Raw genomic sequence first — 71,882 nt, 5'->3', positions numbered from 1 at the left:
CAAAAGCTTTTAATTTTAAATTAACTGTGTATTTGTACGTTGACCTGATTGCTACATTCGCTTAGATATTATTTGATTTCTGTTGCACACAAGCTCGTCTACGATTGATGAAATTCAGGCTAAAAGCTTTGCTTGCGGACTGACGCCTTGCTGAAATTCAGATGCTATTCGATGCATGTAACTTGAATAGTAACTAAGATTCGACCTATTTCCTGTAAAATGTATACAATATTTCGTTCAGAAGAATTTTAATTTCGTAGAGTCAAAGTTGTTTGCGTTTTATAAAGAAAGATATAAAGATATTTTAAATTTGAAAAAAAAAAATGAGTACTAAGAGCGACCCTTAATATAGATTAAGTATGTATAACTGTACATAAAATAATTAATTAAGTACTTAACAACTGAATAAGGCAGTTAGTTTATTAAATTTAAATTTACTGCTTAAGCTAATCAATAACTCTGAGTACGAAAGTTTGTATTTACGTCTGTTATGTAATATTTATCCTATGACTAGCAGTTGCTTGCGACTTCGTCCGCGCGGAATAAAGAAAAAATCTAGTAAGAAATACAGCCTTTGTCAACCATGGATAGTGTAGCTCCACAATAGTGAAAGTACTTTCCAAAACAAACAAACATTCAAATATTGCTTCTATATAATATTAGTAAAGACTTTAGTACTTAGTAATAATTTTTTATACAATTTTCATTTAAAGTGTAAGTTTTAAAATATTTGAATGCTTGTCTTAACTTTTTAACAGGATAAAAGTAGAACATTTTAAAGAATGCTTAATAAACTACTTCCTGAAGCAAATTTCAAAGGAACTAAGTTGTTCTATAAGTTTAATTAAAAAGTTTACAATATAAAAGAGGTTTTATAGCTTAATAAGATGTTATACATTTTCATCCTACTTTTCTCTATGTCATAGAAAAACAGCTACTTAACAAAAAAAATTATATTCGCTTTAAATAAAATTACTTACCGTGAATTTTGATTGTCGAAATAACTGGCTGAAAACATGTTCCAATCACCCATACGATTTAAAAAATAATATTATTTACATTTAGTTATAATATATTTGTTACAATTGTTTTTAAAAGTAATAAAAAAAATTAAAAAAAAACATTACATATTAGGAAGAAAATCCAAAAATGTGTCAGTGTATTGACCCAACACTAGCCTTACTAAAATGTCGACGTTTATGTCCCCTCACTATTCAATCTGACACTTGACTTGACCTTGACGTAAACACGTCATTCGCGCCAAATCATTCTAACACTGTCTAAAAATATTAATCCTTTTTAATATTTACACCTCCTTAGTACTAAGTTCTACTTATCTTTTAATATATATTAAGTTATAAATTAAGAAAACCTCTATAAATTAATAGAGATAAGAACATAGAGCCTTTGTCTACATATAAATCCAAAGCATCTTATATATATTTATATATTGTATGTTAGAAGCTACGTTGATAACACAAAGGACTATGTTTGCACATTCTCTTAAGGAACTTGCAAAATTTACTACAAAGGACTCTCTGGTTTGGAGTACAGTACAGTACTAAATATCATGTAAAAAATTGCTTTAAATTTATAGTGTAAATGTATGAATGTGGAAGAGTCAAAAGAGAGCCAGGACCATGCCAAGAGGTTCCAAATCTCTGATGTCTTTGGTTTGGTTGATTTCATACGTCTTTCTTCTTAGATGTATGCAGGTTGCATCACGATGTTTACCTTTGTCTTAAGAACGTAAGATAAATGTACATCTTACGCTATATAAATGCGAATGTTTGGATGTATGGATGGATATAAATTTAGCATAGATGTAGAACACAGTCTGGAAGAACACATAGGTTTTTTTTTAAGCGCGGACAGGTAGTGAGATTATAAATTAAAAAAAAACACATTGGTATGTCAAAGTTACTGTACTGTTAGCAGTAATCCAGCTGATCCAGTGGCATAGGTCGCTAATACGCACCAGACCCGTGTCAACACTGATAATATTTAAATTGTTGTTTATTTGATACTGTATGCTACACGGAGTTAGAGTTTCTAGACATGACATACGTTTATTCGTCATCTTTATATATATAAAAGAAAGTCATGCTAGTTACAATATTTATAACTCAAGAACGGCTTTACCGATATGGCTGAAAATTGGTGAGGAGGTAGCTTAGAGCCAGGAGACGGACATAGGATACTTATTTTTTTTTCGACTTTATGCCTTGAAAAGCTGCTTTTTATTTAACTTATCTATATATTAAGTTGTTTTATATATCCACGCAGACGGAGTCGCGGGCGACAGCAAGTATTTATTAAAAATGTTAAAACTTGTGATTATATGTTCTTGAATTAAGTAGGTGAGGCAATTTTATTCAATATATTCCGATTAAAAGGGTAAAATGGAGATACATAGATGGTTTTGTATGGTCAGACAAAAAGACGTATTTCAAAAAATATTATAATTAATAAAATTTTTAGAAATTTCTAGAATAAAGAGAATACTCCGTAAAAATATTTGATAAAACACTGAAAATTCACACCGAAAATCATTCATAACAGAATTGACTTTTTAAAGGCTTTTGACACGTAGAAATAGAAAAAATAAAGCTATTGCACCAAACATAAATGTCGAAAGTTCTTCGATACTAGTTGTTGAGGTTATTCTATGTTTTCAGTACACTCATGTGTAAATCAGAGATTTTCAAACTTTTTTTTCTCATAGACATCGTTTAATATTATGAAATGATTTCGGTGGACCCTTGCTACTCTGCACCTATATATTTCTTTTTCAACTCATAAACTTTACTTCCCTACATCACACCTTTATCCGTGGCCTTCAGGAGTTATTTGAACCTTTAATTTGTGCAATTAAGTACAATCCTCTTTATATCTTCTCTAAAGTTCAGTCTCTAACTTAGGATAGGACAGTGCGGTGATGTAACGTGCATGAGGGACAGGGCCGGCGTTAAATTAGGGTGTGATTGGGCGACCGCCCAGGGCGTTGGACAGAGTACCACAGCTCTGCGAATTAAACAGTCTCACATAACCCAGTTAAGGTACGATGTAAAAACAGGATGCCTTAGAAATCTCGTCTAGGGTGCTAGTGGAATTAAAACCATTTGATGTAGGGAAAACAAGACACATCTAGTCGTGATGTATCTGGGAGTAATCATTATGCGAGGCCACGTATAACCTCTAAAACTGTTTAGTATCTTTTACGAGAGACGCCTGAGGATATTTTTATGCAGCTTTATGTACGAAGCATGCGAACACGACGGATCGAAGCTTTTTTTAACTAAAAGCTTTTATGTGGGAACGTGAGCTTTTTTAAAAAGAGAAAGCTCGTTATAATAAGCATTTTGATAGATAAAGATACAAGATAATAGGCGATAATGGTCACACAATTTAAATATATGTTTAGATCTCTATATTGTTATTGTTTCTATTATTTACTAGCTGTCGCCCACGACTCCGACTGTGGCGAATTAAAAAAACTTAATAAATAGCTTATGTGTCCTTCAGACTAAGTTCTAAGCTAAATTTCAGCAAGATCCGTGGAGCCGTTACGGAGATATCTTCGAACATCCATCCGTCCATCTAAACATTCGCATTTATAATATTAGTGAGCTTAGCTTGAGAATCCTTATGAAATGTTACAAGAAATAAATAATCGTAATTATTATTTGACTTTACAAGTTAAAGCGAGTGTGCTCATTATTTATTATAATCTAACTCTATCACTGTTTTCTATTTGTTTCTTTTTACTTATTGTGATCGCTCATCAACTGTTGGGCACCTCTGAATGGACGCACTACGGCCCATAGGGACAGACTAAAATCGAACTCTGTATGTTTAGCCTTCTGCTTACTTTTAACATATTTTTTTATTAAATTGACTATAAAAATAATATATTATATTCTATTTTATTATAATAGGAATATCTTATAATCTCAATTACGAAGTAAAGAAATATATTTATTACAACGCCATCTATTGGAAAAAAGTTACACGAACTCAGTTAAATCGTTACTAAGTAAAATTATTACAAATCTCCACTGTACATCTATGTTTTGTAAAATAATTCTATAATTTATTAACAAACGAATTATAATACAGATCATTTCATAGATTGTTTAATTTTCTCATCTGATAAATCTGTTTGTACATGAACATCCAATTACGAATAGATAATTGGGTAAACAAGATTATTCGCAGATAATTGTAGGCTCCGTAACTACCTAGTAATATTATAATTGAATCAAATAAAATTAACTTTTCTTTTACAAGATGTTGAAAACAATTAATTTCTAGTTATATTTTAAAAAAAAAGAAATTAAAATATGACAAAATTTCACGATCCCGCGAAGACACGATTACCTGTCATGGCGTCTTCGGTGACGTCACATCGTGTTGTAGAGTAGAGTCATATCTCTGTATGTAATTGTGGTACTGAATTCTGAATTGTTATACTGAATTCTGTACTATTAAATTATCAATATTGACAATGGCGTAGTCCACGACGTGACGTCACATCTTCTTTCGTTAACAAAACGCTCTGTTGTTACTACAAACTAATTTCTATCCGAGTCATATAGGTGGCGATTTTCTCGTACAATTGACGGATTGTTTTTGTTGTATGTAAACATGTATGAGAAAGTGTGACTCGTGAGTTTTACTTCAAGTTTTATAAAGCTCACAAGGCACAGTTTGGGCTCACGCCAACTTGATAATAGAGATGAATACACGTCCATCTGACGTACAATAATGCATTACGAATATCATAGAGCGGCCATAAAAATAGAAGCTAGAATAGACTTGCTAGTTATTGATTATCCTATAGCTATCGACCGCGACTCCGTCCGCGTGGAATTTAACGAAAACTTATTTAGTAGCGCATGTGTACTTCAAGACTATGTTCTACATCTATGCTAAATTTCATCAAGACCCATTAAGTCGTTCTGGAAATACTACCCGACCGACTAACAAACATCCACCCATCTACACTTTCGCATTTATAATGTAAGTAAGATAGTTCTGGGAAGTTTAGAATTCATGATAACTTTACAGAACTAAACATGCAATGGCTACTTTTATATTTACAAAAAACAAAAAAAAAATTGTTTCATGTACACTTAAATTTCTTCAATCGGCAATAATATAAGCTAGATTATTTATTTATCTTTCTAAATACCTAATAATATCGTTATTTAAACCAAAGTAATCCAAAGTATCCAAACAATCCTTATCCTTTTGGTGTGAGCACTTAGTTTGTACAACATGCCACTTCGTAATATTTTTAACTCTATCAAATAGTGTCTCATGGAAACTTGCCAATATCGAAAACAATGGCCGTGGCCGTTTGATAAACTCTGCCTAAATCATATACCAATACCTTCGTTGCTAATGCTACGACGGACCGACAGACCGGTATATTAATGGATTCGTATCCAGTACGGTTTTAACACTGTAGCCAAATTGAGGGATTGTCGAATGGATTTGCTTTATAGATACGCTGAAATACGTTTGTTCTTGACAAATGTAGTCGGATTTATAGTCATTTTGTCAAAGTAAATAGACTTATGTATATGTAAAATATATAAATAAAAATTTGAATAACATTTGCTTACAAAGTTTAACATCATCAACTTACTATACGTCCCCACTGACGGGCTCGGAGCCTATTAAGTTAAGGGTGACAAGGCCATAGTCAATGTTGACCCAGTGCGGGTTGACTTCACACTTATCTTTAAATACACATATCTTACAGTCTTCACAGATATGTGCATCATCACGATCCTTCACCGTCAAAACTTCGGATAAATAAATATGTAAATCGAAAATCGAAAAACATATTGGTACTTGGCGGGATTCGAACACAGGAACTACAGATTACAAGACAAGTGCTTAACCCCTGAGCCACTAACAGTCTTTCGAGTTTTACATCCTTAAATTAATTAAGATTTGTGACACTTATTAGAAATGGGCCACTACCGCCATAGACAATTTCAATTCTTTTGATGTCACTAAAATTCAAAAATAACTCTATCCAGTGTTAACATTAATAATATGAATTTGAAAACTTTAGATGACGTCACAAAGTTAAAATGTTAAACGAAATGTTGATAATTTCCGGTACAAACCGGAAGCGGTTGTATTTCATCAGTAACAAGATTGTGATAGTCTTGTCGATAACAAAGGCTTCATTTAATGCCTTTAAAATACAAAGGCAAAAGTTAAGTCTCTTCAACATTTATAAAAAGAGTTCCGTACATAGTTTGTACTTTTAACAGACTTCAAAAAGAAGGAGATTCTCTATTCCTCTGTATGTTTTTGTCTGACTAGTAAGGTAAAATTCTTCACGAGTAAGAATATATACATTATTTGTAGAACAGATTAATGTTAGGAAGAAAATCCGATACTGTGCCGGTGTACCGGCACAACACTAGCCTTACTAAAATATCGATGTTTATGTTACTAATTATGTTTTATTAATTCCGCACGGACGTAGTCGCGGGCGATCGCTAGTCGTCAATAATGAAAAAAGTATGACATTTTTAGTGTCCTTAACGTCCGATAGGGGTGCTGCACAATTTATAATGCCTTTGTCGATGACGTATATTCTAGCTAGACCAACAGTAGGTCCTAATGAAATTGACATATTGAATATTAAATATCAATTTAAAAATAGGTGTAAAATAAATAAATTATTTATAAAACTTTAGTGGTCCCTAAAATCCTTTTGATAGATCAAAGCACTCAAAATCGGACGTCTACTTAATGAATTGTCGACAAAGAGATCGTGACGTTGCCGCAACGGAGTCGTGACCCTGTCGTCCGAGATCATTAGATAATCAGTTATCTCAAGATAACTCACTTAATTTCAGTTAAAGTTGAACTATTCTTTCCAATTGCTAAATAAAAGGTTAAATATTTGCTGTTAAAAAAACCATGATCTGTCATTTTTGAGAATAAGGAAGCATTCTGGGATTTACACGAAAGCAAATTACCCAGCGGACTATTAAACTAAGCTACGAACCTATATTTAAATGTAAATTTCGTATTATTTGTTCTCTTTATTTCCACTGCACGTTTGTTGAAAAACATATGTAAAAAAAATCGCTTTCGTATATAACGTCAGATAACAATATAAATCCACGCTAAATCAAGCATTTACGTGTCAATCATAAATCCTCAATCAACGGCACATGTCCGTTGTACATTTAGTTAAACAATTAAACAAAAAAGACAATCTTTCTCACAAGACTTAACATCGTTGTAACTACTTATAGCAAGGCCTTTGAAACAAAAGACAGCAGTCATTAAATACATATACGACTATTTAGTAAAGGCAACGCATTAACGCAGTCCTGGAATGCCGGCGCAACATAGACCGATCTGGTGAAGGTTGCGGAAGTATCCTGGATGTAGGTAACACAGGATGGATCATCGTGGTAATCTTATGCGAGCCTATACCCATCAGCGCGTCTTGTGACTGAACAAGCAACGCATCTACAATTTCGGACGTCTATTGGCAACGGTCACCTATTTGGCGAATTTCGGTGACCGTTTGGGTCATTAAATTATTACGTACAGTCCCTTAATGTAACATTTAGTATTTTAATTCTAAACTAAGGGAAGTCTCTAATTGCAGTTATAGTTTATTCCATCTTATAATATCTGCTGTTAAAATATTTTAATAATAGATATGTGATAAGGAAATAGAGCGAAAACATAGCTTAAGCTATTCTTCCACTAAACGACTTGTCTCACGACTATGGGAGTCGTGGAAACTTAACCTTCTCTTCATACACTTTCTTAAGTCTTTTATTGATCGTTCTTTTGTTTTACCACGACTCTAGTCGTAAATTGATTTAGTACAAACACTTTTTCTCACACGTTAATTAAAAAGAGACAAAAAATTAATCGACAAGCATTAGTTACAATTTGATAAATGTCAAACAATGTTACCACACTTGTTACTAACAGTGTGTTATTTATGACATCATTTTGCCTTGCCTTGTAACCACTACTCAACTGTAACACATTTTTTAAACTGTCGAGAAATGTCGAATCTTAGGGATATTATAATTGTGAATGTTTGGATGGATGAATGGATGTTTGTTTGAAGGCATCTCCGGAACGGCTGAACGGATTTTAAATTTGGCACACATGTAGAACATAGTCTGGAAGACTATGTTACACTTAGGCTACTTATTATGTTTTATTTTTAATTCCGCGCGGACATAGTCGCGAGCGACATCCAGTTGCCGATGTTTGAAGCTGTTGTCAATAATATAGCAAGGTTTTGGATTGACGAAATTCGAAATCGTTCGGTAAAATAGTGATATGGCGTTTTAAAAAACACCCCTCTTCTGTTGCGCTCAAGGTTGGCCACCGAGGGGGTTTTAGTGGGTCAAACCCCACATAACACTTTTTTCTGCTAGAGAAGGTGAAAAAAAGTTTTAACGGTGGTATTCCGAGACCAAAATCTATCTATGAAACATATCTTCATTACTATCTTTAACAACACCGAGATAACAATATATTTTTAACGTAGTTTTTGGTCTCAGAAACTCACGGTGAGTGACATTATAAAATAATGTAGTTATGAATTACTATAGAAGGTTTTTCCACAAAAAAAAACTGATCCAATATCGAGAACAATCATTGCTAAGTGTTACCTTAGCCTACATTAAACAAATGACTATTTAATAATCTATAATCGCTTCAAATACTTCGTGTCGTCACTTTTTGTATGAGAATATTTAAATAAAATACCTAAATAAGTGATCATCATCATCAGCTCACTATACATCCCCAATCAGGGTTTCGGAGCCAACCCTTAGTTGCGTGTCTAGGTCCTAGTCAGCAACGCTGACCCAGTACGGGTTGATTTCACACATTTTTTTTTAATTTGTTGGCAGATATGAACATGTTGCATTACGTTTTATTTCATCGTAAGAACGTCGGACAAATGTAAATCGGAAATCTTTAGACACTTTGGTACATGACAGGATTGGAACCCAGGACCTGCAGATTGCAAGTCAAGTAAACCCCTAAGCCACCGGCGCTCTTAAATAAGTATTTAAACTAAATATTACTTCCATCTTTTTAATATTAACAATATTGAATCTACAATGCGGTGACGGTAACATGATATCTAAGATATGTTATGTCATTTAGTAGACATACTGTGCTTATCAAACGCGGTATAGGTTCGTTCTTCGCAGTACTAATTACCAATGTTATGAATGCGAATGTTTAGACGGTTGTTTGTTGGAAGGTATCTCCAGGACGACGGCATAAATCTGACTAAAATTTAGCGTAAATGTAGACCAGAGCCTGGAAGAACATAGGCTACTAATTAAGTTTTCTTTTTAATTCCGAGCGGACGGAGTCACGCGATAGCTAGTTACTAAATAACTAGGAGGTAAAAATTTACATGAAAGCAAACTTTTATTAACATTAGCTGTCGCCCGCGACTCCGTCAGCGCGGAATTAAAAAAACTAAATCAGTAGCCTATGTGTTCTTCCATACTATGTTCTATATCTATGCCAAATTACGGATCCATGCAACCGTACTGGAGTTACCTTCAACCAAACATCCATCCATCCATTCATCAACCTTTCGCACTTATAATACTAGTATTATTTTTGAGTAATAAAGTTTTAAATATCATATCATAGTTTAATCTTACATAAACTAAACTTGAGCAACTATGAAATGAGACACAATGGATTATTCTCATTGTAAAGTATTCGAAAAATGACAACTGTGTCACGAAATTCAGTAGCGGAAAAATGTCTTAAAAATTCCCAACTAGTTATTCGATAGTTACAAAACTTATAATGGGCAACTTTTAAAGAAGAAACGCAATAAATAAGTCCGCGGTGGACGCTTGCCACCATTAAAAAAGTAGCCATGGCGTTGTGAAGTTGCGCGCCATTTTAATTCGAAACTTTTTAAAAATTGTCGGCCGTTTGACACAAGCTCTTCCGGAGCGCATCGTTCAGAAACTTGTGATTTAGTTTTTAATTTTATAAGTGAATTATTATGCATGGTTTTGTGAGATAATTTAATGAAGTGCTCATAAAATTAAAAGTAAGTAAGTATATTATTATATTTTTCTTAAACAGGTTAGACTGATTTCTAGTCATATTCATGGTATTTTTTTTTGTAAATCGCTCTTTGACCTGTAATTTAAATATTACCAGTAAATATTGTATTATTATTAAGTTTAAGTAATCGAATCCCTATTTCGTTATCTTACTTCTTACTAATATAATAAATCCGAAAGCTTAGATGGATGGATGGATGTTTGTATGAAGGTACCTCGTAAAAGCCTTAGCGGATCTCAGTAAAATTTGACATTGATATAGAACATAATCTGAAAGAAAAGAAAGACCAATAATTAAGTTTTTTTCTACAATTCCGCACAAACGGATTCGCAGACGACAGCTTGTTAAAATATTTATTCATTCGAGTAATTACATCACTAGTAGTCTTATTTAAATATTCCATAAAGCATTTTAAAATGTTAAAATCCAACCCAAAGTTTAGTTATCTACATAAACTGTCATTTAACTGACTCAAACATAAAATCCATTAATAATTGTTTAACAGTAAAACAACATTTAAACAAACAAGACAACATTAAAAGCTATCGCTATCTATTACAAATTAGGTTCATAAATCTCACAATGAACGAGTACACCGACAAATCAAAATTCCACACCATATTTTCTATACGTAACGCCCCATATAGTGATGTGACGAATCACTAACAGAATATCGAGAACTATAATAATTAAATTACTTTGTACAATAATTTACAAGAAAAATCACTTATTAATTAATTTAACATATACAGTAAATGAATATATCAATAAACACTTCTAATAAAGTCGTAATAACTAAGGTCATGTTGACTAGTGAATTAAAAATAGAATAGTTGTTGTGACGAAGTGGTTTATGAATAATAGTTCGCTATTAAACAATATACAACATTTGAATTGGTAAATCATCATCATCAGCTCACTATATGTCCCCACCGAGGGGCTCGGAGCCTACCATAAGTTAGGGGTGATTGGGCCATAGTTAACCACGCTGGCCAAGTGCGGGTGGCACGCTGGCCGTAAGAACGTCGGATAAATGTACATATGTAAATCGGAAATTGAAAAACACATTGGTACATGGCGCAATTCGAACCCAGAACCTGCAGATTGCTAATCAAGTGCTTGATTCTTGAGCCACCGAAGCGCTATATCTATTTAATAGGTAAATGTCTAAAAGAAAACCTAGTTTTGATTCTTTCTAGATAATAAGCAGTTATAAAATTAATTTTCCTTTTTAGGATGTTTTAATTCTGCACGTGACAAAAGATATTTTATATTACTGTGCTAAGGCCAGATCTATAAAAAGCAATCAGACTAGTGAAATGGAGTATTAATTAAATAATTAACAGTATAATTTACCTTGGCATTTACAATTCAGTCTTTTTCAATTTAACATTTTATTAGAAAGCTATTATAACGTTAATTTTTATCGATGTTGGAATGGGTACGTCACTATTCTATAAAATGCAAATCCCGCCATATTCACACGCGAGCGCGGCAAAACAATGACGTTGCCATGACAACGTGCAATATGGCCGCCGCTATCTGTGACAGGCGCGTTCACACAGAAGACAATGATGCAATCAAGATAGCAAATATTGCGTGTGTTTTTTGTGCGTTTTTTAAACGTTTTATTTACGGCTATTTATTCAGTTAATAATATTTTTCTCTCGTGTCCTTTCTTTGCAGCCATAGTTTTTTTGGAACTGAGATAACAAACCTTTTTTTCGCGACCTCTTTCAAAATTATATTTATTAGAGTAACTAGCTGTCGCCCGCGACTCCGTCCGCGTGGATATATAAAAAAACTTAATTAGTGTAGCCTATACGTTCTTTCAGACGTATGCCAAATTTAATCGAGATCCGTTCATCCGTTCTAGAGATATTTTCAAACACCTATTCATCCATCCACATCACATCCATCTAAACATTCGCATTTATAATATTAGTAAGTTAAATAAAAAGCAAATAAGACATAAATTCAAAAAAAAAAAGAATCAGTATGTCCGTCTCCTGGCTATAAAGCCGTTCTTGAGTTATTCATAAATAGTGTAACTAATACTTTATTTTATATATAGAAGTCTTGTTACGTTATTAAAGCGTCATGTTTTCAGTCTACATATCTGTGATCATCCAATTAAGATTGTTTTCCGGACTTTTCACTTCCTTTCGTAAAAAAACAAATTGCATCTTCCGTATGTATGACACCAAGACAGGCTTCCGTTTTGCTGGAGTGAATATTATTTATTTTTAATTCGTTAGAACTCAGACGTTTCGTACAAAACAAACTCGAGAGCGAGAGAGGTAAAATATTAAATTGAAATCGAATAATGTTGAATGTCTCGAGGGAAACATAAACTTGCGAATAAAGATGACGACACACTAATGTTGAAAATATTACCTAAAACCTCCTCTGTCAAATCCACATCCCTATCTTATCCTACCCTGTCCTTATAAGAAAGGACCGGGATCGGGAAGGGGATTAAAATAGGCATCCGAGACTCATCAGATGAAACGCGAAATTGCTTCCATTCACGCTTGTCTTCTGTGTGGTTGTGCAACAAATGTTGTTGCAGGCGTCTACCACTGTTATTATTATTTATTAGTTGTTTATTTTTATATTATACGCTAAAAATTTCATTATTTTGTATAAGATATACGCACGATAGTAAAGATTACTAGAATATTAAGCACTCAAATTATTCAAACTTTGGTGAGACATTTTAATATACTTATTAAAAAACGGCAAAACACTTAAGTATATTCGTCCGGTGGCGGCATCAGTCTGATGAAGGCCACCCGATGGGCTCGAAATTAGTCGGTGCCGCCACCGGATGAATATACGTGAGTGTTTAGCCATTTTTATATTACTATATTAAGCACCGAAATGTGGTATCGCCCTAATGATGACGAACATATTGCCTAAGCTATTACTTTATTTAAAATAATAACAAAGTCAAATATCATGTTGATACAACGACTAGTGAATCGTGATGTTCACTCTACAAATACTAAGAAAATAAAACAATACTTCTTTATGAAGCAGTGGTTTCCAACCAATGGTTCGCAATAGTCAAAATATCGTCCGTGAATTTTTTAGTGGCCAGTGAACCGTTGGTCACCATGCAGTAAGTTATAAAAGCGCTGGTGGTACGCGGACTCACCGGCTTTGCGAAATTACGAAACTATTCGTACAGCGTCACTAATATCCGGGAAAGTAACGAAAAACTATTTTTGATGACTTTAACATAGTAGTCTTGCTAAGAAGGGAATAAATATTGTCTCTGACCAATAAGGTTAAGAACCTCTGGTATACAAAAATACTTTTTCTCAGTACAAAATATTATTATGATTGATGACATAAGTCGTAGAATAATACGTAATAAAACATAAGTAAAAACAAAAACATATTTTGAATAAACTTGCATATCTTAACACATTGTTTAAATATCACTTAAATTATGGTATAGCGGCATATCGCAGCATGAATGTCCCGCACTCCTTCTGCAAAAGATTCACAGAACACATAATATACTATTAGGGGAGTCCTCTGATGAATATCATCATCAGCTCACTATAAGCCCCCTACTGAAGGGCTCGAAGCCAACCCTAAGTTAGGACTGACTAGGTCAACCACGCAGGTCCAGTGCGGGTTGATTGACTACGACAGACTAACTGACTGACTACTAGTCAATCTGATGAGCATGCTAGACGTCAAATATAAAGTTTTCTTCCCCTACCCATTTGTCATAGAAATATGGTCGAGACAATTTACAGGAAAGTAAAATGTTTTTCTTTAACATTCTATTATCTGGCTTTGGGATACAGTTTGAATATGTTTTTCGTTTCAGGAACACCATTTATAATGAATACCTTACTTTTACTCGTATGTTTGTGGGCTGTGAGAGCGCAAGAACAGTCCTCACTGGCAGAACAATCCAAACAGTACCTGGACAAACTCAACAAACTATTAGGACCAGTTCCAACTAGGTATGTAGTAAAATCTATATTAATAAAAGAAAATATTATAGAGAATGTGACTTTCCACAGCTGATATACCTATAAGAAAACATATTGTCGTCTCTTTTATCCTCTCTGAAAAGACAAAGATATTGATTGTTTTTTAACAAGGTCATTCGACTCAAACTTAATTTAAAAAGAAATTTGCATTTTGTTACTTTGTTGTAAAGTACAATGCAATTTTTCCGTACGCGGAATACCGCGAAATGCCCTGACTGTACCTTCAATATACATCCTGTTCCAGGAAAGGTCCTGTGCTCTTCCCACCATCACCTCCGGACCCACCAGCAGACAATGTCGTAACTTTGAAACCTGATGCCGAATCAGTGAATACCTTCCAAAAGCATTATTTCGCTAGACTGACGCAATACAAGCCTGTAACATTAGCCACCTTGTCTCCAGAAACGTTAGCACCAAGAATTGATTCTGTAGATTATGTTTACGATGAAGCACCTTATACAGATATTGAAAAGAAATCAATTGGTAACAACTTTGGAAGTAATTATAATCAATTTGAGGTAAGTAACTAAATTACTATAGCGTTAACAGTGGTAGAGCCCGCTTTAATATCTTCGTACGAATTGCCCGGCTCGCCCGGTGAAATACCACGACCACACAGAAGACAGGCGTCAAATGGAAGCAATTCCGCGTTTCGTACTAAATATAACATCGAGATCCATGCAGCCGTTCTTTAAATGCATCCAAAAATTCGCATTTATAATATTAGTAATATGAGAAGCGATTTTGTACGACTAGACGTTTCGTGTATTGTCAAATTTCTCAATATCACTACGACATATATTTTGAATGTGATAATTAAGAAATGAATTTATGCAAAATACTTAAACGCCAATTAACAGCGGCTTACTTCTACAAAAGGGGTGAATAAATAAGGAAAATGAGTTATTTTTGAGAGGTGTTTATTTTGAAATATAATTATTCATAATTCAAAGGTTTTATGGAAGATATCTTCGCTTTGTTATACAACATTTTGTTTATTTCTCGTTTATATTTTTAATGAGAATAAAATTTTAGCATTTACTCTTTTGTTTTTGAATAAATCTCTTCTTTCTATCTCTCTTCTTTGAAAAGAAATGAGCGGGATGATAATATGTTTTATATCTACACTTTTAAAACTCACTGATGAAAGACAGTAAATAGTAATTACATTGCGCCTTTGAATAAAGCAAAATGAAATTAAAAAAAAATGTCTTAAACCCATTTTATCTTTTTCAGACAAGAACTGCTTTGCCGTCAATATACAACGCTTTAGCTCAACAGACCACACAACGATCTTACCCTGTCTACGATTATCAGGTATAACATAAGTTTCCACTAAAAAACATGTACAAAAACTCGTACTAACACCCAACATATAAGACATTTGAACGGTTAGTCCTATGAAATGCCACGACCAAACAGAAGACAGTCGTCAAATGGAAGTAATTCCGCGTTTCGTCTTATAAGTGTGCATGCCGGAGGCCTAATTTAAGCCCCTTAGTGTACTTGATGGAAGAGGGACGCATAGGAAGGGGAAATATTCTCATCCTATGCGCCTCCAACTCTGCAATTGTAGATTTCGCTTCGTTTTTTCGACGATTTTAGCTAGTCGCTTGCTCTTTTATCAACTTATAACATAAAAACAAAGTGATCCTATAAGGGTTCCGTTGTTTTCCTATGAGGTACGGAACCCTAAAAAATCATAAATTTACGATTTTTTTTTACTTTATTTTTTCCTTATGTTTTCAGTCCAATATACAAGTAAATCAAAACAAAAACACCGATATATCTGAAGAGGGAAACAATTCGGAAAATGAAAAGGTTAGTTTTTAATTATTTTTTTAAATACACATAAATTGTACACACGTAGTTATATCCATTTTAGTTTTTAACACAGTTCTAATTTTTGTTTCAGGACAAAAGCTACGCGTTTTCTTACACAGTAAAAGATCAAAAAACAGGTGACGATTTCTCTCATTCACAACAAAGCAGTGGGTCAGCTACCAATGGAGAATATCGTGTTAAATTACCAGACGGACGCACACAAATTGTGTCATACACAGCCGATGAAAACGGATACAAAGCTGATGTAAGATATGACGTAGATACTCCTAATATCGAATATAATTATGATAATATAAAAGCGAATAATCGAAAAGACTACAATGATTATAACGCGCCAAATGTTGCTAAAATAAATGATAATCAAACTCCTAATAAATTGGATTACAAAGATCTTTCAAAAGAATATTATAATGATTATTCTGCAGAATATAATAGCAAAAATTATGAACCGCATCAAAGTAAATTTGCTATTTTATTTAATAGTAAGAACAATGAGTTAAAAGATTTTAATCAATATTTAACTACAGTTAAACCTTATGTTAAACTTGAAGATGTTTTATCGAAAGCATTACCTAATGTTCAACCGACCTTTAACTATTATGCTAAAGATCCTGCAGAAAATGTTGTGTTAATTGGTAATCGAAATACATTTAAAAATCCATCAGATACAAATTTTATTAATTCGACACCAAGAAACTATTTAGTATCAACAATATCTAGTTTAAGAGATAGATCCAAACCTATATTATCTGATAGTTTTATTAATAGAATTAATAAATACTTATCTTTCAAATAATTTCAAATAATACTTTGAAATATTAACAATAGGATTCTTAGACCAAAATTTCTATACAAAACATATCATCCATGTCTTTTTTATTTATTAAGACAAGCCAACAGCATACATATTATATAAAATAGTTGAAAACAAAAAATTACACAAACATTTTACTTAATTACAGTCATGCACAAATTACGTTAGACGCATTTTTGTTTATTTTTAAAAGATCCCAAGCTATCACTAAATATGTCTATGTTCAAGTTGTTAATCATGTTATATTCGTTACATATACACAACAATGTACGCAATAATATTTAACAAAACAGAGATATCAATATGTTTTAAATGAGATTTTATTAAAAAAAAACTAATGACAAGACACTTTTAAGCGTCAATAGTCTAATGGTTAGGGGTACGGTTTTCTGATCAAGAGGTCGGGGGTTTGAATCCCGCCATTCGACTATTGTCGTAAACCATATCCTAGCACAAGCCTAGACCTTAGTTGGAATGGTGAAAGAAATATTAGTAAATTTACAAAAAAAATCTGCTAATATTTTATTAAAAAAAAAAACTTTAAGATTTATAAAAAGCTTGAGACCCCACATCAGTGGGTTATGGCTACGAAGAAGACCTACGGTAAAAGATGCTAATGGTCGCTAGGGAAGTTAAATAAACAGTACGACAATTAAGATCTTAAGTTATTTAACTTTGTTTATAGTTATATTGATTTATAAGTTTAGTTTATTAAGTTAGTATTAAGGCAAAATTATGTTTCTTATCTTTGATAGCATATTGTTATACCTCATTATGTCTGTAATGTTTGTATATTTATCTTTATTTGTATCCGTTTCAGTGCTTTACGTTTGTAAGTTTTTTTATCGATAAATATTAAAATGTCTGCACTAAGAATAGATTTAACAGTGGCAGAGCCTGCTTTACCATCTTCGCACGTATTGTCCCAGCTCGCCCGGTGAAATACCACGACCACACAGAAGACAAGCGTCAAGTGGAAGCAATTTCGCGTTTCGTCTGACGAGTGTGTGTCCCGGAGGCCTTATTTAGTCCTCTACCCCTTCCCACCCTTTTTCTTATAAGGAAAGGATGGGAAGTGGAAGTGGACTTTCCGGATGAGAGGACGCATGGGAAGGGAAAATATTTTCTTTCTGTCCATCCTATATCTATTCGCTCTAATTTATTTATACTAAAATTATTGTTTAAAAATTTGAATTTGTAATCTCACGAAGTTACCAGATGTTAATTAAATATTTTTGAAGAAATAAACATGTATGATATTTATATATTATCAATATCCTTCATATTTCATGAATAAAATTATTAATGAAAAGAAAAAACGCATAAACAGGACATTAAATCTATGGTTAGTCATCCTGAAGATGACATAGAGAAAGTGAGTCAAAGGCATTTTTTTTTTCGTCAAAAGAACACAAGACTTGTTTATTGACGATGTATTTGGGTCATCTCTTGTTAAGGCTAGTTTGCCCGGACGATGACTTGCAAACTCTTTTCTATCTCGATTCTATTGGGGCCACGAACCATGATTTCAAATTATTATTTTAAAAAGTAACAAACATGAGTTACACTAAAATAGTGACCGCTGTGAACAAGTTAACGAAGCAGACGTACAAACGCTTGCACGGACTATATTTTTTCTCTACCTATACGTTCACTCCCCCCAAACCGACTTCCTAATCCAATCCTTTCCAAAACAAGAGAAGGATCCTTCCCCTCTAGCTGTCACCCGCAACTCCGTCCGCGTGGATATATAAAAAACTTAATAATCTAAACTTAAGTATGCCAAATTTAATCGAGTTCCGTTTTGCCGTTCTAGAGATATCTTCAAACACCCATCCATCAACATCACATCCATCTAAACATTCGCATTTATAATATTAGTAAGTTAAATAAAAAGCAGCTCACTTCACTCCCCCCAAACCGACTTCCTAATCCAATCCTTTCCAAAACATGGTAGGACCCTTCCCCTGAAGAGAACTAGAATTTGGAGCAAGCACGTTTACGTAGTCGTGTGTACCGTTCGAATTAAACATTCGTGCATCAGCTAATGCTTTACTACTAATTTAAATGTTTTTAGTCGTAGTTTTCATGGCCCTAAACTGGAGAATGATTCCGCGATATAATTTTCTTTGAGCATTCATGCTACAACTTATGTTGTATGATTGATTGTCCGCCATTTTGTTCCGCAGTCACAGGTGCGGACTCGCTCGGTTAACCTAGAACAATAAATCAATATTTGTTTACTAAGAACGTTTTCAAATATTCTAATATCTTTAGATTATAAAGGAGATTTAATTTAAAAAGTTTTAGCTCAGGATAAAATCTAATTAATTAACAAAATTAAGAGTACGATTGTATTTGAAGAAGTGTGATTCATTTTAAAGTTTTTATAAGAAGAATTCGTGGTTGTAACATGTCTGCTTACTATTTTTGATTACGTCGAAAATGTCTACGGTTATCTTTGTTGTTACAAAAAAAGGGTCTTGACAGACGGACGGACGGACAACAAAGTGATCCTATAAGGGTTCCGTTTTTTTCCTATAAGGTACGGAACCCTAAAATCCAAAAAAGAAGAAAAAAATTGTGAAATTAGAATGATAAAAATTTTGAAAATCGAACAATAATTTAAGCTTTATATTAACATTAGATGTCGCTCGAGTCTCCGACAGCACGGAATTGAAAAAAAAAACTTCTTATAATAAATAATCTATGGTGCTTTTCAAAACAGTACCAAACTTGATTGAGTTACGAATACGTGATGCCAAACATTAAAACGCATTTATCTATATATATAAAAGAAAGTCTTGTTAGTTACACTATTTATAACTCAAGAACGGCTTTACCGATATGCCTGAAAATTGATGAGGAGGTAGCTTAGAGCCAGGAGACGGACATAGGATACTATTTATTCATTTTTGTTTTCGAATTTACGCCTTGATGTGCTGCTTTTTATTTAACTTATCTATATATTAAGTTTTTTTTTATCCACGTGGACGGAGTCGCGGGCGACAGCTAGTAATGTAATAAATTATGATAGTTTCAAACAAAGTTTTAATTAAATTATTTATTATTACTTACAAGATTTATTTTATTAGTACAAAATGAAATTGGCCTAAACATTAGAGGGTTCAAGTCGCAGTCACAGAAAATTGCGACTATATAGAGTTCCCGACTCCGGCCAAGATAAGGCGAGATAGTGCTGTCGTACGGCCTGTCGATTATTACACTCGCCTCTTTTAGTGATGTCTATGATATCGATAAAATTAAAAAAAAATCACGTTATCCTTAACTGTAATAAAACTGTAACACTTTGCACAAAAATAATACACTTTTTTTTATTGTCTACGTTTTAAATTGCTATATTAAACTATTTAACTAAAAATACAAATCAAATTAATTGTAACTATTAAAAATTAATTCGTTCGTTTGTTATACAGGATTTTTAGGTCTATTAGTAATCAAGCAATTAACTGAATTTCGTTCTTGCATACCAAGTTCAGATATAAAAAATGTTTATCGATAAACATATACATCACTAGGTCAATAGAACTCACATGTTCCGCTGAGTCTGCTGGCGCGCGGCCAGGACAGTCCGCGTTGATACACCCGCCTCCCCCACACTTACATCTTGAACTATAAACACTGGAATCATTGCATATCACTTTGATTGCATAAGTGTCAATTTAAATAGACAAAGGTAAGGTACAAAGGAGTTTTATATTATTTCTATACGTTCTTAACTCCGCAAATTCCATCAAGTTATCCTATCTTTTCCTTACTATACTACGGTGGACGAAAGTCACTCAGCTTCATAAATGGATAGGTGTTTGCTTGTAAATGACAGCTTTTGTCTCGTTCCAACTTAAACGTTCGAATTCTCACAGCGCCACAATGGCGAAAATCAAATAGGCACAAAATAACACGGTTTATAGCCTGTCCATGTATAATGGTCATTGACTAAAGTTGACTTTCGGTACACATTACTCAGATGAAAAGGGAAAATACTTCCAGTGGATGCCTGTTTTCTGTATGATCGTGCAGCGGACTATACTTAACGTAATAAGTAGCCTATGTGTTCTTCCAGACTATTTTCTGCATCTAACAATTTTCTGCGAGGTCTGTTGAGCCGTTCCGAAGATACCGCCAAATAAACATCCATCGATCCAAACATTCGCATTTATAATATTAGTAAGGTGATTTTTATTATAAAGGTTTTGGAATTGGCCGTTAAAAGCCATAAAATTCAGTAAAGAAAAACATGACATATCGAAAAAAAACAATAATTAAAAATAACAAACATTAAATAACATGTTCATTACTCTATTAGGTCTTAGTTCAAGATATATTGCGTCAGTTTATTGGACTTAAGTTACCACAGAGTACGTTACTCTAACGAGCAATAACTTGACGTCCAAACGTCTAACATACAACCATTTATGGCACATAACTTAATTAACGGCATTAATATAAAACAAAATTATTCCTCATCTTGTAGACTGCGCGCAACGAGAAGATACGGTAATGGTCGACGCCATTTTGAGACAACGGCAAATGGTCGCCCTTTACAACGTTATGGCGGGAAATAAAATTTTTTTCATTGTTATTAATGAATCATAAGAGATTTACGCTATTGTACAAAGTGCCACTTAAAGTCTAATGAAAAATGTCGAATAATCAACGTTCTAATTTATCAAATATTACCAACTTGAAAACCAACACTATTAGTATATTCATTTTTAAACTTTTAAAAAGGTTCTTACCCTAGATTGGATTTTAGGTGTCCCTTAACTATCTAAGAACCCTAAATAGTTACTAGAAACGGACGTAAAACCTTTATTTTCAATGTATTCAGCTATAGGATGCTATATTGAAATTTCAATCTATTACAAGTACTTTTATTTGCATTGTTCTATGTAGTTTTTGTTGATGGCAACATTTGATCCAATACAGCTCGAGTGGATTATCTTTTAAGCTGCTTGCTTGGTTTGTGTTGCCACCGACATTGTTATAGCGTTTTATGATGACGTTGTTTTCGAGTGTAGCGTGTTTGTTGTTTGCGCAAAATATTTTTGTGTACGAAATATTCTACGTTATATTTTTGAAGTAAAGAATATAAATATGTAACTTCAGGTACAGATTATATTATTAAACAATACTCATGTCAGATACCTATAGCGGTGAATATGTAGATAAAGATATCGTAGATTTAATTTATCTGGTTAACCGGACACTTTACGTCCACTTCTCTTCTCTTCTTTTCTTTTTTATCCTCTTCTTCGTAAGCTTGCCGATTAAAAGCTTTATGAAATCAAATATTAGTTTTGACTTATTTTTAAAACAATCGGTTGCTACAAATTGGCTGTAAGTTTTAAACTTTTGTAAATTATTGCAATTTAAAAAGACCACTGTCAACTGTCAAAATTACATTGTTTTGAAATCGAAAACGGTTGATCTATTCAGGTTGTAAACTTCAATAAAGTTTTTCATATTAAAACAAGTTGTAAGAAGTGCAAAAAGTTTAATATTAATATCGTTTCAGGAGGACAAAGTAATTTATTAAATTAACTAACCATAATAATGGACGTTCAAAAGAAACCTCTGAAGATTTACATACAAGACATTTTTCGCGCGAAAAATACAATCGAAAACAAATACATATATCAACTATTCGGAATGAAGTTCAAAAACGTAATGATTCAAGGCGTTGTTACGGATGCTTATAACAAAACCAGTAAATCGATTAATTTAGAAATAAGTGACGCAACAGGGTCTGTTAAAGTTTATTATGATTCGACGAAAAATAATAATAACCTAAATAATGATATTATGAAAGAGTTGAGTCGCGATTTATCTAAACTTTATGCCTTCAATAACAATAATTCTACTGTTATGTCATCCATGTTTAATTTGATGTCGGAAAAAAAAGAAAATATGTTAAATTTTGTTGGAGGGCATTACGTCTGTATAGTAGGTGACATTTTTGTGGAAGACGTTAGTAATAATAGAATGGTATCAGCATTTCACTGTAAGCACACATCAATAGAGAGAGATCTTGTATGGATGGAGGAACTAAGATATATTTATGAGAAATTTTATCTTTGGAACAAAGTACCTGAAGAATCCAAGACTTTAGAAAAGACATAATAAATTGTCCTATAACTTTAAATTCTATGAAATATCTTCATATGTCTGAAAAAATCATTAGAATTAGAAAATTGATAATAATTATGGGTAACTCAACCAAACTTGGTGTCCTGCATATCAGCTTGGTTGACAACTTTGATGCAGGTCAGATGCAGTTCAGCTTACTTTGTGAACTGCCAGTCATCAGGCAGCTTGCAACTTGTATGGCTCACATAGTTACAATCCGTGAGTTGTCATTTTATTTGTTGATTGCAGCTCAATGGTTCAAGTCTATGTGATTTGAAATTTTGTACCGGTTCATAGTTTATTTACACACTCTGAACTGGTATATATATCTTTGCTACTATATTTTGAAGTTACTATGTACTACTGTAACTTTAAAATGCCAATGTTTGTTCTGTTATCTGCGGCTTCAAAATACCAATCTAAGGTTCCTTTACTGGCATTGTTTATCTTTTTATAATTTTTCTATCTAAATAACAATAAATATGACATGATAATTTGGTTTTTGTAATAAGGTTGTTTATGAGAAAATTCTAATGATTTATTAAAATCTCTTTAAATCTTAACAGTAAAATTGTTTTGTGAAACTGTATATTTAATATTACTCATAATTCTAAACTTAAAATACACAAGATTTACTGTTGAGTTTTGTGTATTGAAAGAAATAAGAGAGGACATTGATTTTTGTCTAAATAAGACATGCCTTTCACTACCTTTGATTATAAAAAGTGAAGGAACCACAAATCATACTTTTCTACCAAGAATCGGAACCGAAAATAAATCGATGTATCAAAATCTGATTGGAATCGGACTTTTTCAAGATGATAAACTGAAATGTCATCGAATTCTATTTCAACTGACACAAACAAATTGAAGTTAAAGTGTACTAAGAAGGAAAAAAAATAAACTACGAGACACAAAATAACTTACATATATGTGTACCATTTTTTATATTTTCAAAAACATAATTAAAATTCAATTAAATCGATATCGTAAATCTTGACAGTTCATCGATTTGACATTGAACTAGTAACATCCCTATTTATTGACAGTGACATCAATGACATAAGATTATCACATCATATCGAATGTTGACTTTTGCTCGATTAAACTTTAATTATCTTAAGAATTTCAAGCCTATCAACACTTTATTAATACAGAGGTAATTTTATTAATTACAGTAATAAATTTATTTGCAATTTTTTTAAAAGGTCCCTTTCTGAAATCGAAGTATTGAAATTAATTTAAGTTTTAATAATATCGTTAAATTTCCAGCAGAGCCATGTCGGGTGCAGGAATATCTCCTCAAGAAGTGGAATCACTATGTCAAACTCCTCATCCTTCTACCAAGGTCAGTAAAAAAAACTTTGAACAATCGATTATAAAATGTTCACTACGCCTAACAGAATAAAGTTCATTATTCGCCAACACGTAATTTGACGAACTCTGATAAGATTAACATTCAAAAGATACACTTCATCCATCCTATTTATCTTTAGAAAGAAAATGTGTTTAATATTATTACTTACAAAATAAAATATTTATCTAGTAACTTATGACCTTCTTATCTGATTTTTTTAGATATAGTTTCCTATAAATAAAATTTTAACTACAATTCGATCAATGTATAAAATAGCTGATAAAACCTGTCTTATAGTAAACTATTGTTAGATATGTTATATTACTTTTAAAGGTAGGCATTTACATATTTTTCTTAATAGTTAATTAACAGAGTTAACATTTAGATTAAACAATTAACTATTAAGTTAACTTAAAAATGTTAATGTGTTAGTTAACTTCCGTTAACTTCAACTTTCATTAATTTTGGATTAACTGAGCCCACCTGTGATTAACTTACATACAACTTACATTCCAGGATTTTATGTTCCAACAAACAATGTACCGCATAAAAGACCCGAGGAAATCCATTCCCTTTTACACAGGAGTACTTGGGATGACTTTGTTAAAACAACTTCATTTCCCTGAAATGAAATTCTCTCTGTTCTTCATGGGATATGAGAATCCCGCTGAAATACCAAAGGATGAGAAAGCAAGAGCAGCATGGGCTATGACCAGGAAGGCTACGCTGGAGCTAACATAGTAAGATATTTTATACTAGCAGTAGCACACGACTCCATCCGCGCGGAATTGAAAAAAACTTAACAAGTAGCCTGTGTTCTTCCAGACTTTGTTCTACATCTATACCAAATTTTCACAAGATTTATGCAGCAGTTCTGGAGATACCTTCTTGTAAACATCCAACCATCTAAACATTCCCATTTATAATACTAGTAAGATTGTTTCATATCTATACAAAGCTGTAATCAAATAAAAGATCGTCAACATTGTTTTTTTTTTAGTTATTTCGTCAAAGTGAAGAAATGTACTGGTGAATGAGATTTTTGTGTTAATTTCCAGTAACTGGGGCACAGAGAGTGACGACTCATGTTACCACAATGGTAACTCTGACCCCCGAGGGTTTGGTCACATTGGTGTACTGGTTCCTGATGTTGATGAAGCTTGTGCCAGGTAACTTAAATTGATTACTTATAGCTTTATAATTTAAATTTTCATATTTCCTGTTATTTCTTTATAGTTTGCTAAAATAGTGAAGTGGCCGCTGTCTATAGACATCTCTATTTGCATATGCAATTGCCTACTTCTATTCAATAAGTCAGGGAATGTATAGAAAAAGGATATTGTACCATTTTCCCGTCTCCTTCTCTTACATTCACCCAAACTATCCTTATTTTATAAAAAAACTCTGGCAGTAAATATTTTTATTAATATCTAAAGACGACGGAAAATGTAAGGATGGAAAGAGCGTTTGGATTATGATGAATTTTGAAATATTATGTTATATAATAAAAAGATAAAATGAAAGTATAGAATAGAATTATTAGAAATAAGGAGAAAAGCACACACTGTTACAAGAATGTATTTAAAACTGATGGTTTTAAAAATAGAGAAAAAGGAAGAAAAAACATATAAAGTTCTAAATTCAAAAATATAACAATTATGAATAAAAACGTGTAAAAAGTTCCGTATCTGTCGGCAACAATATTTTTAAAACAGCATATAACAATATGATTCTTTTTAAATTCTTTGCTAACAGAGTTGCGGGCAACAGCTAGTAGGGTTTATAATTTATATGATTTTGTTTAATGGTCCCTATTTTAAGGCTTTTTATAGATAAATTTGACTGAGGTGTATTTAATTAACTGTATTTAATTACAGATTTGAACAGCAAGGTGTGAAGTTCATCAAGCGTCCACAAGATGGAAAGATGAAAGGACTTGCTTTTATACAGGATCCCGATGGCTACTGGATTGAGATCTTCAAGGCTGACGTTGTGTCGTAAGCAGAGATACATTTATGAATATTATAGCACGACCAGGAATATAGAAAAAAATTATGGGAAAGACAAGAACAAGGAAAAAAATTACCTTAATAATTAGAAAAAAAACAATAAAAGCTGACTTATTTGGATAGGACTTAGGAAAAGAGAGAGCAGATAGTAATTTAAATAAAAATTCACATTCACCCTTGACAGTTGACCGTTGTCAAATTGTCAAGTTGTCAAAATGTCAACTGTTCATTGATTTGGAGGAAAAATAATTTGAAACTTACCAGGTCATAAATAAAAAAAAAATGAAACATTTTTAAGGATATATCAAAGAGTAAATATAATGGAGTTTGGTTTTGAAATGACATTAGTTTGACATTTGAGTGTTGCAATATAAAAGGCGATTGTAGCGCCCTCATGAGTTTGTATTGTTGGTCAGGCTGCGTGTAGATCGTCAATTAATCAATGTTAAATATATTTTATACTCGTATTTAACTATTAGAAGTATACTCACTGTAAAATCAATTATTTATATCTGTTGGAAAATAAAAAACATGTAAAATATTTATGTATTTTTATTGACGGAATTAATAAAGTTTTTTTTTTATTTTTATGAGAGATTTTTGGCGCCATTTATTTTTTGGCGCGAAAGTTTCTTTAGTTCGGACTTTATTTGACTTACAATTTAATTCAAACAAAGTACTAATAGAAATAAAAAAAAAAACAATCGTCAATACTATTTGTAGCCTACAGTTATAATTAAAAATGTGTTTGTTATAAGAAATGTGATTTTTTATAGTGAAATTAAATTTTATAACTTGTTTTGTTTGAGTGCGTTTTATATATAAATAATAAATGTTGATTTATCATGTTTATTTGTGTTTTATTTCTTACCCCCATTTGTCCGAGTAATCGTGAGTTTCTGATACTAGCTGTCGCCCGCGACTCCGTCCGCGTGGATATATAAAAAAACTTAATTAGTGTAGCCTATGTGTTCTTTCAGACTTTGTTCTATGCGTATGCCAAATTTAATCGAGATCCGTTCAGCCGTTCTAGAGATATCTTCAAACACCCATCCATCCATCTACATCACATCCATCTAAACATTCGCATTTATAATATTAGTAAGTTAAATAAGAAGCAGCACTTTAATGCGTAAATTCGAAAAAAATGAATAAATAGTATCCTATGTCCGTCTCCTGGCTCTAAGCTACCTCCTCACCAATTTTCAGGCATATCGGTAAAGCCGTTCTTGAGTTATAAATACTGTAACTAACACAACTTTCTTTTATAAATATAAGATTTGTTACAAAGTTTTTTTTTTTAATTCGGAGAACTGTCGATGAAGTTCTAATAATAGTTAATAAAAAAAAAATAGTAGCGTTCGCCTAAAACTGAGTAGTCTAATATGGCCGCGTGCATCTACCTTCCCGACAAAGTCCTTCCAACCGTTCGACAAAGTAAATACATCATGGAGATTAGACAAAGTGTATTCACTACGAAGCGATTCCATAGCGAACTTCAAAAATGTATAGTACTGAAGATAACTTATAAGTCACGTGATTGTTGCGCGTCATTTCATTTTTGAAGTTCTCTATGGAATCGTTTCGAAGCGTATACACTTTGTCTAACCTCGCTGATGTGCAAAATATGTTTTTTAGCGATTACATTCTGACAATCCAATTTTATATCTAAATTACCTAATAGTTGTTACTCATCATATTTTACAAATGATAAAAATTAAATACAAAATTTAATATGACATAATCATGTTGTTTTTATCATTTGCAAGCGTTACTTGCAGATTTACCAAACATATATTTAGTACAGTTTTGTCTGATAAATCTCTATTTATTTACGACATTTCAACTGAATAATACAATAATCAGGTAATTTGTGCTTATTTTGATTTAACGAAATAACTATATTTCGTAATTTAAAAGTGAAAAATCAAAGACAAGTGAAACTTAGAAGTTTTTAAAAGTGTTTTTTTAATGTCCCATAGTGTTTTTCTTTTTTTTTAAGGGCAAAAGCTTTTACCTAAATGGTGATGTCTACCCGTTATTTTTCCCAACTAATACGAACTATGTTGGTATATTTGTTTCAGAATTAATATTTTAGTTAAAAACAAACAACAACAAATTACTTTCGTTTTTAATTTCTAATTGTGATTAACATTTATTCAAAGAATAAAAATTATTTGAGACATCTCTGCCTACCCCTCTGGGTTACGAGCGTTAGGTTGTAGATGATGTGAAAATTGTTTGGCCATTGATTTTCTATTTCTGCTGTATATTACTTTTAAATATTTCAGTCGCACAATGGCTAACGAAGGTATCCCGTCGACAGAGATTGAGGCGTTATGTAAAACTCCACACCCCTTTACTAAGGTAAGTCATATTTCTTTACAAAAAACAAAATTAATCTTATACAAAATATAACGTACAAAATGCTAAAGACATGTACAAATATTACGTAACAAAACCCCACGGAATACGAATCGATATTATTATAAATGGACAGGCTATAAACCTTTGTATTTTGTGCCTGTTTGACCGTCGCCATTATGGCGCTGACGGTTGCGATTGAACTGTTAATATTTCCTCTTTTATCTCGTCCCCGCCGATTCTAAGTCAACTAATCTAGCTTGTTCGCACTTATGCTAATCAAGTGTTATACTTTTTACAGGGTTTCATGTGCCAGCAAACAATGTACCGTATAAAGGACCCGAGAAAGTCATTACCCTTCTATACTGAAGTTCTAGGAATGACTTTACTTGAACAGCTTCACGTCCCCGCTCGGAAATACTCCATTTTCTTCCTTGGACATGAAAACCCTGAAGATATACCAAAAGATCGCAATGAGAGAGTTGCTTGGATGATGTCTAAGAAAGGAGTATTGGAGTTGACACAGTAAGTTTTATCTTTACAAACTTTAAGATTCCATTTTAGAATTTAAAAAATTAAATTGTCTATGCGCTATTCTGGACTGTAATCTTTCTCTGTTCCAAATTGTATTATAAGTTATAAAAATAATGTCATTCATACTTTCTCATTTAAATTATTTCTTACTATGAATCTTTGACTGAAGATTAAACGCATCTCGATGAAATTTGACACAGTTGTAGAACATAGTCTTGTAAAAACACATACGCTACGAATTAAGTTTTTTTTAATTCTGCACAGAATCGCGAGCAACGGTGAGTTAGTAAGGTTTTTGTGCTTAATTTCAGTAACTGGGGCACTGAGAACGACGATTCTAGTTATCACCATGGTAACACAGAGCCACAAGGATTCGGTCATATAGGAATTATTGTTCCTAGCCTTAAAGACGCTTGTGCTAAGTAAGTCATTATTTTATTACTAAAACATATGTTCATCACTGATCTCTCTAAATGGATAGGAGATTGTTTTGAAATGACAGCTTTTACTTTGTTCTGATTTTAATGCGCCTGTTGATGTAACACGACAGTTAATTGTGTCTATTTTAATAGTTCCTGTTGGAATTATTTAAATTTACAATCTATACAAAAATTAATCTATAACTGTTCTATTGTTTATGATAAAAGATTGTTTATGGTCTAGGCTAAAAACGCCCAACCCCCTGTAATTTTTATCATTATCACTTCTGACTTTGCTCTGAGCAGTGCTAGGGATCGGACATATACCTCCATAGTGTTTATTATAAAAAGGATATTATATACAAGTTTATTTAAATCATTAACCGTTGTTTTTACTTTTTACCATAACTTCCTATAGTTCCAAATCAGAACAACGCTAAAACCGCTACCATCAGCGCCAAAATGGCGATAATCAAATAGGCACAAAATATTATCGTATAGCCTGTCCATTTATAGTAGTCAGTGATGAGATTCCGGAGCATGTCTCCCGCTCGTCCATTACATCACAGATATACTATTGCGAAGTGTTTTGTGTTTCGTCTGATGAATGCCAGAATATGTAAATTCGATACACCATGGTCATTAGAAAATGACTTTATCACTTGTTTATTTATTTGGTTCGTCAACAAAAGTACATGTGTACTTATATACATTTTTGGCACTATTACAAAAGGTTTCAGGAAACATGTAATTCCACTTACAGACAAACACAACATGTATAAAGTATTGGTGCATGAACAATAAAAAATAGAGTATGAAAAGTATGTTGTTTGGTAAAACGAGAAAATTTTTTTTGTTAACAAATTTAATTTTTTTTTTATTTTTTCGATGTTTAAGCTCCCAATCGTACTTGGGATTTTTGACCGCGTGCTTTAAAAAAATGCATATTTTTCATGTACTCATAGGGCAGCACTTTCAAAACGAGACGCTTTTTTATCACGCAATATTGCATTTTGAGCACTGGGTTAAGTAAGCAAGATCGATTTTCAAACGATCGAGTGCCGCCAACGCCGAGTTTTAACGCGTTAAAAAGCGCTCGTGCAGCTTGGATTGACGCGTTATAATTTTTAAAATTTTACTACAGATTCGACGAACTAGGTGTAAAGTTCGTGAGACGACCTGAGGAGTTTTCAGCAAAAGGTCTAGCTTTTATTGCGGATCCCGACGGCTATTGGATAGAATTACTTGATGTTAATGAAATTTTGACCAATTGAACATAGAATATCGATTATGATTTGAATTATTTGGTAAAATAAAACCTCTGTGAATAATATCTATTGCATTAAGACATTCATTGAGATGTCGACAACGGGGTGAATCTTTTTAATTGAATGGTAGATGAAATTATAGAAATAAATGTTTATAACCTAACGTATACAGTTTTATTTTCATATCCAATAATCTTATCCTTAACAACTGTCGCCCGCGTCTCTAATAAAAAAAATTAGTAGCCTATGTGTTCTTCCAGACTATGTTCTACATCTATGCCGAATTTCAGTGTGATCTATGCAGCCATTCTGGAGATACCTTCTTAAAAATCCATCCACCCAAACATCCCCATTTCTAATATTAGTAAGAAGTAAGTTGTTTAGGCATAGACTATCGAAATGAGATTGACATGAAGTCGGATAAAAATAAGGTGGCTCAGGGGTTATAATCTGCAGATCCTATTTTAAAATACCGCCTTGTGTTTATATATGTACATTTATTCGACGTTCTTACGATAAAGATAAACATCGTGATGCTGCACATATCTGTGAAGAAATTCAAAGATATCTGTGAAGTCATCGCGCACTGGGTTGTGGTTGACTATGGCCTAGTCACCTTTAACTTAGGGTAAGCTCCGAACCCCTCGGTGGGGACTTATAGTGAGCTGATGATGAGATAATTATGGCGAAACATATAACCACTTTGACGTGCATAATATTCTTTCACCGGCGTTCAAAGGGTTAAAACACGTGTTTAATTAAACAGCATCTATATATAATTTTTGAGGTAATACAGATTAACTGTAAAACTGTGTAAGATTACCTTTGAAAACTCCTAGGGGAAGTGGAGAAGTATTGTGAGCTGACGATGATTGGTGATACATATTTTAAGGGAACATACTATACAATCATCTTAACGTTCATAATATGTTCGGCAGTCAAACGGTTAAAACACGTGTAAAACTAAACAGAGTAACAGGGTGTACAAATCAAACTTAAATACGAAATTTTCTTTATCATTAGGTCATAAGGTTATGGTGGAGAACGTGTTTCCATTTCGTAACACAGTTCCACGTTACAGTTTGTTGATCACGACAAAACATTTTAATGTATTATAATATGCGTAATTATACGCTGTTGAAAAACGTATTATATTTTACAAATGAATTATTTACGCGTCCAAGGTTATATAGAGATTTTACTCCGGATCTTTAGTAAACATGAAGACTCTATGGAGGTTTACTGTTTCATTATTGTTTATGTGCTTTTTAATATCAACGGTCGTGAGTATTTAATATTTTAAATATTTAACTCAATGAGTATTATTTGAAACTTTAGCACTAGTATTAGTTATTTTCATAGCTCTTATTTTTTTCAATTATAAAAACATTAAATATTTTTTTTAATTTTTATAAAGCATAGAGCATTGTATTTTTTTTTAAATTATAATCTGTGGATAGAATTATTCGTAAATAATTTTTGTGATTCGTGAAAAAGTGAATTTATTTTATATATTTATGTTCTGTTAATTTCTTATTATAAAAAAATTGTGCTATTGATGTGTGTTTTTTGCTGTTTAAGAAATTTTTTGCATTACATTTCATGAAGATTTGTGAAATCGCACACAAACGTTAAACCTTTATCTTAAAGGGATGGATAAAGTTTTAGAACTAATACACTCATACATAGACTAGTCTAGACTTAGTAGTAGTGTTTCATTCATCATCATCATCATCATCTCATTATACGTACCCACCAAGGAGCTCGGAGCCTACCCTAAGTTAAGGGTGATTTGGCATAGTCAACCACGCTGACCAAGTGCGGGTTGACTTCACACATATCTTTGAATTTCTTCTCAGATATGTGCAGCATCACGATGTTTTCCTTCACCGTAAGAACATAGGATAAATGTACATATGTAAATCGGAAATCGAAAAACACATTGGTACATGGCGGGATTCGAACCAAGGACCTGCAGATTGCAAGTGAAGTGCTTGACCCCTGAGCCACCGACACTCTCGTGTCTGTTTCATTAATCAAGTAATTAATCCCTATCAACAAAGAATAAAAATTTAATTTTTAGAACACATCAGAGACCGAAGAAGATGATTCAGATGAATTCTCTTCACTCGAAACACAAAGTGATGAAGAAATTAATTCCAAGATAAATAACGAAGAAACATCACATGAAATAACAAAAGATTATGAAAAAAGCTTATACGATGAATACGAGAGACGTAGAAAATTACAAACAATCCATGATAATTTAGCAACAAAATTACAAAAAGCACTCGTTGAAAAGCTAAAAAGTCCTGAATTCAGCCAACGAATTAATCTAACAGCTGTTGAAAATTATCTACAACATGATTTAGATGTACCAAGTGGAAGAAGAAGTTTTAACAAAGATAAACTAGAAGTGGCTCTTGATGATAATCCTAATGAAGATGGTAGACGTAATTACGTCAAAAAAGTAACGTACGTTATCGATCAAAAGCCAAGTCACGCTCATATAATCAATATAAATGATGGAAACATACAATCTTTAAACCAAGCCGTTTCTAGCTCAAGAACAACTATTGTTACGAACAATAATAACGTAAAAATCCCATACCATTATTTAAATAATGATCCTCAAATGACTAAAACATCTTTGCCAAATTACTACGTGTACGGACAACCTTATTTGGATTTTACAAATCCTATACAAATGTATTACAATTATTATCCAGGAAACAGATTGGTTAAGTTTAATAATAATTTCTTTGATTATTCCAATCATGTGAGAGCACAGAACCGTTTGAATGATTATAAAAAAGTCACAGCGTATTTAACAAGTTTAATGGACGCTGATAATTACGTTAATCCAAATGTTGTTCAAATTCTAAAAGGTGCTGATGAATTGAACTTATCTGAAATTAACAATTTCGATAGAAGACAATTAGTACAGATTAAAAAAAGTGATTTGGATTATTTAAAGAAATATATAACAATTATATTAAACCAATACGGAATGACTCCGTATATTTTTAAACTTTTGGAATATGTGAATCTACTTGACGGAAGATCTAGGAATGAAATATATTTAGTTTTCAAGATATTAAGTAATCAACAAGCTGTTTATGGTTTAAATAGAATTGAATCTGATCAATTGAAATCTCATTTACAATACATTATAAACGAATATGGTAAGAGCCCTTACATTTTACCATTCGTTAAAAACATCGAAGGAATACAATTAGAAACAAGAGGAAATAATCGTATACATATCTTTGATTTTGGCAATCTTGATCCATCGAGTCATTTAAATAGAGATTATATGAGAAAAATCTATTTACACCTATCCCAAATATATAACGGTAATCAAATTATATTACAAATATTAAAAAACATCAATAGAATATATGATAATCGTAACACAATGACGACGTTACTAAAATTAGATTTAAATGATTACAAAAATTTGTATTACATGAGTCAAAACGATTTATATCTTTTATCAAAATATATATCACAGATTCAAAAACAAAATGGCGATCATTCTTACCTTAATGAATTACTAATATATATAAATAAACTACAAACACTTGATAAAGAAATTAATATAAATATTATAAAAGATAATAATAATAAAATCAAAGAATTAAATCTAAAAGGTATATATCAAATACTATCAGATATTAATAAACAAAATGATTTAAAACCGGAAATAATTTTAATAATAAATCGATTAAAAAATATGAAAACTATCGCATTACATGATATGAATAAAATAATAAAAGATTTAAAATTATTAAAAGATTATTTGATACAAAATAAAATGTTTGAATACGATCAATTTATAATTAAAATTTTATACGAATTAAACAATATAATTAAAGATGAAGATCTACAACCGATAGAAGATAATGAAAAATGGATAAATATTAAAATTCATGATTTAAAATTAATTTATCAATATTTATTAAATAATGATCAGTTCAAAAACAATCCTTATATAATAGTTTTTGTTAACGAAATATTACAAATTATTGAACAAGATAAATTGAATCCAAACAAACATATTATTTATAAATTTAGATATTCTGATTTACAGAAACTATTTAATAATATACAACTTTATGAGAGAGATAAAGAAAATGCTATATACGTTATGATATTACATTATTTGGATCAAGATGAAGGAAATGACGATAGTACCAAACATAACGATGAAATCATACTTAACCCTGATTTGAATCTAATAAAAGAATATTTTAATGATAATCAGATTAATTTGAATATCATATACAAATTTTTATTATACGAAATTGAATCAGGGAATCAAAATGAAGCGGTACTAGAGTTATTACAATTAATAAAAAGAACGTTGTTATTACCAAACGGTGAACTTAAAATAAACGTCATAAATTTAAACGGAACGCAACCATATCGACAAATAACTAAAAAAGAATTACAACAACTTTATTTATATTTACAAAAACTTATAGAAGATAAAATAACAAGTGTTGATTTAATAGAATTTTATAGAAAAGAAAAACGAAAACATAAACTAAATATTGAAATATTTTATAACGCAACAAAGGAGTCTTTGAATAGACTAAGAAACTTTTTACTGATTTTAATCAGACAACACAGAGAAAATCCTTATCTTATCGAAGTACTAATAGAAATCAATCGTATATTAGAAATTCCCGATGATATGAAATACGAAATAAATAGTCCAAACTCTGATTTAAATGAAGAAGATTTGATTTTATTAATTGAATACTTATCTGTAATTAATTCAACCGACAAGAATACGGATCTAATAAAAATCATTGAATATATAAAAGATATTAGAGAAAAAATTATAAATGAAAATACTAAAGAAATGATTTATATTGATGCCCAAGATTTAGAACTAATATATAAATATTTATTAGGTAAAGATAAATTTTTAAGCAGTCCCTATTTATCTCTCTTTGTTAATGAAATATTGCCGCTTATACAAAAAGCTAAAAAATATCCATACGAAAATATAACATATAAATTCAATCGTAAAGATTTACTGCAAATTTATGATTTAATAATATCAGATGAAAAAGACAAAGAAAATCCTGTTTACATTAAGATATTGAAATATTTGGATCTAGATAAGAAAGAAGAAGATGATACCAAAAATAACAATGGAACAATACCAAATGTGGATTTACTTATCATAAAAAAATATTTCGGGGATCAAATTAATTTGGATCTTGTTTTCAAATTTGTAACACACGAAATTAAATCTGGTGATTCAGACGAATTGCTACTTGAATTGTTACAATTTATAAAGAGACATCTACTTTTACCAAACGGTCAGCTCAGAATAAAAATGATAAATTTAGATGAATCAGAACCAACCGAAGTAATTCAACCAAAGGATTTACAATCACTTTATTTATATTTACAAAAACTTATAAAAGATGAGATTATCAACGTTAAATTATTAGAATACATGAGAAGACAAAAGCAAAGAGAAAAATTGATTTTAGAAATCTTCTCTGATGTTACTCAAGAAACTTTGATAAGAATAAGAAACTATTTGCTAACACTTCTCAAAGATATAGGAGAAAATCAATTTGTTCTTGACATATTATATGAGATAAGAAACATATTAGGAATACCAATAAACAATGATGAACATGAAAATATATTAAACGGCACAAAATATAAATTAAACGAAGATGATATAAAATTAATTATAAAATATTTCACTGAAATCAATCCAGGAGACAATAGTGATTTTAAAAAGATTCTAAATTATTTATACGAAACACAAAATAAAATTTACAGTGAAAATAATACGAAAGGTAATTTAATTTACATAAATGTAAATGATTTAGAACAAATTTATGTATATTTATTAGACAAAGAAGTATTTATAAATAGTCCATATTTTGAAATATTTGTCAATGACATTTTACCGTTAATACAAAAAGGTAAATTAAATCCGTATGAAAATATGGCTTACAAACTTAAACATATAGATTTACAGAAAATCTTTAATTTAATAATATCACAAGAGAAAGACAAAGATAATCCTATATACAAGAAGATTTTGAATTATTTGGACATTTACGAAGATAATAATAATAATGGAACGACACCGAAAATCGATTTGCATGTATTATATGAAAATTTTGGTGAAAATGAAATTAATTTAGATATCATTTACAAGTTTTTGATACATGAAATTGACTCTGGTAATACAAAGGAAGAATTAACCGAGTTCTTAGACTTTATAAGAAATACTTTACTATTACCAAATGGACAGGTTAAAATTAAAATGATCTATTTTGATGACATTGAACTTAATGGACAAATACTATCGAGTGATTTACAAAGATTTTATATTTATTTAGAAAAACTAATAGAAGATGATAAGACAAGGATAAAACTGTTAGATTACATCAAAATAAATAAAGAAATATATAAATTATTTTCGAATGCTACAAAAGAATCATTGAATAGAATTAGAAACTTTTTGCTAATACTAATTAAAGAAGGTGGAAATAATCCATACATTGCTGAATTACTGGTTGAAATTAATATAATTCTAGGAATACCTGAAAGTAAAAATGATTATTTGTACGTATTAAACGGTACAAATTCCAAAATTAATGAAGAAGATTTAAAACTATTAATAAAATATTTCTCTTTAACAAATATGTCTGATAAAAACATTGACTTGACGAAGATATTAGAATTCCTATACGAAACTGAAGAAAAAATAAAAAATAAAAAAGAGAAAACCGACGAAAAATGGATATACATAAATGTTGATGATCTACAAAAAATTTATCAATATTTATTAGGCAAAGATACATTTATAAATAGTCCGTATTTAGTTATATTTATAAATGAAATATTACCATTCATACATAAAGCTAAACAACATCCATATGAAAATTTACTTTACAAATTAAAATATACAGATCTAAAGGAACTGTATAATACAATTCTATCACATGAGAAAGACAAAGAAAATCCAATATACATCATGATTTTGCAATATTTAGATGACGTTAAAGACGATACTAAAAACAATGAAGCAATGCCAGATGTCGATTTTAAAATATTGGATGAATATTTTGAAGATAATAAAATCAACATAGATATTATTTATAAGTTTATTTCACATGAAATAGAATCAGGCAGTCATAATAAAGAGTTATTAGATCTATTGCAACTTATCAAGAAAACTTTCTTATTACCAAACGGACAAGTTAAAGTTAAAGTTATCTATATAAATGGCACTGATCCTAATATACATCCAATTGATTTACAGAAACTTTATTTCTATGTACAAAAACTTATAGAAAATGAGGTATTAAGTATTGAATTACAAGATTGTATAAAAAAATATAAACAGAAAGAAAAACAAATACAAAATATTTTCATTAATGTCACTCCAGAATCATTGAATAGACTTCGTAACTTTTTAATATTCCTTACCAATGAGTTAGGAGATAATCCATTTATTCTTGATTTATTGTTTGAGATAAATCGTATATTAGGAGTTCCTGAAAGTAATAAGAAACATCCAGAAATTATAAATGGTACAAACTATGAAATAAATGAAAAGGACTTGAATTTACTTATAAAATATTTTACCGAAATTAACATATATGGAAAAAATAATGATCTTATTAACATACTTGATTTCCTTCGAGAAACTAAAGAGAAAATTAAACATGACGAAGATAAAGGAGATTGGATTTCCGTAAATGTTAAGGAATTGGAATTAATTTATCAATATTTATTAAGCAAAGAAAAGTACTTAAACAGTCCTTATGTTGAGCTTTTTATCAAAGAAATACAACCACTAATACAAATAGGAAAAGAGCATCCAAATGAAATTGTTATTTATAAACTTAGAGTCAAAGATTTATTGCAAATTTATAAATTCCTAGTATCTCATGAAAATGATAAAGGAAATCCAATATTTGTAAGAATATTACATTATTTGGAACATGTTACAAATACGAATGGAACAAATGTTGATATAAATATTTTAAATGAATATTTTGGTGATAATCAAATCGATTTAGACATCGTTTATAAATTCTTGCTGCATAAAATTAATATCGCTGGTCCAAACAATGTGTTAGTTGATTTATTAGAAGTTTTAAAAAGAATTCAATTACCAAACGGTGAACTTAAAGTTAAAATTATTAATTTAAATGAAACTGAACAGAAAGAAATTAATTCGAAAGATTTAAAAGAAATCTATTTGTATTTACAAAAAATAATACATGATAATACTCTGAGTACTGATTTATTAGAATATTATAAAAAGAATGTTGAAGAAAATAAAAAAATAATAGAAATATTATCGATTACACCAAAACAATCTTTGAATAGATTAAGAAACTATTTATTAGTTTTAATCAAAGAAGGTGATGGAAATCCAACTATTTTACAAATAATATTTGAAATAAATCGTATACTTGGAATTCCCGAAAATGACGACAAACAAAGAAATGATTCTAATGACACGAAAATGGATGAAAATGATTTAAAAATACTAGAAAAAACTTTATCAATAATCAATGGACCTGACGATATCGAAAAAATTATAGAAAAAATAATTGAAAATAAGAAAAAAGTTAAAGAAGAACAAGATAATACAAAAGAATCAAAATTATTTAAATCGTATGTCTTAGAAATTATAAACAACAAAAATATTAGTCCAGATTTAAAGTTTGTATTTGAATCCTTATTGGACATTGGATTCTACAGGTTAAATCAAAGCAGTGGATATTCAGAGTTCGATTTTATGCTACGTGAAGCTATAGCTAATTTCAGCCCAGGTGATTTGAATGTTTTGACTAAACATCTGCAAATGTTAATTAACAAATTTAAACCTATTTACATCGTTGAAAGATTGTTGCCTTATGTTAAAAAGGTAAAAGAGAATTATAAATACGATCATACAATTAAACAGATTAATGAAACACATCTCAATGAGACTGTTATTGTAAACATAACAAGACACGATTTAGATGTATTTAACAAATATTTATTGGAATTGATAAATATTTACGGTGAAAATCCTAATATAATGCATATAATATTCAAAATAAACAATTTAAAAGGTAAGCCCGGAACAGAAAATGATACAAACGCGATACCAACATTAAAAGTTGACGATATAAATGGAATTATAAAATATTTACTGGATATAATAAAGAAACATGGAGCAACGGTACAATTGATAAAGATATTAAGAGATTTTAGTGTACCACCAAAAGAAAGAATAGATGATTCAAATATAAAGATAATTCCTATAAATAATACACAAATATTAGTAACTCTTGACGATAATGATTTAGACAAAATAAAATCTTATTTAGTTCAAATAATAAACGACTATGGCTCCAATCAATATTTAGTGAACATATTAAGAGTTTTAAGTCCAAAGGGACAAGATGATTACAATGTGCATGATAATCAAGCCAATAATTATACATTTATAAAACTAAATCAGAAGGATTTAAACATATTGACAAATTACATTTTGAATTTGATAGAACAACAAGGTCCAAATGCGGAATTCATAGAAATTCTGTATTTAATTTATGAAATCAATCAAGATGTAAACGATAGTAATGATAATAAAAATGAACAGTACGTTCTAGAAATTTCTAAAGAACTTAAAAAGTTACGTGATAACAATATTATACAGATACTGAGAAATATGGATAGAAATACACTAATTAAAATATACATTGATATGTTGGAAAACATATTCGATACACCAAATATAAATAACGATTTTACAAATATTATGGTTAAACTACTTGAAATTTACAAGAAAGAAGATTCACCAATAAAGAGATACATAATACTTAAATGGTATGAATATTTAATTAGAAACAAAGGAGTGTCGTACAAAATCTTACGAAATCCTGATTTTATAAACAATTTATTGGAACTAGAAGACAATAATCGAAAAGATGAAGATGTTATTATAGTAAGTATTTAGTTGTCTTACTTCTTACTAACAATATAAATACTGATGTATAGATGAATGGATGGATGGATGTTTGTTCTCAACGGATCTCGATGAAATTTGGCATGACTGTAGAACATAGTCTGTAAAAACATATAGGGTACTAATTTACTTTTTATTTTAATTCTGCGCGGACGGAATCACGGGTGAGTGTAATTATAATAATAAGATGATATTAAATAATTCTGTCACCTTCCAAATCTAGATTTAGACTATTTAATGACTTTAATAGAAATTGGTGTTAATTGATCGCTTCCAGCCAAAAACTTTTAGGTTTGTGAAAAAGCTAAAGGTACTACTTTTATAGAGATAAATACATTTTGATATCATCATCAGCTCACTATATACGTCCCCAACGTGGGACTCGGAGCCTACCCCTAACCCTATGTTAAGGGTGATTAGGCCATAGTCAACCACGCTGGCCAAGTGCGGGTTGACTTCACACATATCTTTGAATTTCTTCTCAGATATGTGCAGGTTGCATCATGCAACATTTAGAATCAAATATAAGGCATGTCACTAACTTAATTAGAAAAGACCTTAATGTCATTTGCCCTTACCTTAGAGTACTGGCCGACTAAAATGCATTAAAATATTACTTTTCATGTTACAGACGACCGAGAAATACTCAATCGTAACGCCACATGACTATTCAGATATTGATAAAATATTAAGCGAACTCATAAACAATACTTTAAGAAGCAAACAACCAACAGACGATATATTAGAAGAAGATACCAGAAAAAAGAGTAATAGTACAGATGAGAGCAAACCCAAATTACACGATAAAATACGAGAGAAAGTACATAAAGCAAAATCTTGCTTAAGAACACATAGAAAATACAAAGATATCTCAAAAATGTTAAACAAAATAAAGAAATTACATCGACATCATCTAGATATTTCTAATGATGATATAAAAAGGATACTTGATATTATTTTAGTTTTTGGGCAACAATTGAAATACGAAAACCATAGAAGTAAAATACCGGCGAGTTTAGTTATAGATGAGCTAGAAAATAGACTACTATCAAAAGGTAAAGAATGTAAACAATCAGATACAGTAAAGCAAATAATTTCAACAGTTGTTGTACACTTACGAGATATCATTTCTTATTTAAAATCTGTTAATTTTTCAAAAGATGAAATAATGGTTATTGTTAAATCAACTCTAGAAGATGATATTATGCCTGATATTAAAGCTATTAGTGTTCAAGAATGTACTGCGGCAGCTAATAAGGAAATTTTAGATGCATTGTTATATAATGTTTTTGCAAAAACATATGAACAAGATGAAAATATAGAATTAATCAACACAAATAATAATGAATTAGAAAAACTATCGAATCAAAAGCTTTTAAAAGAGATATCTAAAGTTAAGAGTATGTCAACTTCGAAGGGAGAAACGAAGAAATAATCACCGATATAAATAGAATTTAAATTAATATAATAATTAAGAATAATAATAATTTTTAATAAACATAATATGTTTTTTTTATTTTTTCATATTTCCTTATATTATAAAATTACAAATAACTAAGTTGTAGATTATATAGAGAAAGGCGAAAGGCTCAAGGGTCAAGCACTTGACTTGCAATCTGCAGGTCCTGGGTTCGAATCCCGCCATGTACCAATGTACATATGTACATTTATCCGACGTTCTTACGGTGAAGGAATGCATAGTGATTCAATCTGCACAAGTGCGAACTCCACAAACCAGCACTTGGCCGGCGTGGTTGACTATGGCCTAGTCACCCTTAAGCTCCAAGCCGGGTAGGCTCCGAGCCCCTCGGTGGGGACGTATAGTGAGCTGATGATGAAGTTATAGACTAATAAAAGTAGTTTTAATATCGTCGGCGTTAGCTCTTACGTTAAATACTCCAAATAACAACATTTATGAATAAAAAAAGCTAATTTTCAGATTAAAACAAGTTACAATATTAAAGTTTATCTACAAAGCATTACATTCTTATATTTACTTTACTATTATATTTAGTGTCATACAAAGTTTATGAATACTCAGAATATCATACAAGAGTCAGCATAAAACACAATTTGCACGTATAAGCATGCGGGGATGCGGAACAGTGATGTCTCGTGGTTTCTGTTAAGACATTTTTAGACTATTCCCGAACACACACTAAGTTTGAATCTTTTTAATACTGCTGTCTTTGCCTTTCTTAATAATCTAATAATAAATAAAATGCTTTTAATTCATATGACTTTAATTTATTCCTATTAATATATGACTCACTATTAAAATAAAAAGCTTACAAAATGCCGATGGTAAGTAGTAGTTTCGCCTAGCATTTTCTGTTTCCAAATTTCATTGCGGCCCAAGGTCACGTGTACGCTGAACAGTGTCCTCCCCCCGCATCCCGCTACACTTAAACGTGTCCTTGCGCAGCGACTCGCACGAAGTTCAGGGCTGCCAACATATCTGAATAACGTTATACCATTACTAGCTGTTGTCCGCAACTCTGTACGCGAGGAATTAAAAAAATCTTAATAAGTAACCTATATGTTCTTGCAGACTTTACATCTATGCCTAGTTAGCGAGATCCGTTGAGGCGTTTTGGAGATACCTTCTAAGAAACATCCATCCATCTAAACTTATTTACAATGTTAGTAAGATTTGCCCAAGTTTTTTAGCCTTGAAATGTCAAATGACTTTCGTTATAATTAACAATTTCGAATTCCTTATATCGTCCTGTAGTTTTAATTGGTACTACTACTATAATTGGTATTTGTTTAACTTTTAATTTGTCAATAGTAATTACATGTCTTACTTCTCGTTAATGTAATAATTATCCAATAATTTCACAGTAACTAATTTGACTAGTAGTTGCTAATTTGACTACTTTTCTCGAGGAATGTTTAATTGATACGAAGCTTGAGAGGGAATATGTTGCTAAAATTGTTTGTACTTTTATCTTCGACATATCCTGTATTTACACAATATGAGGTAAGATTATAATTATCAATAAACCTTTTTTAAATGATACTTAGCTTTCTTAATTAAAAAAAAATCGGTTGTCTATTGTTTGTTGCTTTTACGTGGGTATTTTAAATGTATCCTAGAAAATTTGCTTTAAAATTTAAATTACACACATATTGATTTAGATTTTGTAATTCATACTGTAAACTACTTTCTCAAGAAGTTCTTGTAGATCATTAGGGGATTTTTAAATTCTTAAATTATAAAAAAAATTGTTAACTGCAAGAGTTTTCCGATAAGATGATAATTATTATGACACTTTTACATTTACAGATTGATGCCAACATTCCTATACAATTTACATCAAAAATCGAGGAGCAAAATCATGAGCAAAGAGGTTTTAATAATACTGAAGTAAGTTACATTTATTAGATAATACTTTTTTCGTTCCTACTTTATCGTTAATCTTATTGAATAGTTTTATAGTTAAAATTTTTTTCTTCTTTTTCCATAGAGCCTGGCAACACCATCGTATAATCAACCAACTACATTATGTCCTGCAAACGAAGCCTTGATCCAAATTCAAAATATACTCACGAAATTATTGAATGAAGATGAAAATAATTATGAACATTTAAACGTAATGGATATTCAAGGAAATAGAGTTTTTAGTAAAGAATCTCCTATAAATTTAGAAAAAGAAATTGAAAAAGTACTTCCACTATCTAAAGGGAATACTTTAAGACAATTACTAGACAAATATCATTTAAATAATAATTATAAAACAAAGATAACAGTACAATACGAAATACCAAATGAACCTAACCTCAATTGTAAAGAAGCTCTTTTAAATATCCTTCAAGTTTTAAAGAACGCGAATTTAATGCACGAATCTTACCGCTCCTGTGGACCATATGATATTAATTGTGAAAAGGACAATGTATTAGATATGAAAAACGTAGGCAATCAAAATGTATTCACGACAAATATAAATCAAGGAAATAATAATTACCTATCAAATATGATGAATACACAGAAAACAACAGATTCAAATTTATTTGCATTTGGGGATGATATAAATGCAGTTTTAAAATATCTCGCATTGAAAAGGAATCCCAATTTGAATTCGATATTTGAAAATTATGAAACAAAACAGAAAAGTTTCAATGACATTAAAATCCCGCAGAATGTGCCGGAATCAATGAATAAATTGACACAAGGATTTAATATGAATAGTACTGAGTTTGTTGAAAATAAACAAACAAATTATTCACATAATAGTACACCTTACAAATTACATATAACAGAAAACATTGTCCCATCTACGAATCTAAATGCGATGAACCAAAAGCTAAACATAAATGAAATTTTAGCTGAAAATACCATATCAGTAACACAAATACCTTTGGAGAATAATAAAAATCAAGTATTTTATGTAAATGAAAAAGCAGACGATGTTCTTGTAACAGTAACAAATGATGGAAAGATAGTTTCCGTGTATCCATCAAATAACAATTTATTCGAACAAGGAGAAAACAATATAGTAACTGATAAATTTCTTTCAAATGAGGCTAATGTACAAAACAAAGAAAGTGTAGCGAGACATGTTAAAAATCTTTTGAGTCAATATATGCAAGGAGATGTTAATAATATCCCTAAAGATAAAATGAACGTATTACTAGATATACTCAAAAAAGGATCTAAAACGCGATATCCACAAGAAATACTAAATGTAAATGAACACTTAACACCGTATTACTTAAATCCGAATCTCATTCCAAATATAAGTCAATATCCTATGACTTCAGATGTAACTAATTCCATACGTCAATATGAAAATAAAGAAGGGCTAAATGACCAATTGCATGCAAATTTAAACGTTTTCAATCAGATTACAAATCAGGATCTGTTAAATCAAAATTCAGCCAACAAACAATACGTCACTGGAAATCCGTACGTCAATTCTAAATTAGTTGATTATGAAAAACATGTAAAGGAATTGCACGCGCCTTACAATTTAGACAATTCGCAACGGTTTATAACCGATACTAATCAAGGTAAATTGAATTTTACACCCGATAATTCCGGCGTCGTGGAATTAACTTATTTGTTAAAGCGACCTCATCCAGTTATATACCAACCTGTATATTACGTAAAGTATCGATTACCTTACGATTCATTCGTGAACAATCTTCGGGATTTAGTCCGAAGACAGCCACAACTGAGATCCAATCGAGCTAAATTGTACCAAGAATTACTATCTTTATCTAAAGTCGCAGACCTATCTCCAAATTTAAAAGGATTGGGTCAACAAGAACTATTACAAATGGTAGCTAATAATGGTGCCTTAGTAAAGACTAAAGTTTTAAAAGTGAACGAAACACTATTGGATAAAGAACCAAAGCCTGTTCAAGATTTAAACTCAAATCTATTACCACAGGAAATAAATAACGAAACATATAAAGATGAGTCCAATGGTGTTGGTACAGCTAACTTGTTAAATAAAACGATAAAAATTGTATTGAATAAAACCAAAATTGAAGAGTTAGAAAACATTGAAAAAGCTAAACTAACTCAATCGAATTTGAGTGAAGACATTTATAACACGTATCAAATGGCGACAAACAAATACGGTATAAGTACAGATAAGAACCCAAGTAACTCAATGTATCCTCTCGTATAATTGAAATCCTATTGAAATTTATTTAATTAAAGTTTCAATAAATAAAATTTATCACAAGTAGATTGTCTTTTAGTTTTCAAATTTAATAATACACTTATTACGTACTTTAAGTTTCTATTCCCCCTATCTATCCTGATCCATATTAGAATAGTATCTAGATCTATGTTGAAATAGCCCGACCTATTTCAAATATGATGGGTTCAAATTGAAGGCCCTTAACCTAACCTTAAAATATTATTGCTATATCTAATTTGTGGATTCTACGTTTTTATTTATTTGAGCCCTCACAAAGCAGTTATTAATTTGCACCATGATAAAAAAGTAATAAATGAAGACTTTTGACTTTTATGTACTCTGTGCCGTTGACTGTTTTTGATTTGACAGGCTCAAATGGACAAGAACCCGGAGCTTTAAAGTGTTAAAAAGTTTTTGACAGTTTGTGATAACGATTTGTCAAAACAAAACGAAGTAAAAAATAACCTACGTTTTTAAAGTGTATTTGTGATTTTAACAAAACAAAAAGAAACTTTAATGATTTATGTAATTAATTATCTTTTAATATGCTTGGACAAAAACCAAAATTTATTCGACCTGGTATGTATATTCATATGTAAATGTTCAAATATAACACAACATTTACAATAATAAAGCCTTTATTTTTATTAAATTCTTCTTTTCAGGTGATGACACTCTTTACCCGATAAGGAATAGAGATGGTGTCATAGAGACGTTATTAAACCCAAGTGTAGACGTAGCATTAACAGTGGATAGTGATTCAAAAAGTAATTTCGTATATAATCGTTACCATCATTTACCTTTAGACGCACAAAGACAGAAATTACCTGTATTCCAGTACAGAAACCATATACTGTACTTATTAGAAAAGTATCAAATTTTGATATTGATCGGAGAAACAGGATGCGGGAAGTCAACACAAGTTCCTCAGGTAAGTTTATTTATTTCTTGCCTTAATAATTATACTTCAACATTTTAAAACAACACTCATGTGCTTCTATTATAAAAGACAAGCAAGCTAATGATTCTAAATACTGTTATTTTTTACTTTGGGACTCAGTTGTACAAAAATATAATGTTATCTTAGATTTTTTAAACATTATGAAAGTAATGACAAAATATGTAATCCATAGATTTGTTATGTACTATATAATTGTTGTTACTGGATGTAGGCGGCACAGGATCTTGCATTGTGGCAATTGATGTTGGAGGCCTACTTCTAGCAGTGGAAGAATTTAGGCTGATTATGATGATGATACAATTATTTCATTACCATTGAAAAAAGAAATTAATAAACATTATATCTTATCTGAGTCTCTGGAAAATATGTAGTACAAACTAGTTAAATATTATTTATATTAAACCTATTTGAGTGAAAATAAAAAGAAAAAAAGATTTTAAGGTTAACTTCACAACTACAAAGTTTTAATTTTATCATTGAGGTTTAATAAGTGGAATTTTCTTATATAAACTCTCTTAACACTCTTAAAAATATAAAAACATGTCCTGCTTTGCAATTCATAATGGATTCAACAGCAAAAATTTATTCAACTACTAAGAGAAGGTGTTAACAATGGATGTTTTTGTTGGAAGCGGAACGGGTGTCTTTATACTGTTGCGGTAACCTTATGTAAACATGATTGTCAAAGGAAACTACTTATAAAACATGTTATATGTAATTTCCTGTATTAACTTTAAACAGTTGATAATATTTTTCTCTAATGTCTGAAATAACATATAACCTTTATGTTATTTGAAGTGTTTTATGTTATATCTTTAAATGAGCAATTCTTGTAATCTTTATATATATAATTCTTCTGTGCGTGTGTATGTCACTGAACTTCTCTTAAACGACTGGACCGATTTTGATGAAATTTTTTGTGTGTGTTCAAGAGGACCTGGGAATGGTTTAGATTCACAATGTTGTCCGCCGGACAATGTTTTTTTGATTAATTTTTAATTTATTAGTAGTTGTTGTTTTTGGAATGTATCACATTGGATCCGACAGACGGCGCTACCATCGCAGTGTCAAATTTTAAATAATATTCAAATTAAAGACGTGTAGACAGGACAACGTCTGTCGGGTCCGCTAGTATATATATAATTGGAATGTCGAAATCGGCTCCAACGATTTTCATAAAATTTAGTATATAGGGGGTTTCGGGGGCGATAAATCGATCTAGCTAGGAATCCTTTTTAGAAAATGTCATTTTATTCGTGTTTTTTCGATAACCAACTTAAACATAAACTTAACTTTTTCTATCGGTAAGATCGAAAAATATTATTCATAATTTCATCATTTTATTAGTAATTCGTACTTATATATAATTTCCAAAAAACACAATTAAAAAAAATACCGAGCAAAGCTCGGTCATCCAGATTTTTAATTTTATGCTGGCTATATCTCATGTATCAAAGTAATGGAAACTTTGAATTACATTTTGTGTCAGATTAATATTTTTCTTGGGAAGGATGAATGTGTTCTGTTAGTCTTGACTGCTTGAACCCTAAAATGTCTGAATGAATTTGTATCATGTAGTTTATACTCTTCATAGTATACAACGCCATCTAGTTTAAAACGTAGACAATTTAGTGTTAAATATAAAACTTTGCTTCTTTAATTTTTTATCTTATTAATAAAATTACGACTTGCAGTGGTTCGGATAAAGCGAACGCAATGGTTAAATTATTTAAATCGTTAAATTTAACGTAACTCAAAAGTTTATATTGGATATTTCAACTTATGTACATGTAAGCATAAATACGCAAAAAAAATTGTAAAAAAAAACACTACATAAATACGTAAGTCGAATACAAATATTCATAAAGGTTAAAGTAAGTTTTTGTAAAGATTTTTTCGACCAAAAGTCGAAATAGAATGCTATATTCCATTCGCATAATCTTGTCTTAATGTCTTCGCACAATTTTCTTAATACCTTGGACTTATGCATTCAAAATTTTAAAGACCGATAAAGACCTAACCTAACCTAACCTAACCTTAATTTGAACTTACATACGCGCCAAAAACAATACACTAGGAAAAAAAAGAAAAATGGCACGAAAATAAGATGATGACACCGGATCTTATAGTATCACGCTGACGCATTGATATGCTGCAGTTCATCTAGGCCAACAACTTTTATTCTTCAAACTTCATGACCTAGACTAAACAAACGAGTCGTTACTGATATATAAAATGCATCACACACACATAAAAAAAGGTAAAAGCCAATATTAGCCTACGTTTAAAACTGGTTTACTTTCTATTATCGTGGTTAGGAATATCGAAAATATAAATAGTATATGTAGTTTGACTGCGACTCCTCTTGTTAAACTGTTGTTTTGGCGCCAAACGCCTATTGTTTGTTCGTTGCGTCGCTCCTCGTCGCAGTGAGGCAAACGCTCTCCAGACGTACAGCCAGCAAGCAACCAAAGCCAGTTCGCCAACAGCGCGGCTACTGTGCGCACGTGTTTACCTGTTATAAACAACTTCTAAAGAAATCTTATCGAACTGTGTAAACATTGTCACTGAATCAAGAGTTTTATGAAGTTATTTTTAAAATTCATTATGAAATAACACAAAACGAATCGTACATTTGAAGTTAAAAAGTATTGTGTGGGGCGTGCTGTTTTTGATAAAATATCCGTCCGTTCCGTCAATGGTCGAATCGATTTTACGAAGAGTCGTGCCGCAGTATCGAGGAACTTGAAGGCTTGTTTGGATTGTGTTAATGTGAGAAACGATTTCAAGAATCGATGTGGATGTGTGAAGTGAAATTTAGTTTTTAATCGACTGACCAGTTTTAATGATTGTGGTATCATCGTATGGTAGTTTATTTATAATACTCCGTCCGTATCCCACGCCTCTACTAAAATAAAACTCTGTTTTAAGTATTATAAGATCATGTAATGTGTTCATCGTCCTATAACAAATCTTTCGCTCCGGCTGTAAGCTGGAAGCCCTATATTTTCTATTTATTTCGAGTGCGTATAAATCGACCTCGAATAGGATTTGACGCAACCAGTTATAGTTTATTTTAATTCAAAATGATGTGGCCTTCGTCGCAAGCCAGTAAAATTCTAACCTTTCTTCTGTTTATTACTATCCTATATTGCATTTGTATGGATACATTCTTATTTTTAAGGATACAGAATTATAAAATAGATATTTACGATGTTCCCGAAAATGCAACTCAAGAGACGTCAACACAGAAGTATACACAGTTAGAGAATTACGAAGATGTGACGTGGGTGCCTTGCCGCATTAATCCGTTATGTCATCCCACGGTCAAAGCTTTGATGGTGGATCATATCAACCATTACATTTACGGCCCTTTATGTGCTATAGTTGATATAGGATTAGGTATATCAGAAACTATGCTATTTATAACACCTAATATAATTTCCTTCTTCCATGTTTTTGTTGCTTGTGTTGGAGCTAAGCTTATAACATGTCAGAATTTAGCTGTACGTCGTTTGGCGGTGGTTCTATTTCAATTAAGAATGTTTTTGGATGATTTAGATGGGCATGTTGCTAGAGAAAGAAAGCATATAAAGGGCGAGAGGTCCGAAGTGGGCACACTGGGTTACTGGGTTGATGGAATTTGCGATTTATTGGGTGTTATAGCTATGATGGTCGGTATATTACTTTATTTGAAAAATAATCCACCAAGACGTGGGTACAAAGGTACCCCAGTAAGTACTTTACCATACCATCAGTTGAAAGAGATAAATACATCTGAAGATATAGAAAAAGAGCATACCACAGAAGTTGGTATTTCTTATAAGACTAAAGTAAGCTTCCAAAGGATAGTTCAAGTTTTGGGATTGTTTTCTGGACAGATGATGCTATCTTCGATCGCTTGGAACCGTTATATAGACGTATACCAAGATTTGCTTGAGAATTGTACGGAATACGACGTATTCAGAAGAGCGACCATGTTCAAATCTGGTCTATTCTTCTTCGCGACCGCTCTATGGAGGATTGTGAACCCACACAGTTACCTTCATCTTCTTTCCCTTGCTGTATTCTGTGATAAAACATGGGGTTTCCTTAAAACTGTACATTATAGTGGGTATATCTGTCTGGTTATAGCTGTGGCCACATCAGAATATTTGGTGGAGAATATCAGATCGTATGTTGTAAGTTAGGGCACACGGCCGTGAACCGTAAAGTTATTGGCACACTGGTGTTTATGTATTGATTGTGTTCGTACCAAATGTAAAATCCTCTTTATAGTCTACAATTTTAAAATATATTCGAAGCTTTTGATAAGGAATAAAACACATGATATCGGGTGGCGTGGTTTCGTTGACTTTGACCTTGGATAGTACTACGAATGCGTTCGATATCGTTCGAAACGAAGCGGTTTTTTAAACGGTATATCCGAATTATTTTGTTGCAATTAGGGTACGGACTATTCAAGGGGAATTCCCTTGTTGTCTATCATTGTTGTTTTTAGCCTCGTGTGGTCACTATCACTTCCAGATAATTTCCGGGATGTATCTTTATATCTAAATAATAAAATAGTTGTATTATACTGATACTATTAACAATGTTGTTTTAACAAGACTTTTAAGATATAAAGGCTTTATTTTTTAATTGTTACGAGTTCTTTTTCTTATCTTTACCTACTCTAGTTAGGAAAATGTGAAAAGGAAATTTAGGACATAACATTAGTTTGATATCATATTCTTGTAATATGGAATTTACATGTACGAAATTGTCTAAAAATTTCGACGTCACTTTACGTCTAGGATTCTATCGCACATAACTGATATAAATACCATAGGTTACTTAGTTTGAATATCTGATTGAATTATAGGTAGGTACGATTCCCTTGGTGGCGATTTTTTATATTTTACTAGCCTTACTAAAATGTCGACGTTTACGTCCCCTCACTAATCATTCTGACATTTGATTTAGTAACGAAAGCGCGTTATTCACGCCAAAGGATTCTAACTAATAACGTCTAAAATCATGAACCACAATCAATACTTAAGCTCAGTGTGCCTACACCCTAAATATGTCCGATTGTAAAACATTTTGTAATTGTGATAACAGATCCATCCGGTGTGTATGACAAACATCCCAAACATTTGATCCAACATTGTTATATAGTTTATAGTATAGAATTAAGAATATGTCCATGTTTATCATCGTCGAATATTTGTGATATTAGATCCATTGTGCCAATGTATAATATTTGCGATGACGCTAGATTGTCGACTGATTTTTGTGTAGAATCACTGAGATTCGTCCCAGCAAATGTTTGTTCCAATATTTGGATTGTAAAGTTACATTAGAAAGGTTTGCCGTTCGTCACAAATTGTTGAATACTAGAATTCCATTCTAGTGACACTTGAATAGGCTTGTGTATTAAATTTAAAAAAAAATATTTAAATCTCCAAAACAATTTAAGATTTATTAAAAAAGAAAAAATATTTAAAGAAAAAAATTAATAATAAATTGTGTATTTTGTGTTTTCAAAATCAGTTTAAATTCCCGCAAAGACGAGACAAACTGTCATGGCGTCTTTAGTGACGTCACGCCATGTAGAGTAGAATCGTACCTCAGTATGGTGTTGTACTGAATTTTGAATTACGAAAATATGTAATAAAATGGCACCGTCCACGGAGTGACGTCACAATTCTGATTGTTTCGCGTTAAATTTGGACTATTTAAATTTATAAAAATATTATTAATTTTAATTTATTTTAATAATAATTATGGTTATCGTGTGAATTGTTCATCTAGTACACAAGTCAATAAGTTATGTTAGATTTATATTGTCAACCTTTTCATTCTCTTTGACAAAATAGAGACGGCAATATATAAATGTCATAGCAGTTGAATTCTTAAGTAATGTCTGTGATTTTAAATATCGAATGTTAAAAACAGATATGTGAATTGTCTATGGTTTGTGAAGTTTATGATTGACCAATGAGAAATTGTTAAATGTTGTTTATTTAAATAGTTGCCATATATGTCTACCGATTACCGAATTTCATCACAAAGAAAAGTTAATAATTTGTTGTAAGAGATAAATAATTGATTTAAAAATATATAATATATTTCCATATGTTTGGTTATTTTATTTAACATCTTAATAAAGACAAAATATACATAATTTGTTCTGAATGAACTCATTTTTTTTTTGGTTTGTTTTTAAACTTTATTGAATTAACATCGTAGCGTTTTGTCGTGACAAAAGTTTTTTTTTTATCGAATCTAACAAAAAGTTGCTCCAATATTTTATAACTATACTATCAAGGTCGTTAACAAGGTTCTTTTGTTCATCAAGTAACTGTGAACTGAATGTCATTTTATTTGTGTATCTGTGCTAATAATATAAAAATAAAAGATTTGTTTTTTTTTATATGTAACTAATAAACTCAAAAACTACTTTACCGATTTCATTAATAAGGGACATAGATTTTTTTATTTCAATTCCGCTCGGTTAAGTAGCATTTAAAATTATTTTAATTGGTAATAGAGGTAATATTTTTATTTTTGTTTATTTGTAACGAATAAACTCAAAAACTACTACACCTATTTCAAGTTCTCTCATCGTGACAATGTTACATTATCGCTAAGTAAATATTCACACGAACGAAGCAGGGATGCGTGACTAGTATTCTTCAAATTAAATGCTTTTAAAATTTAATTTATTCTATTTGTAGTCGTTGATTTTTATAAAACAGGAAGTAGTGTGGTTTGAATTAGAGATACCAGATGTGAGAAAACAAGTTGGCCTTAATAAACATGGCCTTTATTTTGTTACTATGCGGGATGTTGAAGATTTTGACCTTTGCCAGTGAAGATTTACTTATTATATTGTTTATGGTAATTAATTCATACCATTATCTTGATAAAATGTAAAAAGGCATCATTAAGAGATTTGAGATACAATTCTTATAGTCTTAGGCCACTCGTAGACAAAGCGATGTAAACGAAACTTGAAGATCTTAATCGCTAGGCGATTTACGCAGTATGATGTCATAAAGGTTGACATAATGGATGTGAGAGATATCGCTGCGACTTTTTGTAAATAAACGACAGCCGTGTAGTCGCTATGCCTATACTGACCGGATAGACAACTCTCGTCGACGATTCATAGTTGTGTGTGCGTTGCCTTGTGCACGAAGAGCCTTAATCGCGTGTCCAATATTTACAACACTGCTACTACTGCAAGTAGTAGACGCTAGTCAGTGGAAAAAGAGTTTTATTCTATGATAAACTCGGGAACAATGGTCAATAAATATGCGAAAGCGGTTCCCCATTATCATATCGAGTTATCAAGTTCGCCAACGGTCGAGGTCATTGACCTTACAAGCGTACATCGCCTCATTTTGTATATTTGACTTCTAATTACTTACAAAAGAAGATTTGACTTTATATCTACTAGATTTTATAAGCGTCAATAGCCTAATGGTTAAGGGTACGGATTTCCGATCACGAGGTCGGGGGTTCGAATCCCGCCATTCGACTATTGTTGTAAACCATATCCTAGCACAAGCATAGAGCTTAGTTGGAATGGTAAAAGAAATATTAGTAAATTTACTAAAAATGTCCTAATATTAAAAAAAAAATTTAAACTATAATTTGTTGAAACACTTCTAGGAAAAGCAGGTTATTTTTATAGTGTAACTGTTTAAATTCGAGGTACCAGGCTAACATAACTTTGTATGACGCGGCTGCAGCCAGAAATTTGCTTACTCATATGAATAAGCTTAGACAGTAAACATCTATGCGTTCCTGGTGCACCAATTCGAAGAATATCAACCGCTGATGATATTGTAAAGGATGGTCAGAAAAGATACTAGTATGAATTTATGGTTCTTGACGGCTCTTAAGGTTGCGCGAGTCGCTGCGCAGAACACAATTTTAGGTGTGTTGGGGCGTAGCGGAATGCACTGCGCAGCGCGTAGACGCCGATGACCTTGAACCGCCCAGATATTTGAAAATACCAAAGTCATTTTAACCTAAATGTAGATAATTTTGATTGTAAAGCGGATTTATTTCCACCAAAAAGCTTATTTTATCGACTCGATTCTTACTTTCATTTATAAAGATTTGAGACGATTATCATTAACCTACTTTCTAATTGTAGACTTTGAGATGTTTTTTTGTCTTTAAATATTGTGTTTTAATGATGGTAAATGGGTGTTGGTTTCGTAATTTGATGAGTGTTACGAACACGTGTTGTGTTGATGACCTAATGACACGTGTAGGAATCATGTATGGGAGTCGCGTAGTAAGGGAGTAGATTCTGTCTGACATTATACATTTTATTTACTTAAGTGGTGATATTTTCAATAAGTATATGTATATTATTTGATTTGCAAAAAAAATATTAAATATTTAAGAGGCCGAATATATTTTTTTTTGGATAACGAACCACTCTTGGTGGTTAAATTTTGGTCATCTTAATTTAAGTCGTTATTACTTTTGAAATACATTAGTATGGAACTTTGAAATATTCACACAGATTACAACGACGTAGTACTGTGATCTGTCTTTATTAATAGTTTTTCGACGCCACGTGTCTGTCGAATGAATCGTTAATGTTGCCAGTGTAAGGACGCTTCCACACTGTAGGGAAGATTTTAAAACGGCGACAAAGTAACCTGATTCAACTTTTTATAAATAAATCAGGTAGTTCGTTCAATTTTAAGTGCTTATTCACCCTAATGTTGCTATTGCCTTATTATTTCATAAGTGAGTTTCAACAGATAAAGAGTTTAGAAAAGGACAATATCAAATTGCATGCTATGGTAATTAGCCTAAACGCATTCGCAATTAGACTAAATTTTCCTGAATTCTACTACACTGTTGTAGTTTCTCGGACCTGCTTGATTTACTTACTAATATTTGAGGACCCTAAACAATAATAAAGAACAAAGCAAACATGTAGTATGCATAAATTTATTTCAACCTTCAATTGCCTAATCAGAGAAGCATTGTATGCATACATAATTAAAATATTTTTTTCGTCGTCTGCTGACTGACGTCATTTGTATTAATAGTTGTTAAAGTTAAAATAAAGCTACAGTTAGATAAATGGAACAGAGTAAATATGAAATCTAGAAAGTTAGAAACATTGCGTTTTTAACAGTCGAATTCGACTACGTGACAATTCTATTCATATTGTTGTCAAAGAGAAGGAAAGTGATGACAATATGACATATGTCACATATAACATGACACAACCGAAACCAACAGAAGAGCGACGCATAAATTCTAGTATAGTACTTTTCAGATATCTTAACCGCTCTTAAACTTCATTTGAGTTGCTGCGCTGAACATAATTTTAGGTGTAGCGGGATTCGGAAGGAGGGAGGGTACCGCGCAGCTCGCACATGACCTTGGGCCACCAAGATATTTGAAAAGAACTACAATAATGTTACTACATTTAGTATTTTAGTATGCTTTAGCATCAATTTGTTTTGGGCTGTCCGAAACAAAATGACACATTTGCGATTTGCGGTTTCCTTATAACTTTTACTTTATTATATTCATGTAAATAAATTGATAAAATTGTTTTTTTTTAATTAATAATAGGTATTTAAATAAGTCTTGTTTCTTGACAATTTCTTTATTTTTAAACATTTTTGGTTATTTTTTAAAGTTGCTTTGAAATATAATAGTTGTTGGTCAAACAGAATAGAATATTTTACACTTTTATAAATAAATCAACAAGAAAAAATTCTACTATAAAATAACTTAATATGTTTTCAATTTATTTTGGGTAATTTTTAAATGACATCAGGCAACACTGCTATGTGTTTTGAATATTAATGGGGTCACTCCCGGAGAGTATATTAGAAGAAATAAAAATAATATAGAGTTAAAAATACATTATACCGTTAACATTCAGTCGAAGTTTTACAAAAACTTTTCTTGTTGTCTACACACGGACAACTAAGTCAAAGAATTAAATTCACTTCCCACTTGTATCGAATGTCATACGAAATGTAATATAGTATTTATCTAGTGGCAAACGAGCGAACGGCCACCTGAAATCGCTGAAATAGCGAAGTGACAGTTGCCCATAGATATATGCAATTGCATATGCGTTGCCTACCTTTGATCTACAAATGAGAGGATGCAGAGTAAGAAAATATTTTCCCCTTCCATGCATCCTCTCATCCGGAAAGTCCACTACCACTTCCTATCGTTTCCTTTTAAGAAAAAAGGTGGGAAGGGAAAGAGGACTAAATTAGGCCTCAGGGACGCAAGTAGGTGGCAGCATCGTTAAGAGTCCGCTGTCATCTCAGCGCTAATATTGCAAAAATCAAATAAGCACAAAATACTATAACGTATAGCCAGTCCATTTACAGAGGCCACTGCATTTCATCCACATTGGTAGTAAATAAACGTCACCACAATTTCAAACATATTGCGCACACAATTTTTAATAGTAGTATTATTTTAGCTTTGTCATTGTGATAAAAATCCAAAGACAATCTGTATAATATATTATAAAAGAAAGTCGTGTTAGTTAAACTATTTATAACTCAAGAACGGCTTTACCTATATGGCTGAAAATTGGTGAGGTGAGCTCAGAGCCAGGCGACGGACATAGGATACTATTTATTCATTTTTTTTTAAATTTATGCCTTGAAGAGCTGCTTTCATTTAACTTACTAATATTATAAATGCGAATGTTTAGATGGATGTGGATGGATGGATGGATGGATGGGTGTTTGAATATATCTCTAGAACGGCTGAACGGATCTCGATTGAATTTGGCATACGCATAGAACAAAGTCTGAAAGAACACATAGGCTACACTAATTAAGTTTTTTTATATATCCACGCGGACGGAGTCGCGGGCGACAGCTTGTGTCTAATAAAGAAAGCGATGTTCGGCAAGTCATCACAAACAAAGTGATCAAGACTTGTTACAGATATTTCAGTTATCTCGTGTTATATAGCTAATTGTTTGCCAGATAAACTCAAAAACTACAATACAAGACAGAGCGAATATGGAAGGCTTATGGGTATTACGATTGCCAAAAAAAACGTAATCTTAACTCCTTGTGGGGTCGGCATACCAAGTTTTGTCATCTAGATCTATCTATTGACATACATTCGTCACTTCAATCACCACCTTAAACACAATCCATCTTGTCCTAGACCTTTAAAAGCGTATCAAATCCATATAAAGAAATAGTGTTCTTTACATTTACCTTTTCTTACATTAGCATTTGCCTGCGACTCTGTCCGCGCGGAATTTTAGACAAAAAAAATCAAGTAATAAATACTGCATATCTCATCCGGGGATAATATAGCTTCCAATCAGTGGAAGAATTTTTTAAATCGGTTCAGTAATTTTGAAACCTATTCAATGCAAAACAAACAATTAAATCTTTCCTTCTTTTTATATTACTAGCTACTGTGACCCGCTTCTAAACTAGTAAGCTATGTTTTCTTCCAGACTATGTTCTACATCTATGCCAAATTTGACCGAGATCCGTTAAGCTGTTCTGGATATACCATCTTATGACCATCCATCCATCCGTAAAATTATTAGTTTAAATGTAAGTGAAGTTATTTAAAATTGGTACTTTTTACTATCGAATGTTGTTTTAAGACTCTAAAATATACTATCATTTCAAAATAATATTTACTAAGCAATCAATTGATTATTACACGGTTTGATATCACAAGATTACGACCACTTGTAACATCGCGATTGTAACGTAATCGACAGATTATGAATGAAGTGGACACCTGCTGTACTAAACTATCCTCGTATTAAAAGATTCAAACATTATGAGCGCTCGGGTTTAACTCCGAGCATGTACGAGTATGTGCAGGATAACGAGCAATCAAAAGATGTCTCAGACCCTTCGTACATAAGGCAACACAAATCGTCGAAAGCAATATTCTATGGTTGCGTTGCTTTAAAGCGATTTAAATCCGTGGAATTACAATCCTCATCGGCGATTCGGTCAGATCAATTGGTTTATTATCTTGAAGATTGTAGCGACTTGTCTCATGTCGATCTTGACAAACAGTGTGCGACAGTCTTTGGCAATGACAGATAGACTAAAATCGCCGGTTTTAGAAGATTTATGTTGAATTGTGTACGAAGGATCAACAGGTCCTTCGTAAACAAAGGACGAGGGCGAGATCAACAGATAACGCTCTCGCCCGCGACTCCGAGTTAAAAATAAATGAGTACTTAATATTATTTTGACTAGAGATTGCCTAGATGGGTTCTTTGGGGTGTTCAGAAGATCTGATGGAGAAATAAAGTGGTGAGTTCACAGTTTAAGGAGGAAAGGTGAAATTTTGAATTGTTCTACGAGTGAAGAAATTATGAAGCTGTGCCTAATTAATAGGACATTCATTTGGGGTCAGACTAATTAATCAGACTATTGAGGTACGGATATTTCTAATTCTGATTGTACTGTGTCTTGGTATTATTTTTAAATACAATGTAGCACTGTACCTACTAACAATACGTTCCACGTCGCCGAGCAATAAGGGCATGGACGCACTGTCATGCCTTGCGAAGTTATCTGACATTTACTTACGGTAGAAATCAATATTCAATCTTTACGATCGATCTAACGATAATTTTACTTTGCAAGAAACAGAGTATACTAGAATTATTATATGTTCGACTAACTATAAATATACATATAAATAATAAAACTTTGCTTGTACTTAAAACCAATTTACAAAAAATTATCTGTCCGCAAGCCGGGTATGTTATGGGCAATCTCGGGAACGACTGGACCGATTTTGTCGGGACTTTCACTGGAAGGTAGATGATGTTTTCGGATATATTGCAGCTTATCCTATTTTTAATTCTGCACTGACGAAGTCGCGGGCGATAGCTAGTAGATGTTTTTCGACTGCTATTGCGTTTTTTACATTAGTTAAATTTGAACTAATTAGATAAAATGTTAATTAATTATACCACGGATAAGCAACGGAGAGCGTCGGTGGCTCAGTGGTCAAGCACTTGACTTGCAATCTGCAGGTCCTGGGTTCAAATCCCGCCATGTACCAATGTGTTTTTCGATTTACATATGTACATTTATCCGACGTTCTTACGGTGAAGGAAAACATCGTGATGCAACCTGCACATATCTGAGAAGAAATTCAAAGGTATGTGTGAAGTCAACCAACCCGCACTTGGCCAGCGTGGTTGACTATGGCCTAATCACCCTTAACTTAGGGTAGGCTCCGAGCCCCTCGGTGGGGACGTATAGTGAGCTGATGATGAAGCAAATGGTACGATATTCTTATTTGCATCTAATTGCATGGAATAAATAAAAAAAGCATTATTGCATTCGTAGGGATAAATCTAAGATGGTGAAAGATTACGTTCTATAGGATGAAATGCGCTTTCACTCAGAGTGGAATTTAAGCAGGGACATAATTAACTATGAGAAAAAAAACACGCTCAAACGGCAATTTACGTGGGACTTTATCAAAGTCTAGGTATGCAGGTGGCATTGTAGATTCAACGGTATAATCGTTATATGATTCAGGGCTATTGTGTGCCAGCTCTTCCATAAAAACTGGAGTGTTACCGATAAGATTACGTATAATGGAAACGCGTTCGATATTGCACTTTTAATGTTTTATATTATATATTTTTATATTATAAGTTGGCAAAGGGGCAAGCGTCTTGCCTACCTTTAATCGACGGAGGAGACGTACAGAAAGAAAATATTTCCCCTTACTATACATCCCCTTCGCCATCAAGACCACATCCCCTTCTCATGCTTTTATAAGAAATAGATGAAAATCAAAGATGACTAAAATTAAGCCTTCGGAACGCACACTCATCAGACTGTACGCGGAATTACTTCCACTTGACGCCTGTCTTCTGTGTGGTCGTGGTATTGCACCGGGCGACATTGTCATGTTTCTTTACAGATATATGTAAATAGCATCACCGTAAGAACATCGAATAAATGTAAATACATGTAAAAGACATTTTTAAATAAGGATCGGATCCAGGACCTTTAGATTACAAGTACCATTGTGCCATTGGAACAAAGTGTTATAATCTTGTTTCAGTATTTGTACGAGATAGGACATAGAGTATGCGTGACGCAGCCCAGAGTGGCCGCGGCGGTATCTCTAGCGGCCCGAGTTGCCACCGAGAGGGGGGAGGAACCCGGTCACACGGTGGGGTACGCTGCTTCTATGACGTCAGCACGGTCCAACGATACCGGCATTGTGGTAAGAATCAATAGACGAGAAAACATTAAATAACACTAAGAATTGTTACAACTAGGATTTTTGGTAATTACGTCATTGTTCCGTTGTACTAGAGATATGATGTCTGATTGAGATGTATGGAAGAGTGTTGAGATGATGATTTGTTTCAATATGTGTCAAGGAGAACTTTAGAATAAATATGGTTGGATTGGGTCTACGAACAGATGGTGAAAGGTGATGAATGAAACGGATGATAGATCGATGTTGGGGATAAAATCTGTTGAGTTCCTTCATTGTGTGAGATAAAGACAGGAAAATGAGGAGGAGGAGTATTTTCTTATCTTTCCCTGACTATGTTCTATTTTATTTCAGTTCATGACAGAAGGTGTTCTTCTAAGAGAAATGTTCGCGTCACCTCTTCTTATGCAGTATTCTTGCATAGTACTGGATGAGGTAATTCATAGAATTGTTTTTTTTCACCAAACTTATATGAACAAAAGACAATATAATTAGCCTATGTGTTCTTCCAGACTATGTTCTACATCTGTGCCAAATTTCGTCGAGATCGGTTCCGTCGTTCCGTAGATACCTTCTAACAAACATCCATCCATCTAAACCTTTGCATTTATAATATTATTACTAGTGGTCGCCAGTGACTCCTTTCGCGCTGATTAAAAAAAACTTAATTAGTACTCTATGTGTTCCTCCAGACTATATTCTGTATTTATGGTAAATTTCAGCGAGATTTGCATCCGTTGAAGACACCTTATAACATAACATCCATCCATGTAAACTATCTAATCTATAATATTAGTAAGATTTAACAGTGGTAGAGCCCGCTTTAACATCTTCGCACGAATTGGCCCGGCTCGCCCGGTGAAATACCACGACCACACAGAAGACAGGCGTGAAGTGGAAGCAATTCCGCGTTTCGTCTCATGAGTGTGCGTCCCGGAGGCCAAAATTAGCCCTCTTTCCCTTCCCACCCTTTTTCTTATAAGGAAAGGATGGGAAGTGGAAGTGGACTTTCCGAATGAGAGGATGCATGGAAAGGGAAAATATTTTCGTTCTGTGCATCCTCTCCTCCGTCGATTAAAGGTAGGCAACGCATATGAAATTGCGTATGTCTATGGGCAACGGTCACTTCTCTATCAGCGATTTCAGGTGGCCGCTCGCTCGTTTGCCAACTTATGATATAAAAAAAAGATGTAGCTTAATTTTCTTAGTTTTCTTCAGAATTTTACGTATATATATTTTTTATCACTATTTTGGATGTATTGAATTATAACACGAGTTTAAATAATTTTTAATTGGTATAGGAATTAATTAATTGACACAGCGATTTGACACGTATATTAATTGATGACATCATTCATCCTTGACATTTAAATGACAGGACCTGTCAACCATGTATACCCCTCTGTTTAACAAACTAAAGTTCTGAACTTCCAAAATGATATGCACATAAGTGGACATTTCAACCACATCCAAAGCGGAAATGGTTAGAAGTTATTTACTGTACAGCTCTTTGTCTAGTCCGTCTCTTTATAATCAAAGTCCATACTTGGTTGGAGCGTTTGTTAACAGTGGCAAAGTTATAAGTTCAATTTTTCAATTAATAATTATATACTAAATTACTATACTACTATACTATACTATACTACTATATAATTATATATTTAGTATATAGCGTGTCTCAAAATTCAACAATAAAACTGTAATGATCTATAGATCGAGAAACTAAAAAAAATTGTTCAAAAGTTATAAAATTATATATTAACTTTTGTAACTTTCAAATAATTTAAATTAAATTTGTAAATAATATTAAGGAAACATATAGAATATTTTGTTATAATTTATTTTTGTACCAGTGATTTATTTTTGGTTAAATATTTTGAATCAGACGCATCGAAGAGTGAATAACCTTGTAGGTAGAGTATGGTCATCGGTTTAACAGATTAGAGTTCGAATCTCGACTTATGACTATCGTAATGAACCATCCATCACAAGACTATAGCTTAAGATTGAACTAAATTTGGCTTTAAAAAAAAAATATTGTTTTTTAATATTTTTTATACCGCTGCTGTAGATTTAATTAATTCTGCTTTCCACAGGTTCACGAAAGAACTCAGATGACTGATGTTCTTATGGGATTGCTAAAGAAAATCGCTAAAGTAAGCATTTCACGAAACATCATCATCAGCTCACTATACGTCCCTACCGAGGGGCTCGAAGCCTACCCTAAGTTAAGGGTGATTAGGCCATAGTCAACCACGCTGGCCAAGTGCGGGTTGACTTCACACATATCTTTGAATTTCTTCTCAGATATGTGCAGCATCACGATGTTTTCCTTCACCGTAAGAACATAGGATAAATGTACATATGTAAATCGAAAAACACATTGGTACATGGTTGGATTCGGACCAAGGACCTGCATATTACAAGTCAAGTGCTTTAACCACTGGGCCATCGACGCTCTTGCGACAAAACATCTATGCATATTAAGAACATTGAAATGTCTGTTTGTAATATCGAAAAAAATCATATAGATTGATAACGAAAAACAATATTGTCTGTCTGTCCGCAAGCCGCGATTGTTCTCTACGAAACTCCGAAACCAGTAGACCGATTTTAACGGGAGTTTGAAGGGAAGGTAATTGATGTATGCGGGCATATTATAGTCTACTTTATTTTATTTTATACCGACGAAGTCGCGGGTAACCGCTAGTATTTGAATATGACAACTAATCGTCCATTGGTTGATATTTGACTTTAATTCGAAATCAAATATTTTTTACATTTAAATAGCTTTATACACTTTTTAATATTAATTAGAACTGTGTCATAATTCTAGTTCATCTGTTCGCGTGATTTCTTTAAAAAGGGTATTATTGTTTTCAAATATCTTGGCGGCTCAAGGTCATGTTCCGCCCTCCGCATTCCGCTACGCCCCTCTGTGTTCTGCGCAACCACTCGCGCGAAGTTTAGAGCCGCCAAGATATCTGAAAACAGTTATACAAAGTTTTCACATATTGATATAAAGGTTTTACAAATTATTTTAGAAACGTAAGAATCTAAAATTAGTAATATCTTCGGCTACAATGGACGCGGAGTTTCTGAGAGATTTCTTCAATCTGTCAGAGAAAAAGGAGCAAGACAGAAAGAGTACATCGGTTATAATGTCAATGCAAGGACGGACACATCCCATTGACGTATTTTATGTTGACGGTATGTATTTTTATATATATATATATATACATAATAAATATTTTACTAAATTTTACATACAGTTTAAAAATTCATAGCCTAATAATTTCCAAATGTGTAAACGGACCTTTAGTAGTTCACAGAAGACAAAGGTGTATGATTTTTTAATATCATAAGGTAGCAAAGTAGTTAACAGCCTGAATTCGCCGAAATAGCGAAGCGACAGCTGCTTATAGACATACGTAATTGCAGAAGCGTTTTCTACATGCGAGGGGTGAATAGAAGAGTAATTTACTTTTTCATGCATCCTTCATCAAATCCAATTCCCCTTCCTATTTTTTTATAAGAAAATGGGAAGGAAAGAGGAATAAGTTCTTAAAAACGCATACTCAATATTTAATAAGCAATTAAGCATCAGAAATTAAAATAATTGAAATTGAAAAGTGTCCAAGATAAAACATAAAAACTGGATATCTCTGTATTAAAGAAAAAAATGGAAGTCTATGGTTTAAAGTAAAACAACACTGAATGTCTCTACGTTTATAGTTAAAATTAAACTTGATTTCTTTGCTTTAAAGTAAAAAAAAACTCGATGTTTCTGGTTTATTAAATTATTCAAACTTTCGTGAGACATTATACTAAACTGATATATAAACACGGCTAAACACTCACGTATATTCGTCCGGTGGCGGCACCGACTAGTTTAGAGCCCATCGGGGGCCCTTCATCAGGATGAGTGGTACTGGTATTATTTCGCGGACGCGGTCGCGGTCGCGTGGGCGCTATGGGCTCGAAACTAGTCGGTGCCGCCACCGGACGAATATACGTCAGTGTTTAGTCGTGTTTTTATATCAGTTTAGTTTCTGGTTTAATTCAAAAATCTTATAATTTTATGTTGTTTATAGAAGCAGTAGCGGACTACGTGAAAGCTACAATCGACACTGTCATCAAAATACATGAAAATGAACCTTTTGGTGACATCTTGGCATTCCTCACATCACAGGTTCGTTACTTATATAAAGACTAGCTGTCACACGCTACTCCGTCCGCGTGTTTGTCTAAAAAATGAAAAATTTAGGGGTGGACTACCCTTAACATTTAGGGGGATGAAAAATAAATGTTGGCCGATTCTCAGACCTACTCAATATGCTCACAAAATTTCATGAGAATCGGTCAAACCGTTTCGGAGTAGTATGGGAACGGAAATTGTGACACGAGAATTTTATATACATATAAGATGTCTGTATGTTAACAATTCATTGATAAACTATTGAACAAATTCAAATAATAATAATGTTAAGAATGGATTTTAGAGAAAGTTCGTTTGTTAAAAAATAAAACCCGGATGAGCTTTGCTCGGTATTTTTTTTTAAATTGTGTTTTTTGGAAATTATATTTAAATACGAATAACTAATAAAATGAAGAAAATATGAATAATATTTTTCGATCTTACCGATAGAAAAAGTTAAGTTTATGTTTAAGTTGATTATCAATAAAACATGAATAAAATGACATTTTCTAAAAATGATTCCTAGCTAGATCGATTTATCGCCCCCGAAACCTCCTGTATAGTAAATTTTATGAAAATCGTTGGAGCCGATTCCGAGATTCCAATTATATATATACAAGAATTGCTCATTTAAAGATATAAGATAAGATATAGAGATTTTGACCTAAAAGACCCCCATTTGTATGGTACAATTGTGACCCCCCAAGGCATAAATTGAACAGATTTCGATGAAAATTATATCTTACTAATATTATAAATGCGAATGTTTGGATGAATGTTTGTTAGAAAGTATCTACAGAACGTCTGGAACTTACTAAAAGTCATGTAGAACATAGTCTGGAATAACACATAGACTAGTAATTAAGGTTTTTTTAAAACGTCAATAGCCTAATGGTTAATGATACAGATTTCCGATCACAAGGTCGGGGATTCGAATCCCGCCATTCGACTATTGTCGTAAACCATATACTAGCACAAGCTTATAGCTTAGTTGGAATGACACAAGAAATATTAGTAAATTTCCAAATAAAACTGCTAATATTTCATTAAAAAATATGAGTGTTTTTTAGGAAGAAATACTATCAGCTTTAGAAATATTAGAACAGTATTCGGAAGAGAATAACGAAACAAATAAAGAGAGACGTTACTTTGCAAGCGGGATACAGGCAGCTAATCTGACAGTGTTGCCGATGTATGGGACTTTGCCGCATTACAGACAGATCAAAGTGTTTCAAATTGCTGATAGAAATGTTCGCAAAGTTATATTAGCAACGAATATAGCGGAGACCAGTGTTACCATTCCTGGGATTGTTTATGGTGAGTTTTGGGGACCTTACTTAATGTTTGGGGGTCTGAGTAAACTTTGGGGGTCTGTGTTAATTTTGGAGGTCTAAGTAAATTTTTGGCGGGTTTCGATTTTTATGCTAAATTCACTTTACATTTGAGATTTGGGGGTCTAATAACATTTTAGAGGGTTCTCATTTTGTTTATTTTTAGGGGTCATCGTTGTGATCATTTGGGGGTTTGATTTTGAAGATTTTTTTGTAATTTTTTTCTCTTAATCTAGTATTCTAGGCTTTGTTTCTAATTAAATGATAGGTTAAATGGTTAAGTTGTTAAACACTTTATTTATTTTACTAAGTGATCGACTGTGGGTTCCACAAGTTGCCATACTTCGAGCCGGCAGTGGGCGTGCAGTCTGTCTGCATCACTCCCATATCAAAGAACAACGCGATGCAGCGCGCGGGTCGGGCGGGCAGGACTAGTCGCGGGAAATGTTACAGGTGAATTACACTGTCTAGTAGTTCAGTTGGCACGTCAGATACTGGAGTACTTTTGTACCTGATGTGCCAACTCACGCTCAGGATATGTATTTGAAACGATTTTGTATTTTTACCGTTGGTTTCTTAAATCAAAATAACCCTCCTCTCTTTATCTTTGACAAAACAGAGACCATGTTTTAAATTGGTATTTCGGTCTCAAAAACCAACAATTAGTTTTTTAGTAATTGTAACAAAATAGCCACGCACGACTTTCATTTCTGTTACACTTACCAGTGAAAATGGAACCTATATACATTAACCTAAAAGAAGTTTTTTATGCTCCGAGGTGGCTATTCGCTTAGTGGAAAAGGTCTTTATTCTTTTGTGTTTACAGATTGTATACAGAGAGTCAGTACGAGAAGCTATCAACCTGTATACCGCCGGAGATGTGCCGCAGCGATCTATCCGCTATGCTGCTGCAACTCAAAGCATTGGGCATACATAATGTTTTAAGGTAACTGTGCTCTCGAACACAATAAACAAATTTAAAATAACGCCATCTAGTAGGCTTTTGGAAAATTAAAAGTGAAGTAAAAATTTGAGAATGGTTCCATCTAGTGACCATTTGCAAAACCAAAATGACTTCATTTTAAGAAGAATAGCGCCATCTAGTAAGCGTTATGTAAACCATTACCAACTAGTCGCAAATAAAATTGAGTATATCGCCATCTAATGAGCATTTTTAAAACAATATTTAAAAAATTGCTAGTTAAAATGTTCGTTTATTTATCTTCCAGATTCACATTCCCGACGCCGCCTCCAGCAAAGAGTCTGCTGTCAGGTCTGGAGACATTGTACGCGCTCTCAGCTGTCGACAGACACGGAGATCTGACCTCACCAGTGGGAGCTTGTATGGCGGAGTTACCTTTGAATCCGATGTGCGCCAAGATGTTGTGCAATAGTGGTAAGTTTTATATTCATTACAAGAAAAAGCAAAATTAGGGGAAAATTGATAAAACCAATACCTTTCAAACATTAATTGATATCAAATATTTATAAAATCTATACATATCTATAAAATTGAAGAGTTTGTATGTAGTATAAAAAAGTCACATCTCACACAAGTGATGTACTAGAATTACTGTACAGGGATTTAAATAAAAATCCCTTGTTTGCAGAAAAATGTGTTAATATTGTAGAACATGAATAGCAAAAAGATATAGAAAAACTGATTTGACGTTATTAAATTCAAATGTATAATTTTTCTTTTTTCTTTGATTTAATGGCAGCTATAGTGTAAAAACTCCTTGAACAATTACTGATAACAAAAAACAGTTTTTCTTCATTTTCGTTTGTCTGTTGGTCTATATCTGTCTGTCAGACCATGTTTTCCATGACTATGATAATTACCATGATTTAGAAGGTAGGTAATGTTCTAAGAAGCGAAGAAGAATGCGGTAAGAAATAGTATATACAAAAATTTAATTACTTTTTGCAGGTGAATACGGTTGTATAGAAGAAATGCTATCCATAGTGTCCATGTTACAAGTGGACGGTGTGTTCACGTCCCCTGCCACCGGGAAGGGTAATATCAACGCTAAGATATCCAGAAGAAATAACTTTGAGGTATGAATAATAAATCATGCCCTCTTCTCTTCTAAACGCTTTAATTTAATTCTAATACAAGATGGCAAGCAAATTTATTATAGCCCTTTTGCCAAAATGTTATAGGAGAGTTTAGTACTTACGAGTTTAATATTAACCAAAGGTTTAGCAATTTTTCACATTGAGAAAAATTAAATTCTTTAAATTAAAAATTAAATATATAAAAATTTCGCGATATCAAAAGTTGCGGACGACAGCTAGTTGTAAAAAGTTTTATGTGTCTATTCTCTAATTACCCAGAATTTATTAAAAAGCGTGATTATGTTATTCTTTCAGGTGGCAGAAGGCGATATAATTATGTATTTAAATATATTTGACGCATATTTAAAAATAAGGTCAAAAGATACGACGAAATATAAAAAGCCATGCAAAGACTGGTGTCAGAAGATGTATATTAATTATAGAGTTATGGAGAAGGTATGGAATTTACTTTTTTGAATTCTAAATCGTCAAAATTTTAATACTAATTGTATTTTACTGCTTGTATTTAATTTAATATTCCACCACTAGATGGCGCATTTATTAAAACTTTGCTACCTTTTTAATTCCTTTTTTTATGTAATTTTATAATAATTAAAAGTATGAATGTTTGTTTATTTTATAGGCGTATGAAATAAGACAAAGCTTAGAGAAGTTAATAAAGGACAAATTCAAAATGGAGGACAAAACATTTGAAGGACCCGATTTAGGAACTGGTGAGTTCAATTGAATATGAATTTATTTGTAAGTAGCTGTCGCCTGCGACTTCATCAGTGCAGAGTGAATACAAATATAATAGATAATAGTTATAATATTGCAGGTAAATGTGTCCGCGTGATGCGGTGCGTGGTGTCGGGCCTGTTCCCGCAAGCTGCGCGTCTCTCGGCCGCGGGGGAGTACTGCGGCGTGCGCGGCGCTCTCCTCCACATCTCTCCACAGAGCTGTCTCTATCATCACCAGCAGCCTCACTGGTCTCACTCTAAACTTAACTAATCAAAGCTTAACACTCACATATAATACAGTGGCATCGTCCACGCGAAATTAAAAAAAATAGTAACCTTTGTGTTCTTCCAGACTATGTTTTACATCTGTGGCAAATTTCATCTGGTAGACAGTGGTAGATCTAACAGTGGTAGAGCGAGCTTTAACATCTTCGCACGAATTGTCCCGGCTCGCCCGGTGAAATACCACGACCACACAGAAGACAGGCCTCAAGTCTGATGAGTGTGCGTCCCGGAGGCCTAATTTAGTCCTCATTCCCTTCCCACCCTTTTTCTTATAAGGGAAGGATGGGAAGTGGAAGTGGACTTTCCGGATGTGCGGATGCATGGGAAGGGAAAATATTTTCTTTCTGTGCATCCTCTCCTCCATCGATTAAAGGTAGGCAACGCATATGCAATTGCGTATGTCTATGGGCAACGGTCACTTCGCTATTTCAGCGATTTCAGGTGGCCGCTCGCTCGTTTGCCATCTAATGATATAAAAAAAAATATTGTGATCTACATAGGCATATAACATTACATACATCACAAGACCAGCCACAAAGTTTGTGCAACTTTTTGACAATTTTTTGGGCTATCTCGATACCCCCTGGGGTGGTTGGTCCTAAGTTTTTTTTAAACTTTATAAAGTCAATTTAACAATTTTTAATTAAATCTAGTACAATTAATACGATGCACTTATTCATTTTAATATAAATTAAAATTTCTTTAAAAAATAACTTTTTGACATCTGGTGGACGCAAGTGAGCTTGCAATAATTGAGAGGTTATTTCAGGGTGGTGTTCGCGGGCGTGGTGAGCGCGGCGGACAAGACGTACATGAGAGATCTCATGACTATACAAAAAGATTGGTTAATTGAAGTTGCACCACATTACTACAGAGAGACTTGATACCAACAACTTTAGTACAGAAAACAATCCAAATATCAAGATTATTGCGCCAAGAGGTTACACAAGTATCAAGATTGATATAGAAACAGTTTTTACAAGTATCAAGATTGCTTTAAACCAAGTTGACGTAATAATTTGAAACGTCTGAATTGAATCAGAGGTCAAAGTTTTTGCTACAATCAAATAAAGATAATAAAAACTATAAATAAAATGTTGTAATTTTCCTTTAATATATCAATATTATTTATGAAATTTAATAATAATAATATTTTGTAATATTAAACGTGTTTTTTTTTCTTTCTTATGAAAATATTTTGATTATAACGCCATCTGTGAGGTTTACCTTACAACTGAAGAGCTTGTTTACTTTCATGTTACTTATATCTATTATTGATAGATGGCAGCACAGCATCTTAGTTTGAAAAAGAAGCTTGTTTATACTTCTAAACTTTCCTTTGAAATTGTTTTCATAACGAAACTTCAATTCTTTTTGTGCTCTTAGTAAAATAATTATAATTTAAATTAAAAACTATCTTTGGTAAGTTATATTTTAATATTAAGCATAGATAAAGTTGTAAATCAATATATTTTTTTTAAATAGCTAT

At 32.1% G+C, this 71,882-nt stretch overlaps 9 protein-coding genes across 11 annotated transcripts; all 9 read left to right on the top strand.

Moving 5' to 3' along the window:
- Positions 1–13,983: 13,983 nt before the first annotated feature.
- CPR132 (cuticular protein RR-2 motif 132) lies at positions 13,984–16,779 on the top strand. The gene is made up of 5 exons (XM_013306065.1): positions 13,984–14,108; positions 14,383–14,656; positions 15,375–15,455; positions 15,888–15,959; positions 16,054–16,779. The coding sequence occupies exons 1-5, from the start codon at positions 13,984–13,986 to the stop codon at positions 16,777–16,779; spliced, it is 1,278 nt and encodes a 425-aa protein (XP_013161519.1).
- Positions 16,780–22,228: 5,449 nt separating this feature from the next.
- Positions 22,229–23,852, top strand: LOC106113524 (uncharacterized). The gene is made up of 2 exons (XM_013306343.1): positions 22,229–22,257; positions 22,337–23,852. Exon 2 carries the CDS (start codon positions 22,375–22,377, stop codon positions 22,939–22,941), a length of 567 nt encoding a protein of 188 aa, XP_013161797.1. The 5' UTR covers positions 22,229–22,257; positions 22,337–22,374; the 3' UTR covers positions 22,942–23,852.
- Positions 23,853–23,988: 136 nt separating this feature from the next.
- LOC106113523 (lactoylglutathione lyase-like) lies at positions 23,989–26,854 on the top strand. Of its 2 annotated transcripts, none has more exons than XM_013306342.1 (5): positions 23,989–24,106; positions 24,223–24,295; positions 24,821–25,044; positions 25,363–25,473; positions 26,182–26,596. In XM_013306342.1, the coding sequence occupies exons 1-5, from the start codon at positions 24,033–24,035 to the stop codon at positions 26,303–26,305; spliced, it is 606 nt and encodes a 201-aa protein (XP_013161796.1). In that variant the 5' UTR covers positions 23,989–24,032; the 3' UTR covers positions 26,306–26,596.
- Positions 26,855–28,040: 1,186 nt separating this feature from the next.
- Positions 28,041–31,061, top strand: LOC106113399 (lactoylglutathione lyase-like). 2 transcript variants are annotated; one of them, XM_013306130.1, is made up of 5 exons: positions 28,041–28,179; positions 28,605–28,680; positions 28,979–29,202; positions 29,523–29,633; positions 30,775–31,061. In XM_013306130.1, the coding sequence occupies exons 2-5, from the start codon at positions 28,612–28,614 to the stop codon at positions 30,902–30,904; spliced, it is 534 nt and encodes a 177-aa protein (XP_013161584.1). In that variant the 5' UTR covers positions 28,041–28,179; positions 28,605–28,611; the 3' UTR covers positions 30,905–31,061. The 2 variants fall into 2 exon arrangements, with proteins under 2 accessions (XP_013161584.1, XP_013161583.1); XM_013306129.1 differs by lacking the exon at positions 28,041–28,179 and adding an exon at positions 28,291–28,378.
- Positions 31,062–32,118: 1,057 nt separating this feature from the next.
- LOC106113341 (uncharacterized) lies at positions 32,119–34,447 on the top strand. Its single transcript, XM_013306064.1, has 3 exons — positions 32,119–32,181; positions 32,982–34,083; positions 34,413–34,447. Exons 1-3 carry the CDS (start codon positions 32,119–32,121, stop codon positions 34,445–34,447), a joined length of 1,200 nt encoding a protein of 399 aa, XP_013161518.1.
- A 5,139-nt stretch (positions 34,448–39,586) lies between these two features.
- LOC106113413 (uncharacterized) lies at positions 39,587–42,388 on the top strand. Its single transcript, XM_013306152.1, has 2 exons — positions 39,587–40,895; positions 41,548–42,388. Exons 1-2 carry the CDS (start codon positions 39,699–39,701, stop codon positions 42,349–42,351), a joined length of 2,001 nt encoding a protein of 666 aa, XP_013161606.1. The 5' UTR covers positions 39,587–39,698; the 3' UTR covers positions 42,352–42,388.
- A 1,379-nt stretch (positions 42,389–43,767) lies between these two features.
- On the top strand, positions 43,768–46,607 carry LOC106113397 (uncharacterized protein MAL13P1.304). Its single transcript, XM_013306127.1, has 3 exons — positions 43,768–43,899; positions 44,206–44,286; positions 44,387–46,607. The coding sequence occupies exons 1-3, from the start codon at positions 43,840–43,842 to the stop codon at positions 46,553–46,555; spliced, it is 2,310 nt and encodes a 769-aa protein (XP_013161581.1). The 5' UTR covers positions 43,768–43,839; the 3' UTR covers positions 46,556–46,607.
- A 381-nt stretch (positions 46,608–46,988) lies between these two features.
- LOC106113471 (probable ATP-dependent RNA helicase DHX35) lies at positions 46,989–71,482 on the top strand. The gene is made up of 16 exons (XM_013306264.1): positions 46,989–47,149; positions 47,236–47,501; positions 61,620–61,784; positions 62,136–62,216; positions 63,878–63,937; positions 64,826–64,991; positions 65,876–65,973; positions 67,050–67,296; positions 67,622–67,763; positions 68,137–68,256; positions 68,540–68,706; positions 69,241–69,368; positions 69,684–69,824; positions 70,012–70,102; positions 70,207–70,357; positions 71,163–71,482. Exons 1-16 carry the CDS (start codon positions 47,116–47,118, stop codon positions 71,275–71,277), a joined length of 2,172 nt encoding a protein of 723 aa, XP_013161718.1. The 5' UTR covers positions 46,989–47,115; the 3' UTR covers positions 71,278–71,482.
- On the top strand, positions 49,582–52,170 carry Cpes (Ceramide phosphoethanolamine synthase). The gene has a single exon (XM_013306265.1). The coding sequence runs from the start codon at positions 50,618–50,620 to the stop codon at positions 51,719–51,721; it is 1,104 nt and encodes a 367-aa protein (XP_013161719.1). The 5' UTR covers positions 49,582–50,617; the 3' UTR covers positions 51,722–52,170.
- Positions 71,483–71,882: the final 400 nt, after the last annotated feature.

Source organism: Papilio xuthus, unplaced genomic scaffold (assembly GCF_000836235.2).
Source record: "Papilio xuthus unplaced genomic scaffold, Pxut_1.1 DF828258.1, whole genome shotgun sequence".
Taxonomy (NCBI): domain Eukaryota; kingdom Metazoa; phylum Arthropoda; class Insecta; order Lepidoptera; family Papilionidae; genus Papilio; species Papilio xuthus.
The sequence above is the reverse complement of the archived record's forward strand: the minus strand, read 5'-3'. Positions and strand labels throughout refer to the sequence as shown.

Coding starts and splice junctions, on each gene's coding strand:
- CPR132 (XM_013306065.1), top strand. CDS start 13,984: ATGAATACCTTACTTTTACTCGTATGTTTGTGGGCTGTGAGAGCGCAA. Junction 14,109..14,382: donor TTAGGACCAGTTCCAACTAG/GTATGTAGTAAA, acceptor ATCCTGTTCCAG/GAAAGGTCCTGTGCTCTTCC. Junction 15,456..15,887: donor ACCCTGTCTACGATTATCAG/GTATAACATAAG, acceptor TTATGTTTTCAG/TCCAATATACAAGTAAATCA.
- LOC106113524 (XM_013306343.1), top strand. CDS start 22,375: ATGGACGTTCAAAAGAAACCTCTGAAGATTTACATACAAGACATTTTT.
- LOC106113523 (XM_013306342.1), top strand. CDS start 24,033: ATGTTGACTTTTGCTCGATTAAACTTTAATTATCTTAAGAATTTCAAG. Junction 24,107..24,222: donor AACACTTTATTAATACAGAG/GTAATTTTATTA, acceptor AATTTCCAGCAG/AGCCATGTCGGGTGCAGGAA. Junction 25,045..25,362: donor GCTACGCTGGAGCTAACATA/GTAAGATATTTT, acceptor GTTAATTTCCAG/TAACTGGGGCACAGAGAGTG.
- LOC106113399 (XM_013306129.1), top strand. CDS start 28,335: ATGGTGATGTCTACCCGTTATTTTTCCCAACTAATACGAACTAT. Junction 28,379..28,604: donor TCCCAACTAATACGAACTAT/GTTGGTATATTT, acceptor TAAATATTTCAG/TCGCACAATGGCTAACGAAG. Junction 29,203..29,522: donor GGAGTATTGGAGTTGACACA/GTAAGTTTTATC, acceptor GCTTAATTTCAG/TAACTGGGGCACTGAGAACG.
- LOC106113341 (XM_013306064.1), top strand. CDS start 32,119: ATGAAGACTCTATGGAGGTTTACTGTTTCATTATTGTTTATGTGCTTT. Junction 32,182..32,981: donor GCTTTTTAATATCAACGGTC/GTGAGTATTTAA, acceptor TTTAATTTTTAG/AACACATCAGAGACCGAAGA. Junction 34,084..34,412: donor ATACATTATAAACGAATATG/GTAAGAGCCCTT, acceptor TATATATCACAG/ATTCAAAAACAAAATGGCGA.
- LOC106113413 (XM_013306152.1), top strand. CDS start 39,699: ATGCTACGTGAAGCTATAGCTAATTTCAGCCCAGGTGATTTGAATGTT. Junction 40,896..41,547: donor AAGATGAAGATGTTATTATA/GTAAGTATTTAG, acceptor TTCATGTTACAG/ACGACCGAGAAATACTCAAT.
- LOC106113397 (XM_013306127.1), top strand. CDS start 43,840: ATGTTGCTAAAATTGTTTGTACTTTTATCTTCGACATATCCTGTATTT. Junction 43,900..44,205: donor CTGTATTTACACAATATGAG/GTAAGATTATAA, acceptor TTACATTTACAG/ATTGATGCCAACATTCCTAT. Junction 44,287..44,386: donor GAGGTTTTAATAATACTGAA/GTAAGTTACATT, acceptor CTTTTTCCATAG/AGCCTGGCAACACCATCGTA.
- LOC106113471 (XM_013306264.1), top strand. CDS start 47,116: ATGCTTGGACAAAAACCAAAATTTATTCGACCTG. Junction 47,502..61,619: donor AGTCAACACAAGTTCCTCAG/GTAAGTTTATTT, acceptor ATCTTGTTTCAG/TATTTGTACGAGATAGGACA. Junction 70,103..70,206: donor AGGACCCGATTTAGGAACTG/GTGAGTTCAATT, acceptor ATAATATTGCAG/GTAAATGTGTCCGCGTGATG.
- Cpes (XM_013306265.1), top strand. CDS start 50,618: ATGATGTGGCCTTCGTCGCAAGCCAGTAAAATTCTAACCTTTCTTCTG.